This window comes from Vicia villosa, linkage group LG1 (assembly GCF_029867415.1).
Source record: "Vicia villosa cultivar HV-30 ecotype Madison, WI linkage group LG1, Vvil1.0, whole genome shotgun sequence".
In the NCBI taxonomy this organism is placed as follows: Eukaryota; Viridiplantae; Streptophyta; class Magnoliopsida; order Fabales; family Fabaceae; genus Vicia; species Vicia villosa.
In genome coordinates this window covers 85,145,540-85,207,154 of record NC_081180.1, presented here as the reverse complement: position 1 = coordinate 85,207,154, position 61,615 = coordinate 85,145,540, and the positions used below count along the sequence as shown (strand labels likewise).

The 61,615-nt window shown below is 32.9% G+C and overlaps 1 protein-coding gene and 3 pseudogenes across 1 annotated transcript; all 4 read right to left on the bottom strand.

The window, feature by feature from the left end:
- Positions 1-21,634: 21,634 nt before the first annotated feature.
- On the bottom strand, positions 21,635-22,384 carry LOC131648194 (agamous-like MADS-box protein AGL62; annotated as a pseudogene).
- Positions 22,385-27,739: 5,355 nt separating this feature from the next.
- LOC131648184 (uncharacterized) lies at positions 27,740-33,105 on the bottom strand (annotated as a pseudogene).
- A 16,081-nt stretch (positions 33,106-49,186) lies between these two features.
- On the bottom strand, positions 49,187-51,788 carry LOC131611248 (agamous-like MADS-box protein AGL62). Its single transcript, XM_058883333.1, has 2 exons — positions 51,623-51,788; positions 49,187-49,974 (listed from the first exon to the last, which is right to left on the bottom strand). The coding sequence occupies exons 1-2, from the start codon at positions 51,720-51,722 to the stop codon at positions 49,364-49,366; spliced, it is 711 nt and encodes a 236-aa protein (XP_058739316.1). The 5' UTR covers positions 51,723-51,788; the 3' UTR covers positions 49,187-49,363.
- A 3,503-nt stretch (positions 51,789-55,291) lies between these two features.
- Positions 55,292-56,002, bottom strand: LOC131611237 (agamous-like MADS-box protein AGL62; annotated as a pseudogene).
- Positions 56,003-61,615: the final 5,613 nt, after the last annotated feature.

The window sequence follows — 61,615 nt, the reverse complement described above, 5'->3', positions numbered from 1 at the left end:
CAACCCGTTCAAATTTCTATGGGTTGGGTTCGTAGTCTAACCTGTAATTTCATTATCCACCCCCAACCTTCTTAGAAACCCGCGCGAAATTCCTAAAATGCCCCTATATTTCAGAAGTGCATTTTCGATATCACTTTTTTTCTGAAAAAAGTTGATTTCGCAAGTGCACTTCTGAATACACCTTATTTTTTTTAGAAATATGCATTTCCGAAATCACTTTTTTTTTCTTCAGAAAAAAGGTGTTTTCGGAGATGCACTTCCGAAAACACTTTTTTTCATAAAAAGGTGATTTCGGAAATGCACTTCCGAAATATTGTCTGATGCAGAAAACAAAAAACAAATGAACAAAGATTGGATTTATCATAAATAATCGAAATTACAAAGATAGATCAACATGAAATTAAAGTTACATATTGTTAAACACGGGTAGTTAAGGATGTGTCAACATTTTGATAACGTCGGGTCCCGATCTTTGAAGTTTCGCTCCAACTCGATCGGACCCTTCGAAGAAAATCGGTCGAATGTTGCCCACAAAACCGCTAAATCTTAGTCGTTCTTGACTTCAAACGGGGTGAATTGGACGTCTCCCTCGTCGTTAAGCGAAGGCGAGCGGTACTCAAGCTTGACAACCTTCCGATTTTCTGGGTATTGCAAGAGAGAGTTAAGCGACGATATCAACTCTGCGAATGGCGTGTCGCGCGAGAACTTAAACTGGAACGGCATCGGGTAACAACTGTTGAAGTATACAAAAGCAAGGTGGGAGTAGGTTTGTGTCATTGCTGTTTGTGGCTTGATGTTGATGAAAATATATAGTTTCATTATTTATAGACTTCTTGGAGTAATAATGACCCAACAAACCTTATCTTGCAATCAGTGGATGTTTCAGAAATGCATTTTCGAAATAAGCCTGAATCTTCAAATTTTCGGAAGTGCATTTCTGAATTAAGCAGAAACATAACAGAAAAAAATACATTTTGTTGTGCGCAGCCTGTTTTGTCAAAATTCACAAATAGAACCAAATGACAACAAGTAAATGAGAATGACATAAACATTGACAACATTAAATATAGGTATATTATATATGTATTGAATTGGTTTGATTTTACATTCTAGACGATAATACATACAAAAAATGACACACATCCGATAATTACAAACAAAAAAGATCCGGTATAATTTAAAATGCACCGAATGATCCGTCGGCGCTTAAATCTAAAACCAGTAAGTTCTTTGAACTCCGCCATTCTTTCAAAAAACGATCCGACCAAGCTTCCGCCTCTTTTGTATGATGTGTCGTCCACTGAAAAGAGGTAGCCGGAATGGGACATCTGGGTTTCAAAAAAACTTGCACAAAGTGGCGCGGTCTTAGATACCCGATACAAATGATGCGGCCGGACGCGTCCAAAGGTGGGCGATTATGAAGCGGAAAAAATGTCTCCGAAAATCCAAATCTCGTCAAATCGACACACACTCGGTCGTACGCACTTGCTATAAGACGGCCCATCTCGGGGAATGACATCCACTTTGAAATCGGTGCGTGACCGGTTAGTTATGGAATAAGGGAATCATGAAATTTATCAAATTTTTCTTGGTTTTCATAAAGTCGTTCATAGATGTCCCTATGACAACATCAGCTATATTATCAATATATTTGTGCATAAAAAGTGGCATCTCATCAATGTAGATCATCAGAGGTTTTTTGATCGGAGGTGTGCGCGACGTCTTCGAAATACGTGCTCCTTTGTTAGCACTACACTTCGACTTTGGTGTGGGTGAATCGGGGATCAAAGCATCAACATGTTCAAAATAAGAAGGATCTCGTTTAGTTGATGTGTCATCTTGGGTAGTTTTCGGCTTTTTAGGCGCACCTTTGGTTTTAACCGGTTGAGATAGAGGTTTCAAATCAGTGGTCTCTGAAAATGCAATTTTTCGCAATTTTTCTTTTATGTGCAATTTCAAGTTGTCATCCGCTTTCAAAAACTTATCCATTATCGCTTCCAACTCGTCGAAGATGGTAATTTTGGATTCACTCTCTTTCACCGACTCGAAATCATCAAAACGAAGCTTTTTCCAAACATAACATTAATTACAAGTTATAAATCAAATAGAAATAATTACAGTTACGTTGAAAACTAAAAGTGATCATCATTTTGAAACAAAAATTTAATTGATATACACGAACGAAGAATTTAATTGATATACTAAAGCAGTTTTACACCGTTTGTTAATTATTATTGTAAGATTTTTATAATAGTTTGACTTTTATTTTAATCATATTTAGGGTGTGTTTGTTTGGAGAGAAGTTGTGAAGAGAGAGTTTGAAAAGAGAGAAATAGGAGAGAGATGCTAAAGTTATCTTGTTTGGAATGCAAAGAAATAGGAGAGAGACCAGAAAACGTGGATCTCACTCCTTTTTCTAATCTCCTCTCTTGTACAGAGAAATAGGAGAGATGCTCCATCTTACCATTTATACCCTTATCCTTATGTTTTGTATTGTGAGTGGTAATAACAAATTGAGACTAAGATGCACTAAAAAAATTAAAAAATAAAGCTAATACGTGCTCCAAGGGCACACTTTAAAAAACCTAAAGATAGAAAATGTGTATTGAAAAACATAATAAATACATTAATTATCAATTTTTAATTAAAACAATGTACAATTTTTAAAAAGAATTTCTACATTTAGCTTTTAACATGTGTTCTTAGGACACTTGTTAGCATTACCCTAAAATTAATAATGTTGCAGTCAAAACCATTGAAAATAATCTTTAATTTAAAAAATAAATAAAAATACGGAAACCACCACTTTAACATAATCAAAATATTAATTAATTAAAAATAAAATAACACAACAACTCTATAAAATAATAATACAATTAATAAATAAAATTATACTAACAAACATTTTTTAATATATTTTTTTATTTTCTTATTATAAAGAATAAACTTTTGAAAAGGATGTTTTTGTCAAATCATAAAATCTTCCAACTTCTCTAATCTTTTTCTTATACCAAACAATACTCAAATCTTCTCTACTTCTCATGTCTTTCTCTCTTCTCATACTCTATTTCTCTCTTCTCTATCTCTCCCAAACACGTCCTTAAAGTATTATATACAAGTGATTGGGATGCCCAGAATATTTTTTAGCAATCAATCTAATCTAATAAAGTAGTAATAATAATAATAATAATAATAATTATAATAATAATAATAATAATAATAATAATAATAATAATAATAATAATAATAATAATAATAATAATAATAATAATAATAATAATAATAATAATAATAATAATAATAATAAGTACGAGATGGATGGATTATAAAAGTAATTGAAAAAATTTACTTATTAATTTAAAAATAAATAAATGAGAACTAAATCAAAACTTACTCTTATCTTTTAAAAATCATTATTATATATTTTTTTAGGTGAACATTATTATTTATTATTATGATATAAGGAGGTGGTTCATCGTCATTGATTTTTAATGAATGATAAGAGGAGGTGTAATCATATTGGCTCTCTCATCATGAATAGGGGCATGGTGAGTTAGGTCTTAGAGGTAAAAGGGACGGTCCATGAACACTTTGTTGCTAAATTTTCTGAAAATGGCAGGAAGAGGCCAAATTTGGAAGGTGACTTGTTTAAGGTTTTGAATCCAGGCGATTGTAACTATCTTGAAGCTCATTTTTCTAAGAGGTAAATTATGCAGGTTGTTTGGAATTGCGAAGGATCGAAAAACCTGGGTCTCGACGGTTATTCTCCTCTCTTTGTCAAGAGATGCTGGTTTTTCTTAAAAGAAGATTTTGTGTCTTGTTTGAGGGACTTTCATTCTAGAGCTATTTTACCAAAATTAATTACTTATGCTTTTCTGATTTGATTCCGAAGTCTAATAACCCTATGGGATTGGATGATTATAGGCCGATATGTCTTGTTAGTTGCATCTACAAAATTCTCTCTAAATTGTTGGCGGGAAGACTTAAAAGGGTGTTAAGTACTACTATTTCCCAAAGTCAAAGTGCTTTTGTCACTGGGATACAATTACCTGATGGTGTTTTGGTGGCTAACGAATTGATGGATTACGCGAACAAGGAAGGTAAAGGGTGCCTTATTTTTAAGGTGGACTTCGAAAAGGGTTACGACAAAGTTAGTTGGTGCTTTCTTTGGTTCATGTAGAAGAAGATGGATTTTGGGGTCGTTTGGATGAAATGGATGGAGGCGTTGATCTTTTCTAGTAAAATGTCAGTTTTGGCCAACAATAATCCTACTAAGGAATTTAAGGTGGAAAGGGGTTTGAGACAAGGAGACCCGATTTCTCCTTTTCTCTTTGTTATTGTGATGGAAGGTTTGAAGGGTTTGGTTAATAAAGCGGTGGAGAATGGTGATTATGCGGGTTGTAATATGAATGATAATTGTTTTATCGATATCCTTCAATTTGCATATGATACATTGTTGGTAGGGGATGGAAGTTGTAAACACCTTTAGACGATCAAATCGATTTTAAGGGGTTTTGAACTTGTTTCGGGTCTAGGAATCGACTTTCACAAAAGCAGATTTATTGGTATCAACATCAATCCCAACTTTTTGAAGGTAGCCACGATTTTTCTTTCTTGTAGGAGGGAGGATAAAGAGTTCATGTTTCTTGGAATTCCTATAGGATCTAATTCTAGAAGGATTTCTTCTCGAATCCCGCTTTTGCTTAAGTTAAAGAAAAGGTTATTTAGTTGGAAGGGTCGATTGCTTAGTTTTAGGGGATGGATAACTCTTCTAAAGTCGGTGTTAGGGAGTCTAGCTATCTTCATGCTTTCTTTTTACAAAGCTCCGAAGAAAATTATTAGGGATATTACTAAGATCCAGTGTAATTTTCTATGGGGTGGAGCGGAGGAAAGAAGAATACATTTGGTGAGTTGGAAGGATGCGTGCTTACGGATCGAGAAAGGCGGGCTTGGTTTAGATTTTAATTTGGCCCCCCTTTTTAAATGGAGGTGGAGAACTTTTGTTGAAACTGATGCTTTGTGGTATAAAGTTTTGAAGGTGCTGTATGGAGATATTAATCTTCGTGTTGTGAATGGAGGAGGTTTTCAAGATGGTAAGGTTTCTAAATCATCTTGGTGGTCGGATATCATATCACTGGAGAATAATCTTCTAGAGGAATTTTTTAATTGAAATTGTAGTTTTCGAGCGGGAAACAATTTTTCTATTTTTTTTGGCACTCGAATTGGTCGGAAGCGGGTATTCTTAAGGATTTTTTTCCTATTCTTTTTTATATATATGTTACAGGATGTTTCCATTACCCGTATGGAAGGTTGGCGTAATGGAGAGTGGGTGTGGGGAGATTTGGGGATACCGCCACGTTACCTTCTACATGCTGCTACTTCTGTTTCGTTCTGCAACTTTAGTAGCATGGTGCAGGCCCTATCCCCTACAACGGGTGCTAAGGACTCAGTCGTATGGTTGACAAACCCATATTCTGGTTTTTCTGTGTGCAGCTGCTATGATGTGTCAGCAACTTTCATCTCCCCTTTTGTCCGTTAAATCGCTATGATTTGGCGTTGGTTTTTATTTGGAAGACAGTGGTCCCTCTTAAAATCAAAGCTTTTTGAGAGAGGAATGTGTTAGAACAAGATTTGTTCTGATCAATTATCTTAGTTTTGATGATAACAATAATATGAATTTTGCTTAAGATAATATGGTACTCTAATCCAATGCAATTTCCCTTTCAGGAAATATATAAAGAGTACGCATAATTCAGCGCTCAGAAGCTTTGTCTCAAAGGGTTCAGCATGCAACATCAGAACATGGTCTGGCAAGACATCAGAAGATGGTCGAAGCAGAATCAGAACATGGGTCTATGGAAGCATCAGAAGAACAAGAGAACAGAAGCACTGAAGTTCTGATGGTATCACGCTCAGAAGCACTTCAAGGTCAGAAGATCAGAAGATGCTTTGCACCAAGCTGTTTGACTCTGATGATATTCAAACGTTGTATTCACAAACATCAGATCAGAAGAAAGTACAAGTGGCAAGCTACGCTGACTGACAAAAGGAACGTTAAAAGCTACTAAAGGCTACGTCAGTAGACACAGCGTGAACAAGGCTCGAGGTAGTTGACAAAAGCGTATAACAATAAATGCGATGCTGTACGGAACACGCAAAGCATTAAATGCACTCAACGGTCATCTTCTCCAACGCCTATAAAAATGAAGTTCTGATGAGAAGCAAGGTTAACGATCCTGAACAAAACAACGTCTATTAACTTGCTGAAACTCTGTTCAAACTCAAAGCTCAGAATCTTCATCTTCATCAAAGCTCACTACATTGCTGTTGTAATATATTAGTGAGATTAAGCTTAAACGTTAAGAGAAATATCACAGTTTGTGATTATCGCTTTTAAGAAGCAATTGTAATACTCTTAGAATTACATTAAGTTGTAAGGAACTAGAGTGATCGTGTGGATCAGAATACTCTAGGAAGTCTTAGAGGTTATCTAAGCAGGTTGTAACTAGAGTGATCGTGTGGATCAGTATACTCTAGAAAAGTCTTAGAGGGTATCTAAGCAGTTGTTCCTGGAGTGATCAGTGTGTGATCAGAAGACTCTGGAAGACTTAGTTGCTGACTAAGTGGAGAACCATTGTAATCCGTGCGATTAGTGGATTAAATCCTCAGTTGAGGTAAATCATCTCTGCGGGGGTGGACTGGAGTAGTTTAGTTAACAACGAACCAGGATAAAAATAACTGTGCAATTTATTTTTATCTGTCAAGTTTTTAAAGCTACACTTATTCAAACCCCCCCTTTCTAAGTGTTTTTCTATCCTTCAATTGGCATCAGAGCGCCGGTTCTAAGGTGCAAGCACTTAACCGTGTTTAGAAAAGATTCAGGAAGAGAAAAACGCTTAAGTAAAAGATGGTTGATGAAAGTGAAAAGTCTACACCTGCATCTACATCTGGCTCTGCTGAGCAATACAACGGTAACAATGGTTATACTAGACCGCCGGTATTTGATGGTGAAAACTTTGAATACTGGAAAGATAAACTGGAAAGTTACTTTCTGGGTCTAGATGGTGATCTATGGGATCTTCTGATGGATGGTTACAAACATCCAGTAAATGCCAGAGGCGTAAAGCTGACAAGGCAAGAAATGAATGATGATCAGAAGAAGCTTTTCAGGAATCATCATAAATGCAGAACTGTTTTGCTGAATGCTATCTCTCATGCTGAGTATGAGAAGATATCTAACAGGGAAACGGCCTATGACATATATGAGTCCTTGAAAATGACTCATGAAGGAAATGCTCAAGTCAAGGAGACTAAAGCTCTAGCTTTAATCCAGAAGTATGAAGCCTTCAAGATGGAGGATGATGAAGACATTGAAAAGATGTTTTCAAGATTTCAAACTCTTACTGCTGGATTGAGAGTTCTTGACAAGGGATACACCAAGGCGGATCACGTAAAGAAGATCATCAGAAGCTTACCCAGAAGATGGGGTCCTATGGTGACTGCATTCAAGATTGCAAAGAATCTGAATGAAGTTTCTCTGGAAGAGCTTATCAGTGCCTTGAGAAGTCATGAAATAGAGCTGGACGCAAATGAGCCTCAAAAGAAAGGTAAGTCTATTGCATTAAAATCCAATATCAAGAAATGCACTAACGCTTTTCAGGCTAGAGAAGAAGATCCTGAAGAATCAGAATCTGAAGAAGAAGATGAACTATCCCTGATCTCCAGAAGGCTAAATCAACTCTGGAAGACCAAGCAAAGGAAGTTCAGAGGCTTCAGAAGTTCAAAGAAATTTGAACGTGGAGAATCTTCTGATGACAGAAGATTTGACAAGAAGAAGGTCATGTGCTATGAATGTAATGAGCCTGGACACTTCAAGAATGAATGTCCAAATCTTCAGAAGGAAAATCCCAAGAAGAAGTTTCATAAGAAGAAAGGTCTTATGGCAACCTGGGATGAGTCAGAAGATGATTCAGACTCTGAAGATGAGCAGGCCAACTGTGCGCTGATGGCGACAGAAGATGACGGATCAGAATCTACATCAGAATCAGATTCTGAAGAGGTATTTTCTGAACTTACTAGAGATGAGTTAGTTTCCGGTCTAACTGAACTTCTGGAACTCAAGTCTCAGATTAGTCTCAAATACAAAAAGCTGAAAAAGCTATTTGAATTTGAAACAAAGAAGCTTGAGTTGGAGAATTCTGAATTAAAAGAAAAACTTTTAAAATTATCCAATAATGTTGGATCTCCTTCTGATTCAGAAAAATCCACTCCTAGTCTAAACCATATTCTGAAAGAATATGATTTAAGTTTCAGGAAGTTCTTATCTAGAAGTATTGGCAGAAGTCAGCTAGCTTCTATGATATATGCTGTGTCTGGAAACAAAAGAGTTGGCATTGGTTTTGAGGGTGAAACCCCATACAAACTTGAACCTGTTGATGAAATGAAAATCACATACAAGCCATTGTATGATCAGTTCAAGTATGGCCACTCCCATGATATTAGGCACACTTCACATGCTCAAAGTTTTCACATAACACACACCAAAAAGCATGTGACACAACCTAGGAAATATCATGAAACTCACATTAAAAATTATCATGTTGTTCCTCCTGTTGCTTACAATGTTAAACCCAAGTTCAATAAGAACTTGAGAAAATCTAACAAGAAAGGACCCAAAAAGATGTGGGTACCTAAGGATAAGATTATTCCTATTGCAGATATCCTTGACTGCAAAAAGGACAAAGCACAACATGTCATGGTACCTGGACTCTGGATGCTCACGACACATGACAGGAAGAAGGTCTATGTTCCAAGATCTGGTGCTTAAGTCTGGAGGAGAAGTCAAGTTTGGAGGAGATCAGAAGGGCAAGATAATTGGCTCTGGAACTATAAAGTCTGGTAACTCTCCTTCCATTTCTAATGTACTTCTTGTAGAAGGATTAACACATAACCTCTTATCTATCAGTCAATTGAGTGACAATGGTTATGATATAATCTTTAATCAAGAGTCTTGCAAGGCTGTAAATCAGAAGGATGGCTCAATCCTATTTACAGGCAAGAGGAAGAACAACATATATAAGACAGATCTGCAAGATCTTATGAGTCAGAAGGTGACTTGTCTTATGTCTGTTTCTGAAGAGCAGTGGGTCTGGCACAGAAGATTAGGTCATGCTAGTTTGAGAAAGATTTCTCAGATTAACAAACTGAATCTGGTCAGAGGACTCCCTAATCTGAAATTCAAATCAGATGCTCTTTGTGAAGCATGTCAGAAGGGCAAGTTCTCCAAACCTGCATTCAAGTCCAAAAATGTTGTTTCTACCTCAAGGCCATTAGAACTCTTGCACATTGATCTGTTTGGCCCAGTCAAAACAGCATCTGTCAGAGGGAAGAAATATGGATTAGTCATCGTAGATGATTATAGCCGCTGGACGTGGGTAAAATTCTTGAAACACAAGGATGAGACTCATTCAGTGTTCTTTGATTTCTGCATTCAGATTCAATCTGAAAAAGAGTGTAAAATCATAAAGGTCAGAAGTGATCATGGTGGTGAATTTGAGAACAGATCCTTTGAAGAATTCTTCAAAGAAAATGGTATTGCCCATGATTTCTCTTGTCCTAGAACTCCACAGCAAAATGGGGTTGTAGAACGAAAGAATAGGACTCTGCAAGAAATGGCCAGAACCATGATCAATGAAACCAATATGGCTAAGCATTTCTGGGCAGAAGCAATAAACACTGCATGCTATATTCAGAATAGAATCTCTATCAGACCTATTCTAAATAAGACTCCTTATGAATTGTGGAAGAATAGAAAGCCCAACATTTCATATTTCCATCCTTTTGGATGTGTATGCTTTATTCTGAACACTAAAGATCATCTTGGTAAGTTTGATTCCAAAGCTCAAAAATGTTTCCTTCTTGGATATTCTGAACGCTCAAAAGGCTACAGAGTATACAATACTGAAACATTGATTGTAGAAGAATCAATCAATATCAGGTTTGATGATAAGCTTGGTTCTGAAAAACCAAAGCAGTTTGATAATTTTGCAGATTGTGATATTGATATATCAGAAGTTGTTGAGCCAAGAAGCAACGCATCAGAAGCAGAGCTTCTCAGAAGCAAAGAATCGGAAGATCAAGTATCAGCTTCTCTGGAGAATCTAAGCATATCTGAAGAACCATCTGTCAAAAGATCATCCAGACTCATCTCTGGTCATTCAGAAGATGTCATTCTTGGAAAGAAGGATGATCCAATCAGAACAAGAGCATTCCTTAAGAACAATGCAGATTGTCAATTAGGTCTTGTATCTTTGATCGAGCCAACTTCTGTTGATCATGCTCTAGAAGATCCAGACTGGATAATTGCTATGCAAGAAGAACTGAATCAGTTTACAAGGAATGATGTTTGGGATCTTGTTCCTAGACCAGATGGATTCAATATAATCGGCACAAAATGGGTCTTCAGAAACAAGCTCAGTGAGAAAGGTGAAGTGGTAAGGAACAAAGCCAGACTGGTGGCTCAGGGTTATAGTCAGCAAGAAGGGATTGACTATACAGAAACCTTTGCACCAGTGGCCAGGTTAGAATCTATTCGTCTATTAATTTCTTTTACCACTCAACATAACATCACTCTCTATCAAATGGATGTTAAGAGTGCCTTCTTAAATGGTTATATAGATGAAGAAGTTTATGTCCATCAACCTCCTGGTTTTGAAGACTCTATGTCTCCTAATCATGTTTTTAAATTAAAGAAATCGTTATATGGATTGAAACAAGCTCCCAGAGCTTGGTATGAACGCTTAAGTTCTTTCCTTCTGGATAATGGTTTCACTAGAGGAAAAGTGGACACTACTCTCTTTTGTAAAACCTTTAAAAGGGATATTTTAATTTGTCAAATATATGTAGATGATATTATTTTTGGAACATCTAATGCTACACTTGGAAAGGAGTTTGCTGAGTCTATGCAGGCTGAGTTTGAAATGAGCATGATGGGAGAACTCAAGTATTTCCTAGGAATACAAATAAATCAAACATCAGAAGGAACATATGTTCACCAAACCAAGTATGTGAAGGAACTTCTGAAGAAGTTTAATCTTCTAGACTGCAAAGAAGCCAAAACTCCTATGCATCCAACATGCATCCTAGGTAAGGATGAGGTAAGTAAGAAGGTAGATCAGAAGTTATACAGAGGTATGATTGGATCTCTTCTATATCTGACTGCTTCTAGACCTGACATTCTGTTCAGTGTTTGTTTGTGTGCTAGATTCCAATCAGATCCTAGAGAATCTCATTTAACTGCTGTTAAGAGAATTCTAAGGTATCTGAAAGGTACTACTAATGTTGGCTTAGTTTACAGAAAATCTAAAGAATACAACTTAGTAGGATTCTGCGATGCTGACTATGCTGGAGATAGAATTGAAAGAAAGAGTACTTCAGGAAGTTGCCAATTTCTTGGAAGTCATTTGATCTCCTGGTATAGCAAGAAGCAAGCAACTATTGCTCTATCAACAACAGAAGCAGAATATGTCGCTGCTGCTGGTTGTAGTACACAGATGCTCTGGATGAAGAGTCAGTTAGAAGATTATCAGATATTTGAGAGTAACATTCCTATATTCTGTGATAATACTTCTGCTATATGTTTATCTAAGAATCCTATTCTTCATTCAAAAGCTAAACATATTGAGATTAAACATCATTTCATAAGGGACTATGTTCAGAAGGGTGTTATATCTTTAAACTTTGTTGATACAGACCATCAATGGGCTGATATCTTTACAAAACCCCTGGCTGAAGATAGGTTTAAGTTCATTCTAAAAAACATCAGTATGGATTTATGCCCAGAATGAGAAGATGAGAAGTTCTCATGTATGAGTATCTTCTGAAATGAAAATGGACTATTTTTTTTAATCAGAAGTTCTGATTGAAATCTTTTAGAAATTATGATTCAGTTATTACTAACGTTTCATTGTCTAAGTTGATTCAGAACCTCTTTTAAAGCAAAACAGCTGTAACGTTTTATCTCGGGATGGTAAACCTGTCGTTACTATTCATGGATAAGCGCGCGTGCAGTTGAAGGGACGCCGACCATAGGTAACTGTGCTAGTCACCTCATTTGTCTTTATTATCTCTCCTCACGTCACGTAACATTAAATGCTATTCATCATTCGTTTCATTTTATTTTCTTTTAAATACTCTTCAAACGCTTCTCCTTCCCTCATATTTTTTTACACTCTATCTGTGTTCTCTTTCTCTATCTCTTTGCATTCCTCATCAAGTTTTTCTCTCTCTCTTCCGTTTTTCGTCTCTTGCTCAAACAAATTTTTTTTAAAAATCCTAGCTCAAACCTAGCGTTCACCCTTAGCCTGTTGAAGATCTATGACTCAAAGGCGACAGATCTCTGCATATCTCGGGATGGCTCTCCTAATACCTCTCAAGTCAGACCTCTTCTTTGATGATGTTATCAACTTTCACCCAAAGACAGAAGACTTTCTTGAGTTATGGGAGGAGGTTAAGAATGATATTCTTAACTTCTATGTTAAGGGAAAGCCCCGTTTGCAACATTAGCTCTCTGTCTGTGAACTGTCCCTCTCTTCCTCTTTGGTCACTTGGATCTCTCCTACAGTGGAGGTTCTAGTCTGGAAGACAAGAGTCCACAGGGATTCTTGATGGGTTCACACCGAGCGTGTCCTGCTAGGGTGCTGTTTTTAATTTTTGTAGTCATTTCCTCTTGGGATGACTTTTTATGTATTTGCTAGGAATGTTTCTCATCTTGTTAAACATAGGAACCTTTTGTAATATCTTTTGATTATCAATGAAAAGTTTCTTTGTTTTTACATTCCAGTAATTTTATTTGTCGTTTTATTCATCTGAATCTTTTGAAATATTCTTTTTGATGTTATGACAAAAAGGGGGAGAAGATAAATGATAAATGATTTGATTAATCTATCAGTTGCTGGGTAAAGCTCCCACACATTCACTGACAAGAACTGCAAGTTCTATATGGTTTAAGTGTTTTGCAGGTATAAAGAAGTGAAGAGAATCTTCAAAGCAAACACAAGAAGCAAAACCATGGAAACTGAAGCAAGCCGAGTGCTGTCAAGCTTCAGAAATCAGAAGCAAGAAAGAAGAATGAATCAGAAGCACTGATAATAGAATTTGATCCATATTTGTCTATTTGCTTTGACAAAATTCTATTTGCTCTGATACATTATTTGCTCTGATACATTATTTTAGCCTATATGGCATTGATACATATAATGTGTTCAAATATACATTTTATGTTCTAACTCGTTCATGCTGACTTTTGTCGTTTAGTTTTTGTTCTGTAACATTTCAGGATGTAGAGATGCTCTGATGATGCTCTGGTACATTCAACAATGTTCTGATACAAATCTAGCATGAAGTGATGTTGGTAGAAATTCAAAGCTCTGAAGCTATCCGAGGGAAGCAGAAATCAGAAGCTGCGAATGCTCTAAAGATCCAGAAAACTCAAGTTCTGAAGCTGTCCTAAATGGAAGCAGAAATCAGAAGCTGTGAATGTTCAGAAGATCAAAGAAATTCAAGTTCTGAAGCTGTCCTAGATGGAAGCAGAAGTCAGAAGCTGTGAATGTTCAGAAGATCAAAGAAATTCAAGTTCTGAAGCTGTCCTAGATGGAAGCAGGAATCAGAAGCTGTGAGTGTTCTAGGGATCTAAAGAAATTCTAGTTCTGAAGCTGTCCAATGGAAGCAGAAGTCAGAAGCTATGAATTCTCTAAAGACAGAAGCTTATATGATCGTCTCTACCGAAATAATCAGGGAAGTCTTTTAATAAAGTTCTTCGAGTATTTATTTCAGGGGGAGATTATTTATCTCAGGGGGAGATTGTTAATCTCAGGGGGAGACATATTCATATGCTTATGCTATAGCTGTGTAATTTGTCTTTTGCCGTCTGTTCTTTCTGATCGCAAATTCATATCATTTATATATGTTTTTGTCATCATCAAAAAGGGGGAGATTGTTAGAACAAGATTTGTTCTGATCAATTATCTTAGTTTTGATGATAACAATGATATGAATTTTGCATAAGATAATATGGTACTCTAATCCAATGCAATTTCCCTGTCAGGAAATATATAAAGAGTACGCATAATTCAGCGCTCAGAAGCTTTGTCTCAAAGGGTTCAGCATGCAACATCAGAACATGGTCTGGCAAGACATCAGAAGATGGTCGAAGCAGAATCAGAACATGGGTCTATGGAAGCATCAGAAGAACAAGAGAACAGAAGCACTGAAGTTCTGATGGTATCACGCTCAGAAGCACTTCAAGGTCAGAAGATCAGAAGATGCTTTGCACCAAGCTGTTTGACTCTGATGATATTCAAACGTTGTATTCACAAACATCAGATCAGAAGAAAGTACAAGTGGCAAGCTACACTGACTGACAAAAGGAACGTTAAAAGCTACTAAAGGCTACGTCAGTAGACACAGCGTGAACAAGGCTCGAGGTAGTTGACAAAAGCGTATAACATTAAATGCGATGCTGTACGGAACACGCAAAGCATTAAATGCACTCAACGGTCATCTTCTCCAACGCCTATAAAAATGAAGTTCTGATGAGAAGCAAGGTTAACGATCCTGAACAAAACAACGTCTATTAACTTGCTGAAACTCTGTTCAAACTCAAAGCTCAGAATCTTCATCTTCATCAAAGCTCACTACATTGCTGTTGTAATATATTAGTGAGATTAAGCTTAAACGTTAAGAGAAATATCACAGTTTGTGATTATCGCTTTTAAGAAGCAATTGTAATACTCTTAGAGTTACATTAAGTTGTAAGGAACTAGAGTGATTGTGTGGATCAGAATACTCTAGGAAGTCTTAGAGGTTATCTAAGCAGGTTGTAACTAGAGTGATCGTGTGGATCAGTATACTCTAGAAAAGTCTTAGAGGGTATCTAAGCAGTTGTTCCTGGAGTGATCAGTGTGTGATCAGAAGACTCTGGAAGACTTAGTTGCTGACTAAGTGGAGAACCATTGTAATCCGTGCGATTAGTGGATTAAATCCTCAGTTGAGGTAAATCATCTCTGCGGGGGTGGACTGGAGTAGTTTAGTTAACAACGAACCAGGATAAAAATAACTGTGCAATTTATTTTTATCTGTCAAGTTTTTAAAGCTACACTTATTCAAACCCCCCCTTTCTAAGTGTTTTTCTATCCTTCAGAATGGAGGTGCTTTATCAATAAATTACCGATGAGGGATTTCCTAGCTTTAAGAGGTATTTTTTCATTTAGTAATCTCTCTTATGTATTCTGTGCAGTTGTCGATGAATCCTTCGTTCCTCTTGAGATAATTTTCAGCATTTGCTTGAGAAGAGTAAAGGTATTTTGAAAAGGTTGGGACTTATTCTTTAGGAGGTGGTGCAGATGAAGTGGAGGTTAAAGTGAGTCGACTTATGTTGGGTGCCATGGCTCTGCACCAAGTTCACGCAACAAAAACAACAAAATTTGAAGAAAAAAAAAGTGAGTAGAAAATGAGTAGAAGAAGGTAGGTGTATGGATGAAATACAAAAAAATGGCATTTTATAGGTTCTTGAAATACAAAAAATTGCACTAACGATGCCTAACAATATGCCCATAATGGTCACCTCGACAATCTTTCCCAATATATCTTTCAACATTCATATCGCGCTCAGGTTACATACATCGCGACCGCAATGAGAGTCCAACTCTTCTGCATCATGTGCGTGTGGATTCTAGTGCTTGTTTATAGGGATGTAAATGGATAGTATGATATCTGTGTCCGCCCCATATCCGCTAAATGGGTAATCCGCAGGTTTTACGATATCCGTAGATATTTATAGATATCCATGGATAACACTATTTTTCTAAAATTATATTTGAAAAAAAAAAATTTCAGTTTCTTTTAAAGACACAAGACGTTATTATCACATAACATTCATACAAATCTCTTTTATTTTAACAACAAAATTTCATCTAATTAATTTCCTTCATTTTCACCAAAGCATAAAATCCAATCATTTCATTTTTAACAAAAAAAAATGATATTGTGATTGTGAGTTATGGTGGAAGAACAGACGATGCAGTAGTAGAAAGGATGACATTGGTTGGACGAGAAAAGAGAAGTATTGGTTGGTTAGACACTGGAATTGTTGAAGTGAGGTATGGAGTATAAAAGAAGCTTAAATATAAAATGACCAATAAAATTTGTATAGAATATAAAAGTTTTCTTCAAAGAAAACTTCAAAATATGTATGTATGTATGTGTGTGTGTGTATGTGTATATATATATATATATATATATATATATATATATATATATATATATATATATATATATATATATATATATATATATATATATATATATATATATATATATATATATATATATATATATAAGGAAACTAGTTTTTTAAGTTTTTTAGAAGATGAAAAGATAGAGTATAATAAATCAATAATATTTAAGTAATTTTTATAATTTATTAACGGATACGGATATCTGCAGACATGGGTAACATTAAACTTGTATACATATCCATTAATAAACGGGTATTTATATATCCATTTATTTTATCCGTGGATATCTATTAAACTATCCTCTCCGTACCCGTGATAGATTTTATCCGCGGGTATAGATATTTTTGCCATCTCTACTTATTTCTTCTTTTATCACTTCACTTTCCATGTGTGCTTTTTTTCACTCCATTTCTTTTTCTTTTTGTATCATACTTCTTCTCCAACACATACTACAAAATTTACAAATAATTAAACAAAGTAAAATCAATGATAAATTAACTACTCGAACTTTAAATTGCAATAATAATAAAATTTGATTGGTTTCCTCCCATTAAGTGCTTCTTTAAGGTCATTAGCTTGACTCTTTTGTCTAAGGATCTAAGAGCATCCGAGAAACCTTCTTTGATGCATTTTCACTTCCTACTCAGGTCCTTAATTTCCTACCTTTCATGATAAAGGTACTTGAAGTTGTTGGATAATATATTTTGAAAACACCACCTACAAGGACTTTGTTAACTATAAAAGGACTAGAAATTTTAGCTTTCCATTTACCTAGCAACCATCTCCAACACAACTTATACGGAAAAACCTTATGTCCCTCCGAAAATTCTTTCCTTACCAACTTCTTTCAAGGGGCTCTTTTGGAAACAATTTAGAATTTTTCTTGGAATTTTGATGACCTTGATGATAAATGTATGCCAAGTCAGATGTCACACGTACAAAAGATATGTCATATCGGATGCCACCCATGCAAAAATTGACGCCGTTTGTGAAAATTAGACGGAAAGGACTTAAAGGACATTGTTTGAATACATAAGGGACTATATTGACATTTTTAAAAATTAAGGGGCCAACATGGACCCCGAGGTATGCATAAGGGACTAAAAAGGGGATTTTCCGGAAAAAAAAATATGTAAATGAGAAGACAAATGAAGTTACCAACAAAGACATAATTGCTTTATCTCATTGTCCTTTATCATTAGCAATTTCTTGGAACATGTACTTTGCGAACGGGTACAAGTTTCATACCAAATAATGGAGCAAAGGTAAAAGAAACTGTCAATTGAGGTGCGCACGTGAAAGGTTTCACCGAAGGAGGAAAAGGTGATTTTTATGGCATAATCAAACATATCTATAAAGTAAATTACTTTGGTTTGGAAGAGAATATTCCACTTTTTTTATTGTGAATTGTTTGACCCAACAAAGAATACGGACACAAAGGTTCATCCCCAATATAAAATTGTGGATATAATTAAGACAGATAAGCACTATCTTCCTTATGATTCTTTCATCCTGGCGCAAAATTCAAGACAAGTGTATTATGTCCCATATCCAGAAATGTGTAGATGTATGTGTGGATGGTGTGCAGCAATCTCCAAAAAAACCAAGGGGTCATGTGATGATCGATAACATAGAGGATGAAGTGCCTTATTAGTCTGGTGGGATGTTACATGTACCCACTATTGAAATTGAATCAATATCTGGTTTGCACGACGAGTAGGGGTGGGAATAGGCTGGGTCGAGCTAGGCTTTGCCAAGCCTGAGCCTGGCCTGCTAAATATTTCAAAGCCTAAGCCTGGCCTGTTGCCTATCAAAGGCTTAATTTTAGGCCTAAGCCTGGCCTTTTCGAATGATTGTTTGGCCTATTAGCCTATATAAAAGCTTGTTTTATTTGAACATTTGTGAATAAGAAATTTAACTAATGTTTAAATAAACTAGCAAATTACAAGATCAACGAGACTAAATGCTTATTTCATTGACTTATTCAAATTTACCTATTAACATAAGTTATGTGATACTATTTGTTTGAGAGAACTTATGAAAACGACTTATGACATTGTTCATAATTTTTTTTCAACTTATTTTCACAAGTTCTTCTAGATAAATAAACTTATTTTTTGTATTTTAATTCAAAGTACAAATAAAATATAATAATAATATTAAACTTATTCATATTTATTTAAAGAGGCCGGCCTGGTAGGTTTAAAATGCTTTTTTCATGGCCTGAGGCCTAGCCTTTTTAACTAAATAGGTTTATAAAAAAGTCTAGGCCTTTTCTATTTATAAAAAAAGCCTGGCCAGACATGGGCCTGTGTAGGTTAGGCCGTAGGCTCCTGTTAATTGACATGGGCCTGTGTAGGCTAGGTCGTCGACGAGTCATAAGTTGATGTGTTCGAAGAGATTTTTGATACTTCACATAGTGAAGCAGAGAGAGGACATTGATTGAAGATGCATTTTAGTGTTATATATAATTACATGTATTAAAGTTTATTATATGTATTTTGTATTCCAATATCAACGTATTTTCGAGTTTATTATATGTATTTTGTATTCTAATACTTTTCGAAGTTATTATTGAATCTGTAAAATTTATTCAATGTTAGTGACCTTTAGGGGAGATATATATGGTCAAATAAAAAAACTAAGTGAAGAAGAATTGGTTGGTTATAAACCAATTTATATTGTTGTTATTTATATATTAAATTTGGGTTCTCGTGAGAACATTTATATGTTCTTCCTTTAGATCATGTCAAGAATTTTATTTTTGAAAATCAAACTCAATACCTTCAAAAACTATCAAGTGTCATAATAAAATTATTAAAAAGATGAATGTATTAAAACTAGAGTATCAATTGTCAAAATAAATCACAAAATTATTTTCTTAACAACAAAATTAACAACAAAAGCTCAGATCACAAGAATAATAACAACCACCAAGAGATAGTATAACAGATAGATATCAACAATACCTGGAAAAAAATTCACATTTTAGACTGATAATTGTAGAGTTGGGAGTCTTAACAATAGATCAAGACCTGACAAAATATGCTTCATATGAGCACAATAATGCAGGGAGTAAGACTCAAAAAATCTCAAAGAGAATCTCAGAACAATAGCACCTCGAAGACTCAAGCTAAAGAATCAAACCTCAGAATTCTTGAGAAAAACTTGAAGAATAAATATGATCCCTAGAAGGCTAGTAAGAAAACGAGATAGTAGAGACCTAAAATCCTAACATGTGGAATATCGAAGATCTGGCGATTAGCTCTCAAATAGTCAAAGGTAATGAAGATCTTCTAATGGCGCAAGCGATGGCCTTTCTCAAAGCAATGGATGCTGTAAACGACTATTGCTTTGTGAAGATAGAGTTCAAAGTTAACAACCAAACCATTGTCGATTGTTCAAACAGTTCATACAATGATGTAAATCCCAAAATCAATCGAGGAGTTATGTGCAGATCGATAACAAAGAGACAAAGTGATTTTAGAGAAACTAAGTTCTCTCACACGAAAACAGAAGGAAACAAAGTGACACATATTATCGCTAATAAACCTACGACAAAGATAAGAATACAATAGGTTGAATGAAAAAAAGCCTATGGTATAACCTTGTTAAGTTCAAACAAAAAGGTTTGAAATAGAGAAGATTTCAAATTTAAAAATTAAATATAATTGTTGAGAATCAAATATGAGGAAGAAGTCCAACATTGATTAAAAAAATAAAAATTAAACACTTTATAATTGAGAAAATTCACTCACATATAATTTTAAAGTTTTTGGTGAATATGTAGCGTGTCAGCCTTGAGTTTTGACTTTTGAGTGAAGGAACCTATTTTGATAAATATGAATAAATTATATGTATTATTATTATTACACATGTGTTCATTTTTGAAATAATTTTTGTCTACTTACTTATATAATTTTTTTGATATTTAAATTTAATACTATCAATAAAGTTGAAAAGAATATTATAGAAAACCAAATTCTTGAATATTTCACAATAAATATAAAAAATGGAATTTAATCTTGTTAGTTTGGTAGTTCATTAATTTATTTAATATATATTAGACTATTTATTTGAATAATTTCTTACAAAAATGATATTTAAATAAGATAGAAGGTCGTACAAAAGTATTAAAACGACCCGACTCATTCTTAAGGGTATGTTTGGATTGATGGAAGGGAGTTAAATAGAATATAACCGAATGATATAAACTTATGTTCCACTGTTTGAATTGATTAAAAACAGATGAAATGAAGCGGAATCGAATGGAATGCATTTCATCCAATTCCATCATTCTTTATACCCTATGATTTAGACGGAATAACAAAATCTCTTTATTCCATCATGAAATATTCAAATAATATAATGACATTTTTATTTTATTCCGTTTCGTTTTGCTTCATTCTACTCCGTCTATTTTTCTATATTCAAACATAGCCTAAAATTTAATCTATAATAGAATACACTACATGCTCTGAGGTTTTTGACGGCTTCAATTTTATAAAATTTAATTGACCCAGCTTATTTTCATTACTCTTCATGACAATTTATTATTATTTTCTTAAAGACAAATAATTATATAAATAGAAGAGAAATAGTACAAAATATATAAGGAGCTAACAAATTAACACAAGTAGTGCATGAAAAGTCCATTAAAAAAAACCCAGATGACACGTTTTTACTTTTATTGGTATAGACTGAAAGAATTTAGGATATCATATGTCAATAATCTTTTATCATCCAAACTATTAAATGGTATATGTTTATGTCTTGCTTACAGAAAGAAAATTTCTTGAAGTTTTTTTTTTTTTAGGGCTTGAGTTATATTATTAATTTTCAAAAAGTCTGCTTGTCTAAATTATTAAATGGAACATGTTTGTGGTGTGAATGTTCCTTTTTTGTGAATAAAAATTTAGATTAAGAGAGATACACTTTGTACAATTAAGATCATAAAAAGTACTTATCTCATAACGATTTTACAAAGAAATTTTCATTTTGTGAAGTATTTTACGAATTTAACACAAATCTTCATTGTTATCTTCTCGCCGACCTTTTTTTACCTTCGATTAAAATTCTATAACTCAAATGATTACTGAAAAACGATGAACAACGCAAATACAAAAAATTTGTTGGACTTCAAAAGTTTAATAAAATTTTGAAGAGATATTAAAATATAAATAAATAAGATGCCCTTTATTATAACAATATATCATAAAACATGAAAATAAAGATTTAAATAACCTTGAGATACCCCCCTAACCAAATCTCATAAATGAAACTAGTTAAGCCAGTGTGCTCTAATTGAAATAGATTAAAACAACATGAAAAAATAAACATTAATAAGGGCATCTTAAGGCGGATCTAAGCCATCGAATTAAAAAAAATTCGAAGGGTTCATATCCGCTTATTCCTCCCATATTGTTGAAGCCAAACAAATGAGATTGCAACATAGAGTTCTGAAAATATTGAGGTTGAAACATTTGAGTTTGTTGAAGATTTCCTTGACGGTGAGACACATGTGAGTTGGAATTATTTCAAACAAAAAATTGAATAGTTTGGGTAGGTGCAACTGGAATTACAAATCTATCAGCCTGTTGTGCAACAAGTTTTCTAAGATCTTCCAAAGCCTTTTTGAATAATTTAATTTGAGCCATATCCATCCCATCAATGGGACAAGCCCACCAAAATTGAGCTTCAGTTACCTTGCGCAAATGGCTCAATTCATCACCACGCGTCTTCTCAATGTCCAATGTATCGTTGATTTGAGTTAATTGGTTATTGAGCTCACGCACATTGGTGCTACGTTGAGCCTCAATAAACTGCATGGTGTCATTGTTTTGGGGTGGAACACGTGATAGATAACGATCTATGATCGTATCAACATGTGGGTGACCAAAGGAAAACACCTTCTCTCCAGGTGAGAATACGACGAGAGCAACATCTACACCACAGAGTGTGCTAAGCTCACTGGCTTTCTTGAAGACTCCACTACGGCGCTTCGAGAAAGTCACTTGCAGGTTGCTCTCTTTGCTCATCTTTTTCATCTCAATCTTTTTGCGACCACAAGTTTTCTTTTCAGTTGACATGATTGAAACTTAAAAGAAGAGAAGATAAAAGAAAATGATGAATGTGTTTGAAACTTCAAACTTAAATATGACACATTAGAATTAAGTATGAAGAGGTCATTTTATAGCCAAAATTCGAATTAATAAATTTTCAATTGAACCGGTTCTTTTTCAAACGTTATACCTTTTCGTTTCATTAAAATATTTATTGTATTGAGAGATTCACATCAAATCTCTTTTTACAATGTTTATATGGTAGAAAATTCAATGAAAAAAAAAAGGAAATTGTTTTTTACCATTTTATATATCTTACCTTATTTAGACTTTGATAATTCACAAACTTGTAATGAATATGTTTATTTTTTTTTGTAAGCAAGTTTTCATTAACGGGAACAAAAGTTCACCAAACAAGATTACAAAAGACGAGGCGAAGGAAATCTCGAAAGGAAAATTATCCTCCAATTGAGACCTAACTTAAGTAGAATAAAGGGTTTTTGTCGAACTCATAAAAGTTACAATTGGTATGAGGAATATTCCCTATAAAAGACCACCGCCATAGGACCGCTTTACAATTCCACACCACATCTCGAATATTCCAAACCGAGTTCCTAAAAATAATACCATTCCTAATTATCCACAAGCTCCAAATGATAGCTAACCAAACACACCCCGCTTTACATTTTCTCACTTTCTTTATTATCAAGCAAAAAGAACTCCATCTCCAAAAACTCTCTTTAAAATCCACATCTTTAACATAATTCAAACCGATCCAACACGCCATTTCCTTCCAAACCTCATTCGTCTTACAACAATTCAAGAAAAGATGAAGAGGAGACTCTACGGGTTCATCACAAAAAACACATCCAAGATTAGAAGTGCAAGAGATATTCTTTTCTTTAGAATGTACTAGAATGGTACTAGTTAAATTGTTCTCACGGTTATCTTTAAATTTTTTAATATGGCTGAAATATTTTCACTGTACTTTTTCCTATAAAATTTTACTGATGTAACAAAACCAATACAATAAATATTAAATATTGAAACATTAAAATAATTATTTTAGATTATAAAATGAAAAAGTTTGGAAATAGAAAATACTTGCTCTTTTTTTTTTTGCGACTTTTTTTTTTCTTTTATTAAAATAGTTAAATTATTATATTGATCACGTGATATTATTAACTATAATGCACGTACGGTAAAAGAGTGAAAATTATTTTAAAATCTAATATGCGGCAGAAGTGTGAAAATCATTCTAAAATATAATAATTTTTTATTTATTATATAAAATATTTTACGATTTAATGTCATAACTTTTTAAAAATATATAATAAAAAAAATTTGTGTCATTTCTTTTCTAGTTTCTATATGCTTACATGAAAATGTGTTTTTTTTTTTCTTTTCAAAATGCAATAAATCTAGCTATTTGTCACTTTTATAGAAAATATAATTATTTTTACTTTACTATAAAAATTATTATCAAATATTTTTATAAGAAAAATATATTGGAGTACTCAAACCCGATAGATATGCATTATTTTACATTAAAAAAAGACTATTGGACATTTGCACCAATCATAAAATGTTTCACACAATCTACCCTTCCCTCCTATGCTGACCAAAATCAAGACAAAATTGTGATGTTTGCCGCAATGTCATCAACTGCACTAATAATGTTGTTTAACATTATAATTGTTCTTCATGATCCAAATACACCACACGATGCAAGCCAAGAGAGCCCTACTTTTGACTTCCTAACTTTGCCTTGAAGAGCTTAAGAACTTTTGAAAGGGATCTCCACAATCTACACTAGCAGCAACTCCATATCCAGCCATTGAATATATGTTTCCACACCTTCACAACAATCCCTCACTGAAAAAACAAATGAAGCAAGAGATTCCTCTTCCTCAAAACAACATGCACACTCCTTCTCATGAACATTATGAGCAGTGGCGGAGCCAGACTATAAAGTTTGGGGTCGCCATAAAATTAAATTTTTTTTTTTAAAGCAAGAGGATATATTAATAAGGCAAGATCCAAGAATACATCCCACCAAAGGGTCGGAAAAGAAAATTACAAACCGATTCGAACCTAACTTAAGTAAAACAATGGGTTATTGCTAAACTCAAAAAAGTTATAATTGGAATGAGTAATTTTCCCTATGTATGACCACCTCCTAATGAGAGCTTTACAATTCCACACGATATCCCTCGAATTCCATGACCCGTTGTTAAAGACAATGTCGTTCCTACTAAGCCATAGACTCCACAATAACGCTAACCAGACGGCTCCAACTTTGCCCTTTTTGACTTTCTTCGTGCGACAAAAGGAGCTCCAATACAAAAAACTTTCTTTTAAATCTATTCCTACCGAAAAAAGTAAATCAATCCAATCTGCAATTTCCTTCCAAACCATCCCGGCATTCGGACAATAAAAGAAAGAGTGGAGGATAGATTCTTCGCTATTTCCGCAAAACACACAATCAAGGTTCGAAGAATTAGTAAGAATACCTTTGCGGTAAAGAGAGTCCTTTGTTGGGATTTTGTTGAGGAAGCATCGCCAACCAAAAAACTTAACTTTCATAGGGACTTCAACCTTCCAAAGATCTTTAAAAGCCGAGTCAAACCGATTAACAGGCCCGAAAGGAACACTGCTGCTGCACAGGGAAATATAACAAGATCCAACCGTAAATAATCCGCCCGAATCAATCTTCCAAACCGCTACATCCTGTTTATCAAATTTCATCTCAGCCACGGACAGAGCAGCTTCAAGGCTATGAATCTGAAAAATCCTTTGCATGGTTCCGCTGCATACCGTGGGGACAGAAGCAGCACCAGCCGGAACAGAGGCCTCTGCACCAGTCTGAGCGATGATGGGTTCTGCGCCTGTAGCAGAATGAATGCTGGCAGCGCTAAAAGCAGTGTCTGATGCTGGCCCAGTTATAAAATTCTGACCATGAAGAGAATTGTTAATATGACCCGAGGGGATGCCAAAGTCTTCCCATAACCAGTTCCCATTACTCCATCCTCCCATAGTGCCCACCGAAACATCTTTCAAAAAAGAGCAATTGAAAAGATCCTCGTACCGGTCTTTTAAAACACCGCCCTCCAACCAATGTGATTTCCAAAAGGAAATGGAGTGCCCGTTTCTAACCTGAAAAAGAAAATGGTTAGTAAAAAAGTTTTTCGGAAGATCTTTCCCGATTGATATTAAGTCCGCCCACCACACCGAAGATACTCTTGCCTTCTTAGTATTCGAATTGCACCTACTCAAGGTTAGATTCACATCTCCATACCGCGCTTTGAGCATACAATACCATAATTCTTTCGATGCTCCATACATCCTCCAATGCCACTTCAAAAGCAGAGCTTTATTGAAAAACTCTAACCGTCTAAAACCAAGACCTCCTTTCTCCATTGAAAGACACAAATCGTTCCAATTCACCCAATGCACCTTCCTTTTATCATCAACCCCTTCCCAAAGAAAGTTACTTTGTAATCTATTTAACTCCGCTATCACCTTTTTCGGAGCTTTGTAGAAAGAAAGAGTAAAAATTGCCAAGCTACTTAAAATAGATTTTATGAGTGTTATTCTCCCGCCAAAACTAAGCCACCGACCTTTCCAAGAACTCAATTTCCTCCTAACGTTGTCCAAAAGCGGATTCCAAGTAGAAATCCTTCTTGGATTTGAACCAACAAGAATTCCAAGGAATTTAAACTCCTTTTCCTCCATCCTACAATTGAGAAAATTAGTAGCGACTCCCATGAAGTGGAAGTTAATATTGACTCCTATCAACTTGCTCTTATGGAAATTGATTCTAAGACCCGAGACCAATTCGAAGCTCTTCAACACCGCCTTGATCGCCCAAATGTGATTCCAACTTCCATCTCCAATTAATAAAGTATCATCGGCAAATTGGAGAACGTCGATGAAACACTTGCCATTCACATTGAAACCCGCGAAATCACCATTAGCAACCGCTCTATCAACCAAAGCCTTTAACCCCTCCGCCACTATAACAAAAAGGAAAGGAGAAATAAGATCTCCTTGACGAAGACCCCTTTCCGCCATGAATTCCTTCGTAGGGCTACCGTTCACTAACACCGACATCTTGCTAGAAAAAATAAGCGCTTCCATCCATTTCATCCATAAACACCCAAACCCCATCCTTTTCATCATATAACGAAGAAAGTTCCAACTAACCTTGTCATACGCTTTTTCGAAATCGACCTTGAAAAGAAGACATTCTTTTCCTTCCTTGCTAGCAAAATCAACCAATTCGTTTGCAATTAGAACTCCATCCATCATTTGTCTCCCCGGAACAAAGGCACTTTGGCAATTAGAAAATAGGTGAGGAAGGACCTTCTTTAACCTAGACGCTAGGACTTTAGAAACAATTTTGTAGATACTTCCCACAAGGCAAATTGGCCGGTAATCGTCTAGGTCTAAAGGATTGTTTCTCTTAGGGATAAGAGCAAGGAAAGAAGATGTTATGCATTTGGACAAAACCGCTCCGGATGAGAAACTTTTAAAGCAAGCTATAAAATCGTCTTTAACAAAAGACCAACAATTCTTCACAAAAAGAAGCGAAAAACCATCCGGTCCCATGCTTTTAGATCCATCACAAATCCAAACCGCCTCCTTTGTTTCCTCAATCAAAAACGGGGCCTCTAAAGAATAAGATTGTTCCATGCTCAAAGATTTGAAATCCACTCCATCCAAAAGGGGTCTTTCGAAGCAATCTTCCTTAAACTTACTTTCAAAATGATTCTTCACCCTATCTTTCACCTCATTAACCGAATGAACAATTCCATCATTAGAATCCACCAAGCACATACGATTCAACCTTCTTCTTTCCTTCACCGAATTATGAAAGAATCTACTATTAACATCCCCATCATTTAGCCACTTCACTCTACTTTTTTGAATCAACATGTTCTCCTTGAGTTTAAGATTGAACCATATGTTTTTAGACGCCTTGACCTTATTAAGATGCACTTGTTCCTCCCACACGTCCCTATCATCCCCCATGTTTAACTCCTTCACATTTTCCTCCACCTCGAAGTCTATTCTCCCGAAAATAAATTTTTCCCACCACCTTAACCTTTCTTTAATTAACCGAAATTTCTCCTTCAAAACATAATCTCCCCTCCCTTGAATAATCATTCCCTCCCATTCCTTCTTAACGAAATCAAAGAAACTTTTGTCACTAAACCATTCATTGTTGAACTTGAAAGGTTTTGGGCCCCAATCCTCCTTGTCTACCATAAGCCAAACCGGGCAATGATCGGAAATATCTCTCATTCCTATCCATTGTCCCACCACCCCCCAAGACATGATGATTAAATTATAATTTATGAAATAGTTAAAGTGTGTTACTTAAAAATACCTTATAACAATGCTCAACGGTCTTTGAGTAGTTTGAACAACAATTTCTCTTTCAATGTGAATCATCATGCTATCTCCTAGAAAATCAGCTTCCATTTTGCTTCTCAATCTTGTCTTGATAATTTTCATTGTCGAAAAAGATCTTTCAGTAGTGGCCGTGGATACAGGGAGAGTCATGACAAGGCAGAACAATATATCAATCAAATAGTAAATTTCATTCTTTCTAGTTGCAACTAAAGAGAAACACAAATTTTGAATAGTTGATAAACTGTTCAAACTCGATGTTAGACAAGTGTCAATAGTAAAATGCCGAAGTTAAAATTGTAAATTAATCCTCTCTTGCTAATTAAAGTCCATAGGATAATATTTTTCAACAAGAGTGTAAATAGTATCGAAGTTAAAGGTCTTTTAGTTATCCTTGGGAGATAAAGCATAACTTAGAGTTAACAAATCAATGGGTTGTTCACTAAATCTGCTATTCAACCTTGTAATTGTTTGTCAATGGTAGTGAAAAATATTTCAACTCTAAAATAATGCTCAATAGTTACCTGATTCTCTTCAAGACGAGAAAGTCCAAATCTTGTTGTTGAATGAACATCATCAAGATCAGGAATCTCAATATCATGTCTTTCACATAAGGACTTCGTAGAAGTAAACAATTTATCCCAACCACCTTCTCTCAATTCTAGAATAAGAGTTTTTGTTGTACAAACCAAATGCATAGCATTAATTACATCTTGTGATTGTTGTTGTAAGGCTTGACAGACCATATTTGTGACACTCATGATTTCTTTCATTAGATGCAATATGAATATAAAATCAAATGACTTCAAGTGATAGCACTATCAACATCTCCACGTGAAGCATAATTTAATCTTTCCTTTGCAATTTTTTTTGAAACAATACACGTTGCTTTATACATATTTATCAAGCTAGAAATAGAAGAGAAGTGTGATCCCCAAGGAGTATCCTCAACACGTCTCAAAGTACCAATTTGATTTTCACCTTTACCAGTTACAATCTCACAAATCTCTAACAAATGTTCAATTTCCTATGATTGAGAAGCTTGTAACTCATCATGGCGCTTTGTAGAAAAACAAACAACAACCATAATAAGAGTTATCTTATCAAAGAATTGATGAATTGGTTTAACTTCTCTTGCTGCGATAACTAAGGCAAGTTACAATCGATGAGCAAAACAATGAACATAATATGCATAAGGACAATCCTTCATAAATAATGCTTGTAACCCATTCCATTCTCCTCTCATATTGCTAGCACCATCATATCCTTGACCATGGATGTTAGAAACATCGAGGTTATGTAAAGAAAGTATATCACATACTTTTTGCTTAAGAGTTAAAGATGTAGTGTCATTAACACGTACAAGACCAAAAAATCTCTCTTGTATAAAACCATATTTATCAACAAATCTCAAAACAAGAGACATTTTCTCTTTTTTAGATTCATCACGAGCTTCATCTACAAGTATACAAAATTTGGAGTCACCAATTTCTTCATGGATATGCTTTTTCACCCTACTTGAGAGAATGTGAAAGATCTCTTTTTGAATATGATGTGAAGTATACTTGCTATTAGATGAAGAATTTTCTAACACAACTTTTGCAACTTCATCATTTAACTTGCCAAGAGTTTTATCAATTGAAGAAAATTACCTTGGTTTAATGATTCTTTACTTTCATCATGACTTATAAAAGCACAAGCTTGAAAAGTTAACCAACAGAATGAGTCAATTGAAGTCTTGAGACGTAGTCGACTCTTCTTAATGTCAATCGAACTTTAAACTTGAACAATATTCATAATGTGCCAATCTTTATTCAATAAGTCTTGACAAACTTTCATAGCATTGTTGTATGGTGAACAATGATTAGTCCCTATGTGTTTAAGAAACACACAATTCTTTCCATTTCTAACTTTCTTCCAACTTCTAAAACCTGTAGAAATGAAGACATCTGAACCAGGACGTCCACTTGGTCTTTTGCTAAAAAAAGATAGCATGGTAAACAATAAGCAGCATCTTCTGAAGGTGAATATTCTAACCATGAGGGGTAAATGCTAAACCAAGCGTATTGAAATATTCTTTTATGGTCTTCTTTTTTTTTTTGGTTGTAATGAGGGCCTAAGCCCAAAAGAAAAGACAACTACTCAAGAACAACAGACGAAAAAACAATTCCACAAGAATCTGCTTCAAGAAGATCAGCTAGAAACGAAGGTGGATCAATATTCTTTTATGGTCTTCTTTACCAGACAATGGATATTGCTCTAATTGAATTTGATATGGACCCCATTTCAAATAAGTTCTTCATATTTCATCCATTGGGTTTAGCAGGTATTCCCACATTGAAGTACATTTTCCAGGCTCACGTTCTAAAGAATTCTCTAAGTCAACCGAATCTGGGTAAACTCTATTCACATTTTCTTCAATTCTTGGGTTCTCTAAAACACTTAGAGGTTTTGATATAAAAATATTATTTTTTTCATCTCTTTCTTTCCTCTTGAAAAAGGAATCAATTTTTCTACTCTTCATCATCAATCTTGTGCTATAAAATCATAAAAAATAAAAAAACTTCTAACAACCATATTATAACATTAAAATTTTAATTTAAGATTTTTTATTATAATCCTAAGTTAACATTACACATTAATAATTAAATTAGCAACCATATTATAACCTTAATTTAAGATTGTTTATTATCCTAACAGTCCCTGCAAAGTTAAAATAAACAATTAAATCATAAACAAATAGTTAAGTAAGTCCATATCTAACTTAATTTTCAATTTTATTAAAGTCCATAGCATGCTAACAGTATCATGCTAACAGTATCCAAAGGCCCCTGCTAACAGTATCCAAATAAAACAGCCCCTACTACCAAATAAAACAGCCCCTGTTAGACCTTAATTCATAAACAATTAAATGACTCTTTAACAATAAAACAGCCCCTACTATTCTTGCTATTGAGATTTTACACATGGTATTCTTATTCTTGCTATTGTTTTACAATTTCAATCACAAATTCAAACGGATATTTGAGTTTTGTAAATTAGTAATAAATCTAGTAAAGTAATAAAAGATTTTTAAAACTTAAATTAGTCACAAGTCACAAGCTTTCAAAAAACTATGAGAAATTTTAAAATTTTCAACATGTTGTGATTAGTTTTTTTCCTTCAAATCCAAAAATAGGTTTTGTCTCAGGCGTCTACTCTATAAACAACTAGTAACAAATCCGTGCATACGCACAGGTTCTGTTCGGTTACGCGAATTTGGATAGATCATTTATTTTAAATAAAAATGTTAAAAAAAGAACAAAAATTAAATAAATAATTGATTATTTCGTATATAATAGATTTTTTTTCCGTATACCATTTTTGGATTAAAAATATTTAATCATAAATAACATTTCTCGTATATAAAAATATTTAGATAAATAATAGATTTTTTTCCGTATACAGACTTCATTTTTGTTTAGGTATCATTTAAAAAAAAATATTTGGATCAACAGTAAATTTCGTATATAAAAATATTTAAATCAATAATAATTTTTTTCCCGTATACTATTTTTGAATAAAAAATATTTAGGTCATAAATACCATTTTTCATAAACAATAGATTTTCTTCCCGTATACAAATATTACTTTTTTTTAGGTATCATTTACAAAAATATTTGGATCAATATTAAATTTTTGTATATTAAAATATTTAGATCAATAATATATTTTTTCCCGTATACCATTTTTGGATCAAAAATATTTGATCATAAATACCATTTCTCGTATATAAAAATATTTAGGTCAATAATAGATTTTTTCCCGTATCGAGACTTTTGTTTAGGTATCATTTACAAAAAAATATTTGGATCAATAGTAAATTTCATATATAAAAATATTTACATCAATAGTAGATTTTTTTCCCGTATATCATTTTTGAATAAAAAATATTTGAATCATAAATAACATTTTTCGTAAATAATAATACAAATATTATTTTTATTTAGGTATCATTTACAAAAATATTATGATCAATATTAAATTTTCGTATAAAAAATATTTAGATCAATAATAGATTTTTCCCGTATACCATTTTTGGATAAAAAATATTTGATCATAAATACCATTTCTCGTATATAAAAATATTTAGATCAATAATAGATTTTTTTCCGTATACTATTTTGGAATAAAAATATTTGGATCATAAATATCATTTTTCGTAATTAATAGATTTTTTTTCCATATACAAATATTATTTTTGTTTAGGTGTCATTTACAAAAATATTTGGATCAATATCAAATTTTCGTATATAAAAATATTTAGATCAATAATAGTTTTTTGGCCTATTCCATTTTGAATAAAAAATATTTGGATTATAAATAACATTTTTCATATATAAAAATATTTAGATCAATAATAGATTTTTTTCCCATATACAAACTTCATTTTTTTAGGTAAATATTTGGATCAATAATAAATTTCGTATATTAAAATATAGATCAATAGTAGATTTTTTCCCGTATATCATTTTTGAATAAAAAATATTTAGATCATAAATACCATTTTTCGTTAATAGTAAATTTTTTTCGTATACAAATATTATTTCTATTTAGGTATCATTTACAAAAATATTTGGATCAATATCAAATTTTCGTATATAAAAATATTTAGATCAATAATAGATTTTTTGAATAATTTTTTTTCCGTATATCATTTTTGACTAAAAAATATTTCGATCATAAATACCATTTTCGTATATAAAAAAATATATCAATAATAGAAATTTTTTTTTATGGAAGAAAGAAGTGAGAAAGTGATGAAAGAGAAAAAAAATAGAGAATAGAGAGAGATTTGATAAAATATAAAAGTTGTATTATTTTAATAATAAAATTAAGAACTTTATTGTGCAAAGACCAAAAAACCACAATTTTACTGTGGTGGTTAAAAATCAAATAAGAATATTTTTGACTTTTCCACAACCATTAATTTTCTTATATCTACTATCTACCCATTACTAAACAACTGACCAATCTATTTGAACAATTTATTTTTCCATCGTCGTGCCATTGCCAACAGGACCATGCCCATTGGTAAGATTGAAAATTTTATTTTTCCCTCCTCCCAAAACTTTTCCCTCAACTATACGACAAGTCAATTCAGAACCCTTCATTCTCTCTCTTGCAGACAACAATACCTTCCCTTTCTCTATCATGTTCTCTCGCTTCTCTTTTCCCCAAACCCTAGATCTTCGTCTCTCTATCTCTTATGAGACCCATAGCAAACTGCAAAAACCCATGTCAAGATCGAAGACAGATCTTGGATTCCATCTATTCTTCTTCTCCGATTCCATTTTGAAGCTTTATTTTCGTAGACAGATCTTGGATTTACACTGAAAGATTATATCTTTTTTCCCAAGTGAATGCTTTGTTCTTGGTTCAAACGGGTCTAAAATCACATTTCTTGTATGGTACATCAAACATGTCTTCTTCTTTTTTCATTTTTTAGCTGCTTGTTGTTGGTTTTGAAGTTAAAATTTCTAAAGTTTTTCGATTAACGTTCACGTTTCCTATATTGTACATCAAATGATTAATGTTTATTTTTGTTTTAGATTACTTTGGTTCTGTTTTTTAATGCTTTTATGCTTCAACAACAGTCCGGTAAGCTGATGACGGTGGTGTCCTGCAACGACGTTTTATGCCCAGATTTGAGGGTTCTGTGATGAGTAAGTATGCCCTTTCTGAATTAATTTTCTTTGCACATTCAAATCATGGGTTTTTTTAATATGTAATATGTCCTTTGAACATGTTAAATATTAAGAGATGTCATATCCATGGTTATCGACTCATGTGTTTGATTAGATATTGATATGTGGTTCTTTCAATTTTTGTAAGGTTGGTTCCTATCGTGATATTTAAAAAGTGATGGTACCTGTAAGATTTGTAATGGACAAAGCTGAATTAGTTCTTTCAATTTTGTGATGTTCCTATTTGCATTCATCTTTATTTTGTAAGTTATTACAGCTCAAGTTTTTTTAATACAAACTTTTGCATTGTAGGTAATCTTTCATCACTTGGTTTATGTTTATGTTTTTTTACAAAAGAAATAAATATCTAATTTTACTATAGCACTAAATAATGACCTCATTTGTTTGTTTATTTATTGAATAACTTTTTTCTTGACTCCAGGTCTATATTGAAATTGTTTGACGGTCTGATGCAACTTGACCATCTTAAAAATGATAAGACAAGCATACCTAATGACTTTTCATGGTACAAAATGTATGCATTTAGTTTCTCTTCTGCCTATGTTACTCTATCCTTCATTATTTTTCTTTATTTCTACATAGTTCATTTATGCTTTCTTCTTGGAAGAATATAATGGTTTTAATGGCATGTGCACGAGCTTGTCTGCTGATACAATTAAGATTTACGTGCTGAAGAAAGGACTTGAGTCGCAATTATTCTTTGAATATTTTGATGAGCCTTTTTTATCTTTATACCACTACGCTAAAAAACACTTTTAGCAGCACTACAAAGAAAGCGCTTTTGTCAAAAAGCGCTGCTATAGGCTGTAGAAAATAATCGCTAAAATAAAGTGCTTTCTTAGGCTCCCTTTAGAAAGCTCTTTATAAAAGCGCTGCTAAAGGTTAAGCTTAGAAAGCGCTTTTAGAAAACGCTGCTATAGGCATATGAAATGAAAACGTTTTTTAGGGAAAAAGCGCTGCTATAGGCATATGAAATGAAAGCGCTTTTTAGTGACGGTGGCATTTTTGTAAAAATTTTAACATTCTAAAATCAAGCATGTTAATGAAATTGTTATTTTGTTTTTATTTTGCGAATTAAGAAAATAAAACCAAAATCCACAAAATACTCACTCCTCGTTCTCGCGAAACTCACTGAACAACTCTCGCTTCCAATAGAAACCCTAAATCAAGATTCCTCGTTTCGCTCTCTCATCCAACATTTCATATCAATCGATTATATCAAACATTATTTAATTTTCGATCACTATGTTTCCTTGATTCTCTAACTATCAATCTCAATTATAAACTCAGATTTATTGTCGATTTCGAGTTCGCTGTTCCTGAAGAAGATGATGTCGATGTTGAAGGTATTGTTCTGGCAACGTGGTAATGATTCCGACGGTGTCACTCCATCTACTTCAACATGTGTTCTAATTCCCGCGACATTGTTACGATTCTGACAGCGACAACATTTAAGTTGTAAAACGGAGTAACTCTTCCAGTGCTGCTTGCGAAGATGAAGGAAGAAGAATGTACTTTTGCTTTGCTTACTTCTTTCTCCATAGTTTCATCACCGAAACAGCTGTTTCTTTTTTTCACTATTTTGGATTATATAATCAAATTTCTTTCATGCGTTGTTTAGTTGCCACACCTCAGATAGAAACCCAAGCTTGACTACGGTTTGTAAGAGTAATATTTAACAAACCCTAAATCGCTTCTTCTTCGTCATGTGTGTTCCCTGAAGAACCCTTAAACAAACTATTTCATTCTTTACAAAGCTTTACGATGTCTTAATGGTTAAAATGGTGGAACAAATAGTCTATTTCCTACAACTCATGATGAAATCCATCCAACAAGAATGCTAAGTGTAATTTCTAATCTTACACCTTAATAATAATTAGAGCCGACGGAATATTTTAATTGCATTTTGGTGGTTTATATCTACAGTTGCAGATTTTTGTTTTTTATTTTTTATATAGATGGCAAAGAAAACAATGGTATTTTCTTCACAAACAATTCAACATTTTGTAGTTTTAACCTTCTCTGTTCTATTTTCAACAACTTTTGTTAGCAAATGCAGATGTGATATGGAGGATGCTATGATTTTAAACAAGTCATTTGTGGACTGGAATGTTTCATGGACAAATATATCAGGTTTGATACCTGAAACAACAGATTAAGTTTTCTCTTTTTGAATATATATATTAGTTACTTTTGATGTCAAGGCAGTCCATTATGAGATGCCATTATTTTGTTGTGCCACTTTGAAGTTTTAGCAATTTGTTTACCCCCTCCCCTGTAAAAAAAACAAATGTGTTTACATAATTTTGTTTTGATTGAAACTTCATTCTTATTTGTTTTTCCATGCTTCCTAACCTACCCTCCCTGGATAAGGCTAATTTTGTGTACAATGAACTTGGTTAATGTACTAAGTTAACATACTTCCACAATGCATAGTTTTCTTATATTTTGTGTCATTTGAATATAGAGAAAATATTTTATCCTACACACCTTAAACTTGCTTCTACAATTGTTTTGGCAGAAAGAAACTATTGACTTGGCAGAACAAGGCACCCTTGTAGAATGATCTTTAAGAGTATTCTAAAAAAGTAACCTAGATAACCCATCTCTTCCCGCGATTGATTCAGATGGACTTCCACATGTTGGTCAGGTTTGTTACTATCACCTCTTCTCTCTTTATTTCCTAATTCTCCCAACTCCAACTTTCTTATACAAAAAGTCTGAATGTACTAAAGTTTGGATGTAAATTACTAAAGTTCATCTTGGCATTATTGTAGATAATTAGCAATTCCTGGTAACTAGGATTGTATATAAAGTAAGTTATAAGAACTTTTGTGTTATATTCAACAAATTAGAAACTTAAATTTCTTTTTAGACAAATACCTAACTCAAAGCTTAACAAAATTTATTTGATAGTACTAGAAAAAATCAATAGAAAAATAAAGGGTTAATAGCTATTTTTACCCCTGCCATATGGGGTTCGTTTGAAAAATCCCCCTGCCAAAAAAAATTGCAAGAATTCCCCTAACATTTGAAGATTCTCTCGTTTTAAACCTTGTAAAATTTTTGTTTTTAAAACCAACCTTGCCATTTGAAGATTCACTCATTTTAAACCTTATAATCTTGTAGATTATGTCATTTCAAACCCTCTGGAATATGACGAGCAAGGTTGGTTTTACTAAAAATAATAATTTACAGGGTTCAAAATGATAGAGTCCTTCAAGTGGCAAGGTTGGTTTTAAAAATAAAATTTTTACAAGGTTTAAAACGAGAGAATCTTCAATTGTTAGGGGAATTCTTGCAACTTTTTTTTTTGGAAGGGGGGTTTTTCAAACCAACCCCATATGGCAGGTGTGAAAATAGGTATTAACCCAAAAATAAAAGAGTAATCATTCATGTGGAAGGTTAGGTCGGTTACTCTAACTTCGGAAAATTGCGACATATCCAATCATTCAATATAATTGTAAATAGTGATGTTCAAATGATTCTGCTATGAATGGATCATTATATCTTGCTGATAGCACGATTTGAGGGAAAATATCATTTGAGGTGATAGGTTACATTTGTGATAACTCGTTGTACAATTAACTTTTGATTTTTAATGTAATTAACGGTCGAATGCTGCCTTTTGATTTTTAATGTAATTAACTTTTGATTTTTAATTTAAGGGTTAATACTACTTTACCCCCTGCCATATAAGCGAGATTCGGTTTACCCCCCTCTAAATAAAAAACTTATTGGACAAACCTTGCAAAATAAAGATTCCATCAATATTGACCCTGATCAGTTTTTTTGGCCAAGATTCTTAGAATCTTGCCTACGTGGCATTTTTGGTAGTGCTGACTGTACAACACATAAGCAATGTGGCATAGTCAACACTGCCACATGGAATTTATTTATTTTTTAATTTTTTTTTTGAAAATTTTTTTAAAATTAATATTTTTTTTTAAAATAATTTTTTTTAAAAAATTAATATTTTTTTTAAAATTAATATATTTTTTTTAAAATTTAATATTTTTTATGTTTTTAAAAAATATTTGACAGTACCTGCGGATTTACGTACGGATTTAAAAATACCTGCGGATTCACCAACGGATTTGACAATACCTGCGGATTTACCTACGAATTTGACAATACCTGGGGATTTACCTTTAAAAATACCTGCGAATTTACCTGCGGATTTACCTACGAATTTGACAATACCTGCGAATTTACCTGCGAATTTGACAATACCTGCGGATTTACCTACGAATTTGACAATACCTGCGGATTTACCTATGGATTTAAAAATACCTGCGGATTTACCTACGGATTTGACAATACCTGTGGATTTAACTACGAATTTAAAATTACCTGCGGATTTACCTTTAAAAATACATGCGGATTTACCTGCGAATTTAACAATACCTGTGGATTTACCTACGGATTTGAAAATACCTGCGAATTTATATATAATAAAAATAAATTTTAAAAATAATAAAAAAAAACAGAAACAATTTTGGAAAAAAAATTTAAAAAAAAATTAATAAAAACGTAAAAACGTAAATTTTTTTTAATTTTTCCAATTTTTTATAATTCTTTTTCAATTTTTTTATAATTTATATATAATAAAAACATAAAAAAAATATTAATTTTTTTTTAAAAAAAAAATTTAAAAAATCAACAAAATTAATAAAAAATATTAAATTTTTATTTAAAAAAAAATTTTCAAAAAAAAAAAAAAAAAAAATTAAATTCCACGTGGCAGTGCTGACTGTGCCACATAAGCAATGTGCTGTACAGTCAGCACTACCAAAAATGCCACATAGGCAAGATTCTAAGAATCTTGGCCAAAAAAACTGATCAGGGTCAAATTTGATGGAATCTTTATTTTGCAAGGTTTGTCCAATAAGTTTTTTTTTTAGAGGGGGGTAAATCGAATCTCGCTTATATGGCAGGGGGGTAAAGTAGTATTAACCCTTAATTTAATTAACGATCAAATGATGCCTTTCGATTTTATAGGAACAAAATAATTTGGGACTGCTCTAGTTTTACGACTACACTTTTATTAAGTGTAAGTGTCATGCTACTATCACTTCCCCAGCGTGATTGATACCCATAAGAGATGAGGTATCGCTACTCAACTTGTCGTCGCCGCCGAGAACGACATGAAAGAGGTCTTTTGTTCTAAGGCTTTTTTCAAGATGTATCAATGGGAATAATTCATCTTGAGGTTGAACTATATAAATCTAATTAGGGAAGAGCCTTCACCGGGAATACATTCTCAATCCTAGGTCATAGTCCTATAATATATATACAGTTTATTTGTCCTAAGGTTTTTCTCAGACGGAGTTCTAAACAATGTATATACAGTTTATATTTGACAGGAATTTAAACGAAAGCTGTAAATTGAAAGCTGTAAAGCCTAACCTGGTTGTTTATTAGTAACAGTAAAAAAAGAAAAAGGGTTGGGACTTAGACTCAAGGAGAGGCCCATGTGAAATTGATTTGAAATTGAAGTTGTTTTGAAAACAGATTGAGAGTTGATTGAAAACAGTTGAATTGTTTATTGAAAAACAGTTTTGAAGTTTTGTTTTGAAAACAGAAGAAGTGAAGATGGACACTAGGTCACATAGGTATATGAAGAGTTTCACCAGGAATAATGCATTTCAATACCGAGAAGAAAGTTTTGAAAAACAGATGAGGAGTTTACTGTTTAAAAAAGAAATGTTTGGAAATGGAAAGAAAAAAAGGGATGGGACTTACACTCTATTAGAGGCCCAAAAGATTGATTGCATTTTGAAAAATGTATATACAAAAAAAAGGTGTTGGGTCTTACACTCTTTAATATTCAAGAGGCCCAAAAGATTGATTGAAAATGAACAAGGTTTGATCACAAAATATTTACAAAGTGATTAGGTTTGAAAAATATAAAGACAACTTTATTTTAAAAGTATTAAAAATACTTTAAAATACACCATTTTAAACCTAATAAAAATATATCAAATATATTCATAAAATAGGTATGATAAATGAAAAGTGTGAAAAATCAAGTGAAAATGATTAATTTTGATAGGTGATACGATTGAGTAAAGTTGTGAAAAAAATGAAGAAAAATAGCATAAATGGTTGATTTTGTTTTCAGCAAGAGTTGAACCCATGTCACATGGAGGGTCAACCTAAATCAAAGCCAACTGGAAAATAAATGAGCAAAAGGGTCTGAGGGGGGATCGAACCCCAGACCTTTTGGCAAGAGACTTTGGACGCGCGCTGTAACCATTGGGACAAACGATGAATTCATGAATAAAACGCCTACCATTCAAAATATATCAAACTTGGGCCTGAGAATTTGGAAATGACTCCACTACCATCTTCATCTTCAACCTCTAGCTCGTTGGAAACTTGAATTTCCAACTCTCTCATTTCTCAACCAATTGCCAAGATATAAACATGAAACTTGTTCTAAATTCACTCACGATTCTAAATATGTAACTAACATGAATTGAAATTAACTGTAGCTACTGAATTTATGAAAATACATGAAGAACCCTACAATTTGAAAATGAAATTAAATGATGATGCTGATGAATAAATGAATGATGATAGAGGGTTTTTAATACTTTGATGATGTAGAATGAACAGGTATCGAGCTTTAATGAAATATGTAGAAGAATTAGAGGGTTAGAGTTTGAAAATTTACCTCTTAAAATGAAGCTCGATGACTAAGGTGGAGGACTCCCAGTAATGGATGAGTGTTTGCAGAAGCTTCCTTGTGCCTCAGTGATGCTTTATGAACCTTTAATTCTCTTTGATTCCTTCTGAATTATTCATCTCGATCTCACTTATATGAGCTTCCAGTGAGAATGAGGGATGTTGATTCTGCACTTAGAGAAGTGTTGCAGGCGTCTGGATAGCTTCACTACACCCTAAGGAACATGTTGATATGTTCACACTAGATTGACACTTTCTGAATTGCTCTGCACGACCTCTCTTGCTTAAGCTCCAAGTTGAAAGTGGATATGGTGATCCTCCACTTTCAGAAGTGTTCTAGGTGCTTGGATCACTTCTAATGAACCTCCTTGGAATGTTAGAAGGCTTACTTTCAAAGGAAGAGCTTTGGTTTGAGGAATTTGATTCTTCTTGCCAAAGAGCCTAAGAAAATAATAAGCAAGAGGGAGAGAAGGAGAAAGCAATAATTGTAGTTGCTTTGGTGTGTCTAATACTGAGGAGAGCACTTCTATTTATAGGCAAAATGATCAGAGTAGTTGAGGGAGTGAGCTAGCTTAGTGAAGTCACTTTGAGTTACTTGGCCATAGAGGAATTCAAAAAATATCCAAAATGCAATGAAGGATTTTTGATACCCCTCCCCAGCCCTCGGTTTTGCTTGATCTTAGGGGACAATTTTGTTACAGAAATGTGTTCCAATTGGTTGGGAAGAAGATTCCTTTGGTGATTCACTCATTTGCCATAAATTCCCAAATGTAATCATTACATAGTCACATGTCTTTGTTTTTGGGAATATTCTTCAATCCTTATGCAATTATGAAAATGAATATATGGCATCTCTACTGATGTATTAGGTGTCATGTAGAACCATTTAGTAGAAGCATTTGGATAAAATTGGTAAGATGCAAAAATTGGTTATGGCTTGAAACAACTTCAAATGCCCAACTTTGAACATGCATAACGTTCTTCTCAAAATGAATTTGGAGATTGTTGAGCAAAATTTGGAAAGCCCTTGGTATATAATTCAATTCATTAGTTTGGTGTTTCTTCATAATCACTTGGGAAATTTGTGAAAACTGGCCCTGAAGTTGGACGAAAGACTAGGTTTTTACACTAAGAAAATTTTCTAAGTCTTGATGAATTTGGCTTCTTGATTCCATAACTCTTAAATGACTGATTTTTTTCCAAAAGTTCCACCTTAAAGAGTTGTTTTTTTTCAAGACCTATAACTTTCATGTTGGGAGATTTTTGAGTGCGTAGGCAAAATCTTGAGTTCCCAAAATGCCCTTAAAAACCCTAACTTTGAATTTTGTTGACTTTTTGATTCTTGATTATTTTTTCTTGGTAAAATGACTTCAATAATCATATGTTGATGATATTGGTACTTGAAAGTCCATGGTTGACAAAATTTCTTAAAAGTCAAAGTCAATCTTGTACAGTTGACTTTTTCCTAATGAAGGGTAATCTTGGATTTTTGTGATGAATCAAGACCTCTTCCTCAAATGAATGAAGTGAATGGATTTTATTGAAGTATTAGAGGTCTTTGAGTCATGGTTTGAGTTGTGGAGCCATGTCCTGATTAAAAGTCACATGTCCAGAAGAATTAGGTCAAAAAACCTTAAATGTGGACTAGATGAAATTGATGACTGTGGATCTTGAACTGAAGTATAAATTCCTTTGGATATTGATATACAGATTATTTTAAGATGATGGGATTTCTGAGATCATGTCTTGAAGCTCTGCAAGTATTCCCAAAAGTGATCCCTGACTTCAGTCCTTGATAGTCTCAAAACCCTAGTTTGGTGACTTGGGTAGATCTGAGGGCTGATGCCTGGGGATTGGAGATCATAGATGGATGGATGAAACATCAAGGCCCTATTATTGTGTTTGAGGATCATGTTGACCATTGATTGATCCTTTGCCTGAATCTCATAGACTGGAAACCCTAATAGAATAGTTAATGAATAGGTGATTGCTCTGGGTATCCATACTGATCTGACTGGGAGATGTGAAATGCCAGATGAAAGTGATATCTTAGGGGGGTAAAAATTAGGGTATGACAACTATTATTTCCCAAAGTCAAACTACTTTTGTACCGAGGATACAATTACTTGATGGTGTTTTGGTGGCTAACGAATTGATGGATTACGCGAACAAGGAAGGTAAAGGGTGCCTTCATTTTAAGGTGACTTCGAAAAGGGTTACGACAAATTTTGTTGGTCCTTTCTTCGGTTCATGTTGAAGAAGATGGGTTTTGGGATCGTTTGGATGAAATGGATGGAGGCGTTGATCGTTTCTAGTAAAATGCCAATTTTGGCCAACGGTAATCCTACTAAGGAATTTAAGGCGGAGAGGGGTTTGAGACAAGGAGCCCGATTTTTCCTTTTCTCTTTGTTATTGTGGTGGAAGGTTTTGAGGTTTTGGTTAATAAAGCGGTGGAGAATGGTGATTATGTGGGTTGTTATACGAATGATAATTGTTTTATCGATATCCTTCAGTTTGCGGATGATACATTGTTGGTAGGGGATGGAAGTTGGAAACACTTTTAGACGAACAAATCGATTTTAAGGTTTTTGAACTTGTTTCAGGTCTAGGAATCGACTTTCACAAAAGAAAATTTATTGGTATCAACATCAATCCCATCTTTTTGAAGGTAGTCACGATTTTTCTTTCTTGTAGGAGGGAGAATAAAGAGTTCGCCTTTCTTGGAATTCGTATAGGATCTAATTCTAGAAGAATTTCTTCTCGGAGCTTGCTTTTGCTTAAGTTAAAGAAAAGGTTGTTTAGTTGGAATGGTCAATTGCTTAGTTATAGGGGAAGGGTAAATCTTCTAAAGTCGGTGTTAGGGAGTCTAGCTATCTTCATGCTTTCTTTTTACAAAGCTCCGAAGAAAATTATTAGGGAGATTACTAAGATCCAGTGTAATTTTCTATGGGGTGGAGCGGAGGAAAGAAGAAGAATACATTTGGTGAGTTGGAAGGATGCATGCTTACGGATCGAGAAAGGCGGGCTTGGTTTAGATTTTAATTTGGCCCTCCTTTTTAAGTGGAGGTGGAGAATTTTTATTGAAACTGATGCTTTTTGGTATAAAGTTTTGAAGGTGTTTTATGGAGATATTAATCTTCGGGTTGTGAATGGAGGAGGTTTTCAAGATGGTAAGGTTTTTAAATCATCTTGGTGGTCGAATATTATATCACTGGAGAATAATCTTCTGGAGGAATTTCTTAATTGAAATTGTAGTTTTCAAGCGGGAAACAATTTTTCTATTTTCTTGGCACTCGAATTGGTCGGAAGCGGGTATTCTTAAGGATTTTTTCCTTTTTTTTTATATCTATGTTAGAGGATGTTTCCATTACCCGTATGGAATGTTGGCGTAATAGAGAGTGGATGTGGGGAGATTTGGGGATCCGCATTACCTTCTTCATGCTGCTACGTACTTCTGTTGCATTCTGCCACTTTAGTAGCATGGTGCAGGCCCTTTCCCCTACAACGGGTGCTAAGGACTCATTCGTATGGTTGACGAACCCATATTCTGGTTTTTCTGTGCGCAGCTGCTATGATGTGTCAGCAGCTTTCATCTCCACTTTGGTCCGTTAAATCGCTATATAATTTGGCGTTGGTTTCTATTTGGAAGACGGAGGTACTTCTTAAAATCAAAGCTTTTTGAGAGAGGATTGGAGGTAGGTGTATGGATGAAATACAAAAAAAATGGCATTTATAGGTTCTGATCGTGGCACATCGTCCCCGTGTTGAGGTGCATCGCACTAACAATGCCTAACAATAGGTCCATAATGTTCATCTCAACAATCTTTCCCAATATATCTTTCAACATTCATATCACGCTCAGGTTACATACATCGCGACCGCAATGAGAGTCCAACTCTTCTGCATCATGCGCATGTAGATTCTAGTGCTTGTTTATATTGATGTAAATGGATAGTGTGATATCTGTGTCCGCCCCATTGGATAAATATGATATTCATATTCAATCCACATCCATGTAGATATCTGCTAAACGGGTAATCCGCGGGTTTTACGGTATCGCGGATATTTACAGATATCCATGGATAACACTATTTTTCTAAAATGATGTTTTGAAAAAAAACATTTTTCAGTTTCTTTTAAAGACACAAGACGTTATTATCATATAACATTCATACAAATCTCTCTTATTTTAACAACAAAATTTCATCTAATTAATTTCCTTCATTTTCACCAAAGCATAAAATCCAATCATTTCATTTTTAACAAAAAAACAATGATATTGTGATTGTGAGTTATGGTGGAAGAACGAACGATGCAGTAGTAGAAAGGATAACATTGGTTGGACGGAAAAAGAGAAGTATTGGTTGGTTAGACAGTGGAATTGTTGAAGTGAGGTATGGAGTATAAAAGAAGTTTAAATATGAAATGACCATTAAAATTTGTATAGAATATAAAAGTTTTCCTCAAAGAAAACTTCAAAATATGTATGTATGTATGTGTGTGTTTTATATATATATATATATATATATATATATATATATATATATATATATATATATATATATATATATATATATATATATATATATATATATATATATATATATATATATATATATATATAAGGAAACTAGTTTTTTTAGTTTTTTAGAAGATGAAAAGATAGATTATAATAAACTAATAATATTTAAGTAATTTTTAATTTATTAACGGATACGAATATCAGCAGACACGGGTAACATTAAACCTGTATCCATATTCATTAATAAACGGGTATTCAATATCCATTTATTTTATTCGTGGATATCTATTAAACTATCCTCCCCATACCCGTGATAGATTTTATCCGCTGGTATATATATTTTTTCCATCCCTATTTGTTTCTTCTTTTTTCACTTCACTTTTCATGTGTGTTCTTTTTCACTCCATTTCTTTTTCTTTTTGCGTCATACTTCTTCTCCAACACATACTACAAAATTTACAAATAATTAAACAAAGTAAAATCAATGATAAATTAACTGCTCGAACTTTAAATTGCAATAATAATAAAATTTGATTTGTTTCCTCCCATTAAGTGCTTCTTTAAGGTCATTAGCTCGACTCTTTTGTCTGAGGATCTACGAGCATCATAGAAACATTCTCTGATACATTTTCACTTCCTACATAGGTCCTTAATTTTCCCCTTTTCATAATAAAGGTACTTGAAGTTGTTGGATAATTTATTTTGACAACACCACTTACAAGGACTTTGTTACCTATAAAAGGACTAGAAATTTTAGCTTTCCATTTACCTAGCAACCATCTCCAACAAAACTTATATGAAAAACCTTATGTCCCTCGGGAAATTCTTTCCTTACCAGCTTCTTTCATGGGGCTCTTTTGAAAAAAATTTAGAATTTTTCTTAGAATTTCAATGACCTTGATGATAAAGGTATGTCAAGTCATATGTCACACGTACAAAAGATATGCCATATTGGAAGCCACCCGTGCAAAAATTGACGCCGTTTATGAAAATTGGACGAAAAGGACTTAAAGGACACTGTTTGAATATATAACGAACTATATTGACACTTTTAAAAATTAAGGGGCCAACATGGACCCCGAGATATGCATAAGGGACTAAAAAGGAGATTTTCCGGAAAAAAATATGTAAATGAGAAGACAAATGAAGTTACCAACAAAGACATAATTGCTTTATCTCACTATCCTTTATCATTGGCAATTTCTTGGAACATGTACTTTGCGAACGGGTACAAGTTTCATACCAAATAATGGAGCAAAGGTAAAAGAAACTGTCAATTGAGGTGCGCACGTGAAAGGTCTCACCGAAGGAGGAAAAGGTGATTTTTATAGCATAATCAAACATATCTATAAAGTAAATTACTTTGGTTTGAAAGAGAACATTCCACTTTTTTTTATTGTGAATTGCTTGACCTAACAAAGAATACGAACACAAAGGTTCATCCCTAATATAAAATTGTGGATATAATTAAGACAGATAAGCACTATCTTCCTTATGATTCTTTCGTCCTGGCACACTATCTTCCTTATGATTCTTTCATCCTGGCGCAAAATTCAAGACAAGTGTATTATGTCCCATATCCAGAAATGTGTAAATGTATGTGTGGATGGTGTGCATCAATCTCCAAAAAAAAACAAGGGGTCGTGTGATGATTGATAACATAGAGGATGAAGTGCCTTATTAGTCCGGTGGGATGTTACATGTACCCACTATTGAAATTGAATTAATATCGGGTCTGCACGACAAGTCATAAGTTGATGTGTTCGAAGAGATTTTTGATACTTCACATAGTGAAGCAGAGAAAGGACATTGATTGAAGATGCATTTTAGTGTTATATATAATTACATGTATTAAAGTTTATTATATATATTTTGTATTCCAATATCAATGTATTTTCGAGTTTATTATATGTATTTTGTATTCCAATACTTTTCGAAGTTATTATTGAATCTGTAAAATTTATTCAATGTTAGTGACCTTTAGGGGAGATATATATGGTCAAATAAAAAAACTAAGTGAAGAAGAATTGGTTGGTTATAAACCAATTTATATTGTTGTTATCTATATATTAAATTTGGGTTCTCGTGAGAACATTTATATGTTCTTCCTTTAGATCAAGTCAAGAATTTTATTTTTGAAAATCAAACTCAATACCTTCAAAAACTATCACAAAATGAGTTTCTTAACAACAAAAGCTCAGATCACAAGGATAATAACAACCACCAAGAGATAGTATAGCAGATAGATATCACAAGGATAATTATAGTGTTGGGAGCCTTAACAGTAGATCAAGACCCTGACAAAATATGCCTTCATATGAACACAATAATGCAGGGAGTAAGACTCAAAAAATCTCAAAGAGAATCTCAGAACAATAGCACCACGAAGATTCAACCTAAAGAATCAAACCTCATAATTCTTGAGAAAAACTTGGAGAATAATTATGATCCCTAGAAGGCTAATAAGAAGGATCCATCATTCATCATCTCAACTGTCAAAATACGCCAAACGTCAATAGTAACAGAAGAAATCAAAACATTAAAGAAAACAAGATAGAAGAGACCAAAAACCCTAACATGTGGAATATCGAAGATCTAGCGATTAGCTTTAAGATAATCAAAGGTAATGAAGATCTTCTTTGGCGGAAGCGATGGTCTTGCTCAAAGCAATAGATGTTGCAAAGGACTATTGTTTTATGAAGATAGAGTTCAAAGTTAACAACAAAACCATTGTCGATTGTTCAAACAATGATGTAAAACCTAGAGGAGTTATGCGCAGATCGATAACAAAGAGAGAAGTGATTTTAGAGAAACAAAGTTCTCTCACACGAAAAGAGAAGGAAACAAAGTGACACCTGTTATCGCTGAAAAAACCTACAACGAAGATAAGAATACATTAGGTTGAATGACAAAAGCCTATGGTATAGCCTCGTCAAGTTCATACAAAAAGATTTGAAATAGAGAAGATTTGAAATTTAAAAATTAAATATATAATTGTTGAGAATTAAGTGTGAGGAAAAAGTTTCACATTGATTAGAAAATGGAAGATTAAGCACTTCATGAGTGAGAGAACCCACACACTTATAACCTTAAAGTTTTGGGTGAGTATGTGGTGTGTCAGACTTTGGTTTTGAGTAAAGGAACCTATTTTTATAAATATGAATAAATTATATGTATTATTATTATTATTTATTATTATTATTATTATTATTAAAATTATTATTATTACACATGTGTTCATTTTTTAAAATTTTTTTATCTACTTACTTATATTATTGTTTTAATATTTAAATTTAATACTATCAATAAAGTTGAAAAGGATATTATATAAAATCAAATTCTTGAATGTTAGTTTGGTAGTTCATTAATCTATTTAATATATATTAATTTGAATAATTTTTCATAAAAACAATATTTAAATACGATAGAAGGTCATACAAAAGTTTTTAAACGACTCGATTCACACCTTGTATGTTTGGATTGATGGAAGGAGTGAAATGGAATGGAACAAAATGATATAAACTTATGTTTCACTGTTTGGATTGATTAAAAACATATAGAATGGAGCGAAATCGGATGAAATACATTCCATCACTTTCCATCATTTTTTATACCCCTGATTTAGGCGGAATGACAAAATCTCTTTATTTCGTCCTGAAACACTCAAACAATGGAATGATGTTTTTATTCCATTGCGCTCCGCTCTATTCTACTTCATTCTACTCCACTTCATTCCACTCCATTCATCTTCCTATATTCAAACATAAGCCTAAAATTTAGTCTATAATAGAATAGAATACATGCTCTGGGGTTTTTGACGGCTTACATTTTATAAAATTTAATTGACCCAGCTTATTAATTTTCATTACTCTTCTCAAAATAAAGACAAATATTTATATAAATAGAAGAGAAGTAGTACAAAATATATAAGAGCTAACAAATTAACACAAGTAGTGCATGAAAAATCCATTAAAAAAAACCCAGATGACACGTTTGTACTTTTATTGGTATAGACTGAAAGAATTTAGAATATCATATGTCAAATAATCTTTTATTATCCAAACTATTAAATGGTATATGTTTATATCTTGCTTACTTGCTTACAGAAAGAAATTTCTTGGAAGTTTTTTTTTTAGGGCTTGTGGTGTGAATATTCTTTTTTTTGAATAAAAATTTACATTAAGAAGAGATACACTTTGTACAATTAAGATCATAAAAAGTACTATTCTCATAACGATTTTACAAAGAAATTTGCATTTTGTGAAGTATTTTACGAATTTAACACAAATCTTCATTGTTATCTTCTCGCCGACCTTTTTTTTACCTTCGAGTATAATTCTATAACTCAAACGATTACTGAAAAAGATGAACGAATACAAAAAATTTGTTGGACTTCAAAAGTTTAATGAAATTTTGAAGAGATATTAAAATATAAATAAATAAGATGCCCTTTATTATAACAATATATCATACAACATGAAAATAAAGATTTAGATAACCTTGAGATACAGTCCTAACCAAATCTCATAAAAGAAACTAGTTAAGCCATTATACTATAATTGAAATAGATTAAATAAAACATGAAAGATAAATCTTAATAAGGGCATCTTAAGACGGATCTAAGCCATCAAATCAAAAGAATTCGAAGGGTCCATATCTGCCTCTTCCTCCCATATTGTTGAAGCCAAACAAATGAGATTGCAACATGGGGTTCTGAAAAAATTGAGGTTGAAACATTTGAGTTTGTTGAAGATTTCCTTGATGATGGGACAAGCCCTTTTTGAATAATTTAATTTGAGCCATATTCATTCCATCAATGGGACAAGCCCACCAAAATTGAGCTTCAGTTACTTTGCGCAAATGGCTCAACTCATCACCACGAATTTTTTCAATGTCCAACGTATTGTTGATTTGAGTTAATTGGTTATTGAGCTCACGCACATTGGCGCTACGTTGAGCCTCAATAAATTGCATGGTGTCATTGTTTTGGGGTGGAACACGTGATAGATAACGATCTATGACCGTATCAACATGTGGGCGACCAAAGGAAAACACCTTCTCTCCAGGTGAGAATACAACGAGAGCAACATCTGCACCACAGAGTGTGCAAAGCTCACTGGCTTTCTTGAAGACTCCACTACGGCGCTTCGAGAAAGTCACTTGCAGGTTGCTCTCTTTGCTCATCTTTTTCATCTCAATCTTTTTGCGACCACAAGTTTTCTTTTCAGTTGACATGATTGAAACTTAAAAGAAGAGAAGAGAAAAGAAAGTGATGAATGTGTTTGAAACTTCAAACTTAAATACGACACATTAGAATTAAATATGAAGAGGTCATTTTATAGCCAAAATTCGAATGAATAAATTTTCAATTGAACAGTTTTCAAACGTTCTACCTTTTCATTTCATTAAAATATTTATTGTATTGAGAGATTCACATCAAATCTCTTTTTACAATGTTTATATGGCAGAATTCAATGAAAAAAAAAAGGAGAGTTTTTTTTTTTTTACCATTTTTATATATCTTACCTTATTTAGCACCTATTGGATAAACTGTACTTTGATAATTCATAAACTTGTAATAAATATGTTTATATTACTGTCATGTTGTGAAAAACGATACCAATAACAAAGTATAATAGGGAATTAGGGAAGAGAATAAGAACACAAGAATTGGTTATAACTGTTATTCTTTTACTTTCTCTTAAAACAAGATTACAAGTTTACAAGAATAACAAATAACCTCTCTCACCCTAAATTAGGATTTGCAGCTTAGCAATGATGAGAGATTAGTATGCTATTTATAATAAAACCTAACATACTAACTAATGGGCTTTTTCCACAAGGCCCATTACACAAGTCAACTTAATAAACAAGCTAACTTAACAAATTAGGGTTTAAACACTAAAACCTAATTTAACATGCTAACAACCCTAGCATCTTCGACACAAGCATGTGAACAACCTTCGACTTCATGCTTAACCCTGTCGAACCAAGAAGCTACCCTTCAGCCATACTAGAGTTCGATCCAAAATCTCACAAATCTCCACCTTGGACCTAACTCTACAACGTCAAGGAACAAACTAGCTTTCTTCATGCAGCTTTATCAACTGCATACAGTGGAAAAACTTGCAACTCGGCAATGTCTTCTCCGCTGCCGTCAATTCTGCATTCATGGCTGCCTCTCCCTTCCACGCTTCCAAGCAACCCTGCTGTACTAGTAGGGCTTTCATCTTCAAGCGCCACAGACCGAAATCATTCACTCCGGTGAACTTTTCAATCTCATACTTTGTTGAAGGCATCTTCTCCACGCTCACCGCACCAATTTGTTGTGAAAAACGATACCAATAACAAAGTATAATAGGGAATTAGGGAAGAGAATAAGAACACAAGAATTGGTTATAACTGTTATTCTTTTACTTTCTCTTAAAACAAGATTACAAGTTTACAAGAATAACAAATAACCTCTCTCACCCTAAATTAGGATTTGCAGCTTAGCAATGATGAGAGATTAGTATGCTATTTATAATAAAACCTAACATACTAACTAATGGGCTTTTTCCACAAGGCCCATTACACAAGTCAACTTAATAAACAAGCTAACTTAACAAATTAGGGTTTAAACACTAAAACCTAATTTAACATGCTAACAACCCTAGCATCTTCGACACAAGCATGTGAACAACCTTCGACTTCATGCTTAACCCTGTCGAACCAAGAAGCTACCCTTCAGCCATACTAGAGTTCGATCCAAAATCTCACATGTCATTATACAACAACTAAAATAATCCAAACTTAAATATATTCTTTAGAATGGTACTAGTTAAATTGTTCTCATGGTTAACGGAATGCCTTCAAAAAGATAATTGTTTTTGGCATAGGGAGGTTTGTTACCTGGAAGTGGCGCGTTTGTTTCCTGTAGAACAACAAACCGATTCTCCACTGGATACCCGAAGTTCTCCACCTTTGCTCCCAGATCAAAAACTTCTCGCATCTTCCTTCTTACCTTCTTGGAGTTCTTCAGTTTGGTGCACTGTTCATCAAAGGATATCCCAAAATAGTCTCCTCTGTTAAAATCGCGATTGTTCTCCTGATTCTGAATAATACTGACCCCTTTGTTGGACTCCTCCCCAACTCCTTCATTTGCTGGGCCGTTGTCGAAGGCCAATCAAGGCCCACCACCAGGTCCACTAACTTTTCCAAAAATATTCTCAATAAAAACTCTTGCCGGTCCCACTAACTTATCCACCTCATACTCCTTTAAAGAATTGCAAGTAAGACCTATTGAACATGCTACATGGCTGATTGTGTTTGAATTGGTTGTAGATATGCTGTCTGAAGAACTAGGTTTCCCTACTTTCGATGCTGACTTTTCCAATTGCATGAAATTGCAATTAATGTTGTCTGAACCGCCACTGCCAATCGCCACCTTTTCAACTCCATCTACTTTTTGAGTGTTTCTTCTGACACACGAAGTGTTGTCACTGTCCCTTCCCTCTTTTTTGTTTTTTCCAACTTCTACGCAAAAACCTTTCACCTTCTCCTCCCCAAACTCGTCGCCGTCACACCTACTTCCAAACTCCGACGATCCTTCGATTCCCTCTAAGCCTTTCGGTGAAAACACCTCTCCATTAGACCCTTCGCAACAATCATTCCTAACGGCCACGTCTTCAATGAACATCAAACTTACCCATCTTCCATCCATACACACGTTTACCTTGTTTCTAATGGGGTCCAGGTGATGAGCTAGTGAACATCATAAAAGACATAACATCGTACCTTTCTGGTTTGAGATCCAGAAAATCAAAATGTGCAATGAATCCAATGTCTGTTAGCAATGTTTCTAGAAACCTTCTATTTCTACCATGGCAAGGTATTTCATAAAAGGAGACCCACGCCGCTCTGTAGCACTCAACATCCTCCGGCTTCCATTGTCTAACCTCCTTGAACCATTTCTTCTTCCAATCCCCTCCTTCCTCTAAAAGAGCTTTAAGATCACCTTCCATGGTTTCCTCTAGAAGACACAAGTTGGGTCCTAACGGGGTTGCTTCCACCGTAAAAATACCCTCCTCTATCAAATTCTTTCCAATCCCATAAGCAAGTCCAGGAGCGACTGTTATTCCAACCATTGCCTTCTCCATTCCCCTTCTCTCATCCTCCGTCGAATTAAAAAACAATGACTTACTGGCTTCTTCCTCATTTGTTTTCTTAATAAAACTTTTTCCTCTCACAGCCTCCATGTAGCTTTTTGTCTGGCCACCGTCTTGAACATCGTTGACTCGAGAAGGACCAGCCCCCACAGTGCCCAAGTATCCTCCATTTGACATGAGATTCGCCTCACCGATATCTCTCTTTTTCCCAGTATCACGTAAAGGTTTTAAAGATTTCCTCTCGTCCTCAACATTCAGATACCTGGCGAAACCATATCTTAGACCCCTCCAATCTTTCTTATAAGGAGTAACAATCTCTTCTATCATCCCAAGATCTTTAAAATCAAAGAATAAGTCTTTTGCCTTCCACTGAACACCAAAATCTGTGAAGAAAAAGGTTGACACTGGACCTGTGATGCCTCCAGTATCATTCTTCAAGATGTCCCAGCGCGCTGAATCCCTTCCACTTTTCCTATCTACCGCTGATCTCCAACTCCCTCCACCCACCGTTCTCCATTCCCCTCCTCCTTGCTTTCTAAGTGTCGCCATGAATGTGCCCTAACAAGTTATCAGAACTCAGAGATTCTCTCTCTTGGTTTCTCTCTCCATGCTTTTTTAGTATTAAGTCTCACATTAATTTGAAAAGAAAAGATTGAGCATTTTATGAGTGAGAGAACCCACACACTTATAACCTTAAATTTTTGAGTGAATATGTAGTGTGTCAGCCAGTAAAAGAACGTACTTTTATAAATATGAATAAATTTTATGTATTATTTATTGTTATTATTATTATTATTACACATGTGTTCATTTTTTAAAGAGTTTAAAGATAGTGCACTGTCAGTGTAAATCAGTTTTACACATACAACCAATCAAAATGCTTTAATTTGCCATGTAATTACAGTTTTTTAAAATTAAAAATGGATTTTATTCTGATGCATGTCTCTCATTGGTTGACAGTGTAAAAATATTTTACACTGTCAGTGCATTTCCTTTTTTCCCTTTTTTAAATAATTTTTATCTACTTACTTTATTGTTTTAATATTTAAATTTAATACTATCAATAATAAAGTTGAAAAGAATATTATATAAAATCAAATTCTTGAATATTTCACAATAAATATAAAAATGGAATTTAATCTTGTTAGTTTGATAGTTCATTAATCTATTTAATATATATTAATTTGAATAATTTCTTATAAAAATGATATTTAAATAGGATAGAAGGTCATACAAAAGTTTTTAAACGACTCGATTCACACTTTGTATGTTTGGATTGATGGAAGGAATGAAATGGAATGGAACAGAATGATATAAACTTATGTTCCACTGTTTGGATTGATTAAAACCAGATGGAATTAAATGAAATCAGATGAAATGCATTCCATCAATTTTTATACCTCCAATTTAGGCGGAATGACAAAATCTCTGTATTTCGTCATAAAATATTAAACAATAAAATGATATCTTTATCCATTGCGCTCCGCTCTATTCCGCTTTATTCTACACCACTTCATTCTCCTCGATTCATTTTCCTCTATTCAAACATAGCCTAAAATCTAGTCTAATAGAATAGACTACATGCTCTGAGGTTTTTGACGGCTTCAATTTTATAAAATTTAATTGACCCAACTTATTAATTTTCATTACTCTTCTGGACAATTTATTATTATTTTCTTAAAGACAAATAATTATATAAATAGAAGAGAAGTAGTACAAAATATATAAGGAGCTAACAAATTAACACAAGTAGTGCATGAAAAATCCATTAAAAAAACCCAGATGTCAATAATCTTTTATCATCCAAACTATTAAATGATACATGTTTATGTCTTGCTTACAGAAAGAAAATTTCTTAAAGTTTTTTTCTTTGTAGGGCTTGAGTTATATTATTAATTTTAAAAAACTCTGCTTGTCTAAATTATTAAATGGAACATGTTTGTGGTGTGAATGTTCTTTTTTGTGAATAAAAATTTAGATTAAGAGAGATACACTTTGTTCAATTAAGATCATAAAAAGTACTTATCTCAACGATTTTACAAAGAAATTTGCATTTTGTGAAGTATTTTACGAATTTAACACAAATCTTCATTGTTATCTTCTCGCCGACCTCTTTTTACATTTGATTATAATTCTATAACTCAAATGATTACTGAAAAACGATGAACGAATACAAAAAATTTGTTGGACTTCAAAAGTTTAATATTAAAATATAAATAAATAAGATGCCCTTTATTATAACAATATATCATAAAACATGAAAATAAAGATTTAGATAACCTTGAGATACACCCCTAACCAAATCTCATAAATGAAACTAGTTAAGCCACTGTGCTCTAATTGAAATAGATTAAAACAACATGAAAAAATAAACATTAGTAAGGGCATCTTAAGACGAATCTAAGCAATCAAATCAAAAGAATTCGAAGGGTCCATATCCGCCTCTTCCTCCCATATTGTAGAAGCCAAACAAATGAGATTGCAACATAGGGTTCTGAAAAAATTAAGGTTGAAACATTTGAGTTTGTTGAAGATTTCCTTGATGATGGGACACATGTGAGTTGGAATTATTTCAAACAAAAAATTGAATAGTTTGGGTAGGTGCAACTGGAATTACAAGCCTATCAGCTTGTTGTGCAACAAGTTTTCTAAGATCTTCCAAAGTCTTTTTGAATAATTTAATTTGATCCATATTCATCCCATCAATGGGACAAGCCCACCAAAATTGAGCTTCAGTTGCCTTGTGCAAATGGCTCAATTCATCACCACGCGTCTTCTCAATGTCCAACGTATAGTTGATTTGAGTTAATTGATTATTGAGCTCACGCACATTGGCGCTACGTTGAGCCTCAATAAATTTCATGGTGTCATTGTTTTGTGGTGGAACACGTGATAGATAACGATCTATGACTGTATCAACATGTGGGTGACCAAAGGAAAACACCTGCTCTCCAGGTGAGAATACAACGAGAGCAACATCTGCACCACAAAGTGTGGAAAGCTCACTGGCTTTCTTGAAGACTCCACTACGGCGCTTCGAGAAAGTTACTTGCAAGTTGCTTTCTTTGCTCATCTTTTTCATCTCAATCTTTTTACGACCACAAGTTTTCTTTTTAGTTGACATGGTTAAAACTCAAAAGAAAAGAAGAGAAAAGAAAGTGATGAATGTGTTTGAAATTTCAAACTTAGATATGACACATTATAATTAAGTATGAAGAGGTCATTTTATAGCCAAAATTCGAAAGAATAAATTTTCAATTGAACCGGTTCTTTTTCAAACGTTCTACCTTTTCGTTTCATTAAAATATTTATTATATTGAGAGATTCACATCAAATCTCTTTTTACAATGTTTATATCGTAGAAAATTCAATGAAAAAAAAGGAAAATATTTTTTTACCATTTTTATATATCTTACCTTATTTAGCACCTATTGGATATACTGTACTTTGAAAATTCAGAAACTTGTAATAAATATGTTTATATTACTGTCATTATACAACAATAAAAAATTATCCAAAGTTCAATATATTCTTTAGAATGGTACAAGTTAAATTGTTCTCACTTTTTTTTTAATAGGCAATGGAATTAGAAAAGAGAGAATAAGGGATACTCCGCCTAAAGAATAAAACGGAAAGTTTCTACAATTCGAAATAAACGAGCAGTAGAATATTCCAAGAATGAATATTCTCACGATTACTTCGAATTTTTTAATATGGCTGAAAATTTTCAGTGTACCTTTTCCTATAATGTTTTACAGATGTAACAAAACCAATACAACAAATATTAAATATTAAAACTTTAAAAAAATTATTTTAGATTATAAAATGAAAAAGTTTGGAAATAGAAAATACTTGCTCTTAAGAATTTTCTAAAAAATATATTCAAATCATTTAATTTTAAATAACAAAATAATGGCCAACGGTAATATAAGTATCACGACTTATTTTTTTCTTTTATTAAAATAGTTAAATTATTATATTGATCACGTGATATTATTAACTATAGTGCGCGGTAAAAGAGTGAAAATTATTTTAAAAATCTAATGTGCGGGAAAAGTGTGAAAATCATTTTAAAATTTAATAATTTTTTGTATTTATTATATAAAACATATCACAATTCAATGTCATAACTTTTTTAAAATATATGATAAAAAAATTTCGTGTCATTTCTTTTCTAGTTTCTAAATGCTTACATGAAAATGTGTTTTTTTTTTCTTTTCAAAATGCAATAAATCTAGCTAATTGTCACTTTTATAAAAAATATTATTATTTTTACTTTACTATAAGAATTATCATCAAATTTTATTCTAATAAGAAAAATATAGTGGAGTACTCAAACTCAAACCCGATACAAATGCATTATTTTACATTAAAAAAGTCTATTAGACATTTGCACCAATCATAGAATGTTTCACACAATCTACCCTTCCCTCCTATGGCTAACCAAAACCAACATAAAATTGTGATGTTTGCCATAATGTCATCAACTGCACTAATTATGTTGTTGAACATTATATTGTTCCTCATGATCCAATTACACCACACAATGCAAGCCAAGTGACCCATACCTTTGACTTCCTCACTTTGTCTTGAAGAGCAGAGATTTCCATATCCAACCATTGAATATATGTTCCCACACCTTCACAACAATCCTCCACTGAAAAAACAAATGAAGCAGAGATTCCTCTTCCTCAAAACACCATGCACACTCCTTCTCATGTATGAGTGATGCTTTTTCTAGTTGGAATTCTGTCTAACATCATTCTCCACCCGAAAATATTGAACTTGGAAGGCACCTCTGACCTCCACATTCTACTGACTACTCTTTTTGATTCAAACTCCATGTCTTCCTCTTCTTCTAATTTCCTTAGAGTGTGTTTGGATGAGGTAATTAGAAATTTTAAAGTAATTTAAAATTCAAAGTAATTCAAATGATTCAATTCAAATCCATTCATTTTTAAATTGTTTTGTTTGGATGGAGTATTAAAATAATTCATTCTTAGATTTTTGGTGTCACTTTGTAGAAAATTTAAATTTTTTGGACCAAATTAAAAAATGAAAAGTAGGGACTAATTTGTAATTTTTAAAAATTTGAAGGACCAAATTGTAAAATTTAAAAATTATTAAAGACCAATTTGCAATTTTCTAAAAAATTTTGGGGTCAATTTTATAATTTTGAAAAATATGAGGACCAATTTATAAAATTTTAAGAAATAATAATAACAAATACATTCTATGGAACATGAGAGGAATTTCAAATTCTTTGGTTTTTGGTGTCATTTCAAAATGATTAAATTTAACTTAGATGAAATACTCCATAAATTTCCATCATTTTAACAATTCTTTATTTTTGTATCCAAACAATGGATTTTGGTCAAATCATTTCAAATTCCCTCAAAACATTACTTTCCCTCATTAAAATGCTCCATCCAAACACACTCTTAGGCCTGCATAGAGAGATTTGACAATAAAAGTCCCACCTAGACATAAACTCCAGATAAACTCATCTGTAGTACTCGAAATGGGCTGAACTTCAACTCATGTTCAAAAACATGACACTAAATATATGTTGGGAGAGAATATGTAACGTCCAGGCAGGCGCCATAATTTTTTTAAAAATAATAAAAATAATATATTTTCTCGATTTTTAATTTAACAGAAAAAAATAACTCAAGACACGCTTCATATCCCATCTATGGCAACTTATATTTTTATTTCTTTATAAATGTAAATTTAATGATCTATCCTTTTAGTTTTTGTAATTACCGAGGAATAAAATAATCTAATATTTCTATAAAAGCACTCGTTAAAAAGATTTTAGGCTAATCCTTACTTATATGTAGCTACCCTAAACTCGTATGTATCATTCTTTGGGATATATTGCAAGAGAGAAAAAAATTTCAATGTTCTTCTATCCTTGAACAAAACATTTTTCTGTCATTGCAATCTATCTCACATAATGGTGTTGATGTTATTGTTGTTGTATTCTTCGAACAACGCTCAGTTAAAGAAGGTTGAAAATTTTCTCTACGATAGATTACAAGTGCAGGAAATAATTTCTAGCTTCAAGTTAAAGAATGTTGAAAAAATTCTCTATGATAGATTGAAAGTGCAGAAAATAATTTGTGTATTTTCATAATTATTTGAGCAAAAATCATTTATTTATCTAACACTTTTTTTGTTTTATTTCAAAAATAAATACAAACAAAAGCAATTGAAAATATTCTGCACCCAATATTATCCCTTCTCCAAAATTATATGATTTGAATATCTAAAATCTCAATCTTCAGAAAAATTAAATTTTTTCTGATAAAACAATGTTATATTTTAGATAAGTAAAGTAGTTTGCAAACAAATTAATTTATTAATATTATGTATAAACAATGTAACGAGTTAAAAAAAATCTATCCTTGAACCAAGTTCAACCAAAACCCAAAATGAATTCAATTGTTCTAAAATTTTTTGAACTCATGTCCTCTACATTAAAGAACAAAGGCGCTACTACTAGACCAAACAACTTTTGTTGTTTAGTTTTTGAACTGAAAGTATAGATTATATATTGCATTCTATATGTAATAAACTATATTATAATATTTTATTTGCTTATTGATATTTTTACATATGCATTATTTCATATATTATTTATTTGTTTATTGCAATTATTTAAAATATTTATTTGTTTACTGCTATTTCATAAATTATTTATTTTATAAATTTATTTGAATATGAAATAATACTAATAGTTAATAAATTTGTAATTTTATATAACAAAATTATTTAAAACACAATTAATATATTAACATTATTAAATTATTTTTTATTAAATTATATATTAACGTTATTTTTTTAATTATATAAAATGCAATTAATATATTAACGTTATTTTATTTTTTATCACAAACTTATTTAAATAAAAATTATAACTAGTTATATGTAACTATGTATAAAAATTATCTTCAATCCGTCTTTGACTACTTTCTCTTTTTGCCTTCCACATGGATTGAGAAATTCATATTTCTTTTGTTGTTGGCTCTAAAATTTTCAATTTATTTGTTATTATTATTACGATGCTCCTGAACAATTGTATTGCTTGTGTATGCATGTGTTGAATTATTGTTGCAACTTTTTTGTAGTTCCTGTTAGTATATGTCTATGTTGATTTATTAATGTAATTTGTTAGACATGATCATATATTATGATTTACTAATAGTTTTTGTGAATGTAGGTTTTCAAGGACTCTCAACTGACTTAGTTGAGGCAAGAAGCTGCTGCTCATTTCCAATTAATTGTTGTTTCCAAGCAAGTTTAAAGTCACCTTTAAGTATTAAGAGTTTAGAGTGAGCACTCTTGGTTTTTTATTGAAATGATCGACCGTTTTTTGTCACTAAATTATTAAAACCCTATATTTGATTTAAGTTGGGGTGATATTAATGTGTCCCAATGTTTGATAAACTTAATATTTGTGAAGTATTTTGTCAAAGTGAACAAGAGAGCACACTTTTTCACTCCATTTGTTTATCAAAACCTAAAACTATGTAGCATCTATCAGCATTTATTTGAGATACTTTGTCTATATACACAGCTATTTTCTTATTGTTTGTGAGGTTTAAATGCTTGAATTTTTTTGTGTGAATATTTTTAATATTAATGTAGTTATCCTCTTTTGAATTTTAACCATTTATCTCAGGAAAGGAGATATAGATTAACACATGACATAGTTTGACACAGTTTGAAAACGAATAAAGTTCATGGTCCTTTCCATGATGTGTGGTTCATGGATTCTTTGGACGGTTAGAAACGGTATTGTATTTAGAAGAGACACGTGGAATATTTCGGATATTGTTTGGGAGACTAAAATTTTGGTTTGGAGATGGACTTTTATCGAAATAATTAACCATCTCAATTGTGACTTCTACGGGTTCAACAAAAATCTTTTGTTTTACTAATCATAGGTATCAATTGATGTGTAATTTTTTCTCTCGAAACTTCTTTCGAGCTTTTTTTAACAAGTTTGGAGAGCTTGGGTTCTCATATTAATATATCTCTTGCTTAAAAAAAAATTTGATAATGTAGCTAATACAATTTTGAGTTTTAACTTGTTAATTGTATTACATCACTTGGTTTTGATTTTTTATTTTTATAGTTGAATCAAACCATATTTCATTCTTATGCATAGTTTAAGTTTGCTGTGTGACAAATCTGAACCTAGATTGTTAATTTGGTCTGGCTTATGATTTTCCTACTTGTTCATTCGAAACCACTCATAACCTAGTTTTGTTCAATTTCAATTTGGGAAATTTTGAGTACCATGTCCAATTTAATCTCTGGGTGAACCTTTTGCTCCTTCAATATGAGTCTTGTTGGTATTTGATGTATCTTGTGTATTATAGTATCTTGCACCTATCGATCACTTTTCTGTAATTTTTTGAAGAAAATTTAAATGTAGCATATAATATCATCAATTTGCATTTATTTTAAATTTGAGAAAGAATGAGTGATGACCTGTTGCAATTAGATTTCTTGAAATCATGTCCCTCCATGAAAATTCCTTTCCATCTTGAAGGAATATGTCCTATACGCTCATCTAGGAAGCTTGGTGACACTTATGTTATAAATCAAAAGCATCTTTAATGTGTTCTATTATTACTTATCTCAAGATATTGGTTCAATATGATTTGAAGATGCTTCAATTTGTATTTAAGTCAGTTTTTCATAATGTTGTTCATGTTAGTCAACT

What these genes read in the sequence shown, in the direction of transcription:
- LOC131611248 (XM_058883333.1), bottom strand. Translation starts at nt 51,722, where the DNA reads ATGCGAGAAGTTTTTGATCTGGGAGCAAAGGTGGAGAACTTCGGGTAT. An exon ending in AACAAACGCGCCACTTCCAG is followed by an intron (nt 49,975 to 51,622) that starts GTAACAAACCTC and finishes TCTTCTTTTAAG; the next exon opens with TTTCAATCATGTCAACTGAA.